The sequence below is a fragment of the Phocoena phocoena genome, chromosome 1 (assembly GCF_963924675.1).
Source record: "Phocoena phocoena chromosome 1, mPhoPho1.1, whole genome shotgun sequence".
In the NCBI taxonomy this organism is placed as follows: Eukaryota; Metazoa; Chordata; class Mammalia; order Artiodactyla; family Phocoenidae; genus Phocoena; species Phocoena phocoena.
In genome coordinates this window covers 167,250,767-167,322,855 of record NC_089219.1, presented here as the reverse complement: position 1 = coordinate 167,322,855, position 72,089 = coordinate 167,250,767, and the positions used below count along the sequence as shown (strand labels likewise).

Here is a 72,089-nt window from a genome sequence, read left to right as displayed (position 1 = left end):
TAGAGAATGCTATAATTTCATTCTTTTACATGTAGCTGTCCAGTTTTCCCAGCATGACTTATTGAAGACACTCTCTTTTCTCCATTGTATATTCTTGCCTCTTTTGTCATAGATTAATTGACCATACGTGTATGGGTTTATTTCTGGGCTCTCTATTCTGTTCCATTAATCTATGTGTCTGTTTTTGTGCCAGTACCGTACTATTTTGAGTACTGTAATTTTGTAGTATAGTCTAAAGTCAGGGAGCCTGATTCCTCCTGCTCTGCTCTTCTCTCTCAAGATTGTTTTGGCTATTTGGGGTATTTTGTGTTTCCATACAAATTTTTAAATTATTTGTTTTAGTTCTTTGAAAACTGCCATTGGTATTTTGATAAAGATTGTATTGAATCTGTAGATTGCCTTGGGTAGTGTGGTAATTATAACAATATTAAATCTTCCAATGCAAGAACATGGTATATTTTTCCATCTACTTGGGTCATCTTCAATTTCTTTCATCAATGTCTTATAGTTTTCTGAGTATGGGTCTTTTACCTCCTTAGGTAGGCTTGTTCTTTGGTATCTGATTATTTTTGATGTGATCGCAATGGGATTGTTTCCTTAATTTCTCTTTTTGATAGTTTGTTGTTAGTGTATAAAAATGCAATAGATTTCTGAATATTGATTTTGTATCCTGAAACTTTACCAAATTCATTAATGAGCTCTAGTAGCTTTCTGGTGGTGTCTTTAGAATCTCCTATGTATAGTATCATGTTATCTGCAAACAGTGACAGTTTCACTTCTTTCTTTCCAATTTGGATTCCTTTCATTTCTTTTTCTTGTCTCATTGCTGTGCCTAGTACCTTCAATACTATGTTGAATAAAAATGACAAGAGTGGGCATCCTTGTCTCATTCTTAATATAAGAGGGAAAATTTTCAGCTTTTCACCATTGAGTGAAATGTTAGCTGTGGGTTAGTTATATATGGCTTTTATTATGTTGAGGTATGTTCCCTCTATTCCCACTTTCTGGAGAGTTTTTTTTTTTTATTATAAATGGATGTTGAATTTGTCAAAATATTTTTCTGCATCTATTGAGAAGATCATATGATTTTTATTTGTTAATGTGGTGTGTCACACTGATAGATTTGTGGACATTGAACCATCATCCTTGTATCCCTCAGAGAAATCTCACTTGATCATGGTGTATGATACTTGCAATGTATTGTTGGATTTGGTTGGCTAATATTTTGTTGAGGATTTTTGTATCTATGTTCGTCAATGATATTGGCCTGTAATTTTCTTTATTTGTGATATCTTTGTTTGCTTTGATATCAGGGTGATGCTGGCCTCATAGAATGAGTTCAGGAGTGTCCTTCATCTGCAAGTTTTTGGAATAGTTTGAGAAGGATAAGTGTTAACTCTTCTCTAAATGTTTGATAGAATCTACCTGTGAAGCCATCTGATCCTGGACTTTTGTTTTGCTAAGAGCTTTTTTTTGTTTTTGCGGTATGGGGGCCTCTCACTGCTGTGGCATCTCCTATTGCGGAGCACAGGCTCTGGACACACAGGCTCAGTGGCCATGGCTTATGGGCCCAGCTGCTCCACGGCATGTGGGATCTTCCCGGATTGGGGCACGAACCCGTGTCCCATGCATCGGCGGGTGGACTCTCAACCACTGCGCCAACAAGGAAGCCCCTTGCTAAGAGTTTTTAAATAACTGATTAAATTTAATTACTGGGAATTGGTCTGTTCATATTTTCTGTTTCTTCCTGGTTCAGTCTTGGGAGATTGTACATTTCTAAGAATTTTTCCATTTCTTCTAAGTCATCCATTTTATTGGCATATAGCTTTTCATAGTAATCTCTTATGATTTTTTGTATTTCTGTGGTATCAATTGTAACTTCTCCTTTCTTATTTCTGATTTTATTGATTTGGGCCCTCTCTCTTTTTTTTCTTGATGAGTATATCTAAGTGTTTATCAATTTCGTTTATCTTTTGTTTTCTTTTTTTTTTTTTTGCGGTGCGCAGGTCTCTCACTGTCGCAGCCTCTCCTGTCGTGGAGCACAGGCTCCAGACATGCAGGCTCAGGAGCCATGGTTTACGGGCCCAGCCGCTCCATGGCATGTGGGATCTTCCCAGACTGGGGCATGAACCTGTGTCCCCTTCATTGGCAGGTGGACACTCAACCACTGCGCCACCAGGGAAGCCCTATCTTTTGTTTTCTTTTTGGTCGTGTGGCTTGTGGGATTTTAGTTCCCTGACCAGGGATCAAACCCCAGCCCTCAACAGTGAGAGCACAGAGTCCTAACCACTGGACCATCAGAGAATTGCCTTGTTTATCTTTTCAAAGAATTAGCTTTTAGTTTCATTGATATTTTCTATTGCTTTTTTTTAGTCTTTATTTTATTTATGTCGGTTCAGATCTTTACCATTTCTTTCCTTTTACTAACTTACTGTTTTGTTTGTTCTTCTTTCTCTAGTTCCTTTAGATGTAAGGTTAGGTTGTTTATTTGATATTTTTCTTGTTTCCTGAGGTATGTTTGTATCACTATAAACGTCCCTCTTAGAACTGATTTTGCTGTGTCCCATAGGTTTTGGATCATCATCCTCTTTGATTTCTTCAGTGATCCACTGGTTTTTTATTAGCATATTATTTAGCCTCCACTTGTTTGGGTTTTTTTTTTTTTTTTTTTTTTTTTTGAGCTGATTTCTAGTCTCATGGCATTGTGGTCTGAAAATATGCTTGATATGATTTCACTTTTCTCAAATTTACTAATGCTTATTTTGTGACCTAGCATGTGATCTACTCTGGAGAATAGTCCATGTGCTCTTGAAAAGAGTGTGTATTCTGCTGCTTTCGGATGGAATGCTCTCTCTATATATCAGTTAGGTTTGTCTGGTCTAATGTGTTATTTAAGGCCATTCTCTTATTTATTTTCTGTCTGGTTGATCTGCCCATTGATGTAAGTGTGTTGTTTCAATACCCTACTATTAATGTGTTACTGTTGATTTCTACCTTTATGTCCATGAATATTTGCTTTATGTATTTAGGTGCTCCTATGTTGGGTGCATATATATTTAAAATTGTTATATCTTCTACTTGGATTGATCCCTTGATCCTTATGTAGTGTCCTCTTTGTCTCTTGCAATTGTCTTTATTTTAAAGTCTATTTTGTCTTATATAAGTATTGCTACCTCAGCTTTCCTTTGATTTCCATTTGCATGGAATAAATTTTTCCATCCCCTCACTTTAGATCTAAAGTGAGTCTCTTGTAGGTAGCATATATGCAGGTCTTATTTTTGTACATTAAGCCAATCTATGGCTTTTGATTGGAGAATTTAGTCTATTTACATTTAAGGTGATTATTCATATGTATGGTCTTATTGCCAGTTTGTTAATTGTTTTAGGGTTGCTTTTGTACGTTTTTCTTTTTCCTTTCTTCTTCTTTTGTTCTCTTCTCCTGTGATTTGATGACTGTCTTTAGTGCTATGTTTGGATTCCTTTTGCTTTTTTTGTTTGTATATTTATTATAGATTTTGCATTTATGGTTACCATGAGGTTTGTATATAGTAATATATATATATATATATATATATATATATATATATATATATATATATATGATTGTTTTAAGTTGCTGGTCTCTTAATTTCAAGTGCATCTTAACAACCCTCCATTTATACTCTCCTCCCCTCAAGATTACTGGTTTTGACAACATATTTTACATCTAATTGTTTTGTGTATCCCTTAACTGCTTATTGTGAATACAGACTACTTTTATTTTTAACCTTTCTATCTTTGTGTGTGGATGATTTCCTACGTTTACTGTATGTTTGCCTTTACTGGTGAGCTTTTTCATTTTGTAATTTTCATTGTTTTACTTGTGGCCTTTCTTTTTCACTTAGAGAAGTCCCTTTAACATTTCTTGTAAAGCTGGTTTGGTGGTGCTGAACTCTTGTAGCTTTTGTTTGTCTGCAAAGCTTTTGATCTCTCCATCAAATCTGGATGAGAGCCTCACTGGGTAGAGTATTCTTGGTTGTAAGTTTTTCCCTTTCTTTACTTCAAATATATCATGCCACTACCTTCTGGTCTGCAGCTGAAAAATCAGCTGATAGTCATATGGGAGTTCTCTTGTGTTTTATTTGTTGCTTTTCCCTTGTTGCTAATATTCTTTACCTTTAATTTTTATCATTTTAATTTCAATGTGTCTTGGTGTGTTCCTTTTTGGGTTAATTCTGTATGGGACTCTCTGTACATTCTGGACTTGGATGTCTGTTTCTTTTACCAGGTTAGGGAAGTTTTCAGCTATTATGCCTTCAAATATGTTCTCTATCCCTTTCTCTCTCTCTTCTCCTTCTGGGAACCCTATAGTGTGAATGTTAGTGTGCTTGATGTTGTCCCAAAGGTCTCTTAAACTGTCCTCATTTCTTTTCATTTTTGTATTTTCTGTTCAGTGTCACTGATTCCCAGTACTCTTTCTTCTAGCTTGCTGATCCATTCCTCTATATTATTTAGTCTACTGTTGATTCCTTCTAGTACATTTTTATTTCAGTTATTGTATTCTTCATCTCTGTTTGGTTGTTCTTTCTATTTTCTAATTCTCTGTTAAAAACGTCTAACTTCTTGCTCTGCGCATGCATTCTTCTCCTGAGATCTTTGATCATCTTTATAGTCACTACCCTGAACTCCTTTCTCATATAGATTGCCGGTCTCCACTTCACTTAATCCTTCTCCTGGAGTTTTATTTTGCTCCTTTGTCTAGAACATGTTCCTCCTGGAGCTGGTGCCTGCCCACTGGTGGGTGGAGCTGGGTTCTGGGCCCTTTGGTAGGCAAGGCCATTAGACCTAAGTATTTTTTTTTTTACTATACAAGAGGAATCCTTAAGAATAGAACGTAGTGGGACTTCCCTGGTGATCCAGTGGTAAAGAATCCTCCTTCCAATGCAGGGAACGTGGGTTTGATCCCTGATCAGGGAACTAAGATCCCACATGCTGCGGGGCAACTAAGCCCACACGCCGCAACTACTAAGCTCACACACTTCAACGAGCAAGCCCACATGCCACAAACTACGGAATCCACATGCCCTGGAGCCCATGCACCACAACTAGAGTGAGAAAAAAACCTACAAGCCACAACTAGATAGAAGTCTGCTAGAGAGAAGCCCACGCATCACAACTAGAGAGAGAAAACCCACCAGAACTAGAGAAAAGCCTGCACACTGCAATGAAGAGCCTGTGCACAACAACTAAGACGTGACGCAGCCAGAAAAATAAAGAAAAAATTAAAAAAAAAAAAAGAATGGTATGTAGTGTTTGATGTTCTAGGACATTTCAGTTGACATTTGTCCTGAGGAGAAAACATACTTATCCCCTAAGATGAAAAGAGTTGTAACTAAAAACAAAAAGTTGACTTAAGTGCTTACTTCCTCCTTTGAACTCCAGGTTTATTCACTCAAGAAATGATTCAGAAGGACATAATTATAATTTAAACATGCCATAAAAGTATTATATAATCAAATATGTTTGTAGAAGGCTCAATAGCCTCATGATAAAGACTTCAACTTTATCCTGGCACCAAAGACAATTGGCTTTTAGGGAATTCTCTTCAAGGTAAAGGATAAATTGTTATTCTGACCCTTCCTACTACTGAGAAAGAGGCACAATGTCTAACAGGCCTTATTGGATTTTGGAGAAAATATATACCTCATTGGGCATATTAATCCAGTCTATTTACCAAGTAACATGAAAGGTTATTAATTTAAGTAGGGTCCTATTATATTGTGATTTACAATAAGAAATATATATTTGATCTTTGTTTCCACTTCTGACAGAGAGCTCCTAAAACCCTTGGAATTTCCCATGGATGAGAGTGATAAAGGTGTATTTTGTTACGTTACTGAAATAACTTTTGGAAAGCACCTAAGTATGGTGGCTAGGGGCCATGGAAACCAACCATGTAACTAAATGGTTGGAACTTTCAGCCCCACCCAGGACCTCTGGGGAGGGGAAAGAGGCTGGACATTGAGTTCAATCACCAATGGCTGATGATTTAATCAATCATGCCTACATAATGAAACCTCTATAAAAATCCAACAGGACAGGATTTGGAGAGCTTCTGGGTTGGTGAACACATGGAGATTTGGGGAGTGTGGTGTTCTCTGAGAAGACGTTGAAGCTCTGTGCCTTTTCCCCATATCTTGCTCTATGAATTTCTTCCATCTGGCTATTCCTAATAAGCTTTTATAATAAACTGTTAAACTTGTAAGTAAAATGTTTCTCAGAGTCCTGTTAGCCACTCTATCAAATTAATCAAATCCAAGGAGGAGTTGTTATTGGAACCCACAATCTATAGCTGGTCAGTCAGAAACACTGGTAATAACATGGACTTTGATTGGTGTCTGGAGTGGAGGAGGTGGGTGGTTAGTCTTGTAGGATTAAGCCCTTAACCTGTGGGATCTGGTGCTATCTCCAGGTAGAGAGTGTCAGAATTGAGTTGAATTGTAGGACACCCATCTGGTGTCCAATAAAAGCTTAGTATGGTGGGGAAAAAAAAAAACCCCACACATTGGAATTGGGTGCAGAAACTTAGCTCCAGAACAAGAGAAGTCTCTACAATATTTCAAGGCTATCATGCAAGCTGCTCTTGCATCTAACTCCAGTACATCCCATGGTACTAGAAGGGTCTGTATTAGGTAGGGATCCTGTATGAGCCCATTCACCTGATAGGTGAATCATGGAGCAGACATTTAGGATTTTGGAACAAAATTATGACAGCTTCTTTAGAAGAGAAGAAGAAGAGCTCTTTTTCTGAGTAACAGTTTGAAACTGGAAGTTTATTCATAGACCATCTTGTTATAATGCAACATGAATTGTTCATGAAGAATTAAGAGTTATTGACCCAATAAGCCTCTAAGTTAGGCATGAATAATATTATTCCATTATCAAGTGGAATTGGCATATGTGAAATCAGATACAAGTAAGTTGAGTAAACAAGTGACCCAAATATCCATGGTCTCTATTCTTGAACTCACACTATGGCTTCATGAGACATTCTCTGTGACCAGTGGACTGAAAGAAAAATATTTGACCTTGATTGCAGAGTTTTGTGTGATATCTCAGTATCACCCTAAAATGAATGGCTACATCACTACAGCCCCACTTTGGGGTGGCCAAGGATGATAGTGGTGAAGGAGAAATTGCCCTGTGGGCAGAATTTGCAGCGGTGTACATGGTTGTTCATTTTGTCTGAGAGATAGTCAGAGATATAGATCTACATTGCTTCATGGGCAGTAGCTAATGGTTTACATGGATAATCAGGGACTTAGAAAAAACATGATTGGAAAATTGGTGACAGAAAAGTCTGGGAAAGAAGTCAATGGATAGAACTCCCTGAACGGGCACAGAATGTGCCATGTTAATGTTCAAAAGAGCTCAACCTCAGCATAGAAGGATCTTAATAATGGTCAAGATGACACATTCTGTGAACTTCTTTCAAGTCCCTTTCTCTAGTCACACCTATCATTGACAATGGGCTCATGAACAAAATAGCCATGATGGCAGAGATGGAGTTTATGCTTGAGCTCAGCAACATGAATTTCCACTCACCATGGCTACCCTGGCTACAGAAACTGCTGAGGATCCAAATTCAACCCACCCAAAGCAGAGACTAATACCAAGCCTCTGAAATAGAACCATTCCTAGAGTAATCAGCCAGCTATCTGATAGCAGGTTAATTATATTGGACCTCTTCTATTGCGGAAGGGACAGTGTTCTGTTCTCACTCCACAGAAACCTACCCTTCATATGAATTTGCCTTCTCTGCTTGCAATACTTTTGCCAAAATTAGTGTCTGTGGGCTTATAGAATTCTAATGTCTAATTCACTATGATGGTATTCCACAATGCTTTGCTTCTGACCAAGGAACTTATTTTGCAGCACATGAAGTGTGGCAACAGGATCACACTCATGGAATTTACTAGTTTTACTATGTTGTCCATCACTCTGATGCAGTAAAATAGTTCTTTTAACAATTCAGTTACTGAGCTAGATGAATGGAAAAATTTTCAGGGCTAGGGTAATGTCCTGCAAGATTCGGTAAATTCTCTAACTTGTCAACCAATATATGTTGTTGTTTCTCCCCTATCCAAAATTCACAGGTCCAGAAAGAGCTGTAAATTAAAAAACACCTCTTGCTGTTACTCCAGGTGATCTACTTGCAAAATTTGTTTGACCTACTCTGCAACTTTTGGCTCTACTGGTCTAGAAGTCTTAGTTCCCAAGGGATAGATGCTTCTGCTAGAAGATGCAGCAATGGCTCCATTAAACTGGAAGTCTGGCTACTTTGATCCCCTCCTGCTAAAGAAACAACAGGCAAAGAAAGAGGTTACTGTATTGCTGGGATGACTTGCGACTACCAAGGGGAAATTGGATTACTACAGGACTATGGGAGTAGGAAGAACTACGTCTAGACTAAGGGCACCTCCTACACTCTCATGTCCTGTAACAAAAGGATCCAGTGCAGACAGGACTGCCAAAGGCTCAGATCCTTAGAAAATGAAGATTTAGGTTACCATAGCAGGCAAGGAACCATGACCAGGTGAGAGGCTTGCTGAGGACAAAGGGTAAATGGAATGGGTAGTAAAAGAAGGAAGTTATAAACATCAGCTGTGACTACATGAGCATTCGTAGAAATTAGGACAGTAAGAGTTATAAACATTCCTTACTTTGATATAAATATATTTGTTTATATATTAACCAATTCTTTCTTTCTCCTCTATCTACCAGCTAATAGTAAATGTGGTAAATGTAGTTATCCGTTGTATTAGTCTCCTTGGGCTGTCATAACAGAGTCCTAAAAACTGGGTGACTTAAAACAATAGAAATTTATTCCCCTACAATCTGGAGGCTAGGAGTCCAAAATCAAGGTGTCGTCAGAGTTAGTTCTTTTGGAGGCTCTGAGAATCTGTCTCATGTCTCTCTCCTACTTTCTGGTGATATCCAGCAATCTTTGGTGTTCCTTGCCACTTAGATGAATCACTCCAATTTCCACCTCCCTATCTATATGCCATTGGTTCCTTTGTGTGTGTCCAAATTTCCCTCTTTATAAGAGGGATTGGTCCAATTACACCAGCAATTGTATTAGCTCCCATCTTAATCCAATATGACCTTTTTAAAATTTGATTACATCTGCAACTATGCTATTTCCAAATAAGATCACATTTACAAGGTCTGGGATTCAAACTTCAAAAACATCTTTTTGGCAAACACAATTCAATCTGTAATATCCTTATATCTCAGTATTTAAATTTCAGAATTTCAAAGGGAGAGTGGATCTCAAGTATAAGAAGAATGAATATCACCCCCAAAATGGATAAAGTAACACATGAGACTATGCACTTTCATTTCAAGAGAGGATTGGTATCTTTTCAACTGTGGAAGAGATAGTTGCATCTTCTTAGGTAGAAACATCATTTTCTAATGTCTTTGTTTGGAAGTTCTATGTATGGTTAAAAGAAGTGTAAATGGATGGCAAGTTGGCAAGGGATAGACTGGGGTGGCTTTGTACAATTTCAACTTAGCTGAATCAGAAACTGCATTTCCCAGAATTCCTTTTCCTATTTAATGCTAGGTTAAGGTTTGCCTTAAAAGAACTCTGCATGAGACTTGGAAGGCAGAAGTGAAGCAGTGGCCATTATATTATGAAGAGGGCAACAGGCACTATTGCCAGCAGTGCACATTTTCACCAACCTGGAATCTCACCTTGACTTAGGGACACAGCTGTGATCGCAGCTCCTGAAGCTCTCTCCAGATCTCCTCCTTTGCTTCACAAGTCCTGCACCAGGTACATGGTCAGCAACATGGGAAAGGGCACTGGATCCTTCTCCAAAGTCACCTACATCATGGAAGTTGGTAAAAGGCAAATGTGCGTTCTAGGTTTTCCTCCTAATTCCAGTTCTTCCTTGTTCTCCTTTACTTCATCTTACCTTTTCTCGCTGGTAGCTCTGCTGACGCACAGAGACTTCAGCCCATCATCGGACACGGAGGCAACAGACTCCCACTGACTTCTTCACTAGATCCCACGGTTGTCTAACCCCATGTATCTTCCACCAAACACTGGCAAAAGTTGTTACACAGGAGGAAATCAGGAATGATGGAAAGAACTGGCAGTCATAGTCTACCACCTTCATAAAGTCAGAAAATCTTCTACAGATAGGTTTAATTTTGGACAATTATTTCTAACTACCTTCTTGTTGCCCATCCTTCTGGAGGCCAGAACTTGCTAGTCATTTTTGACCTCTCTTCCACCCACATCCATATATTATGGTTCTCTCCAATTAGAGCATAAAACCAAACATCAACCCATATTTCCTGGGACTGGATGTTACAGGCTTGGGGAATAAAACATAAATATGTGTTGTGGCTTATTTACAAGATCTTACTCACAAACAAGGTGACAACCCCATCATCTCTATTCAGTTTGGCTTGCCAGACTTCTTATCTTCCAGAAGAACTGGTTGGAGCAATTTATTAGCATTCTATCTTAATCAACTTCTGAAGTGTAATTCAGTTTTCTTAGTTCTATACTCTGATATAGTTTTTGTTTGTTTGTTTTACTATAAACTCCCATTTTCTCCTGTTCCTCATATTTTATCACCCTTTTGGAACGTCGTCTTTCCTCATTTACAATCAACAGGTGATTTTGGGGTTATGTACACTTCTTCTTTCATATCTCCCCTTGTACATGTCCTCCATTTGTTAGCTTCCCTGCCTCACATCCTGCCTTACTTGTCCTTTTCCAAAAGTTGAAGACACAAGCTCTTCCATGAAATGTGGACTCTACACCTTGGTTAATATCCATTGATTGGAAATGTATTGTGTGGAAAAAAATGTTTATAGAGGAGCTGAAGCTGCTATTCTGTTTAATGTAAAGTAACAGTGCCTGTTGTATCTGTTTCTTTTTTTTTTCATTAGATATGTTACAGATTCATTCTATTAAATTGTTAAGTTCATCCAGTATGCAACAACACTTGTTGGACTCTGAGAATGATATGTGCATCTGTCAGTCAGAGACTGCTTCTCAAGAAGATAACAATGAAGTTCCCAGCTCAGCTCCAAAGCTCCCAGGTACCAAGTGAGGCCCAGATGCTGTAATGAAACAGGAGCAGGACCCTGGGCAGACCACTCCCTCATATCCTCAGCTCTAGCCCTTCTTTGAAGTACCTAGATAATAGTATCTAAAGCACATTTCCTGAGTTGTTTTACAGATGCTAAAACCCCCAGGGCTTCCTTGGTGGCGCCGTGGTCGAGAATCCGCCTGCCAACGCAGGGGACACGGGTTAGAGTCCTGGTCCGGGAAGATCCCACATGCCGCAGAGCAACTAAGCCTGTGCACCACAACTACTGAGCCGACACTCTAGAGCCCGCGAGCCACAACTACTGAGCCCGTGTGCCACAACTACTGAAGCCCTCGCCCCTAGAGCCTGTGCTCCGCAGCAAGAGAAGCCACCGCAATGAGAAGCCCACGTACTATGACAAAGTGTAGCCCCCACTCTCCACAACTAGAGAAAGCCTGCGCACAGCAATGAAGACCCAACACAGCCAAAAATAAATAAATAGATTTATAAAAAAAATAAATAAATAAAATAAAATAAAACCCCCATCAAGTGAAAGAAATTAACTACTTGATGACCATGAGCACATAGCCCCCAGACCTACTGGCACCTAAGCACTGATAATGTTAAGCCCTGTGACACTGCCCTGTTACCTCACCATCAACCAATCAGAGAATCGTGCCCAAGCTCATCACGTACCCTGGGACAAACCTCCCTCACCTTACCTTTAAAAATGCTTTGCTGAAACCCATCAGGGAGTTGGGGTGTTTTGAGCAACAGCTGCCCTGGACTCCTTGCTTGGTGCCCTGCAACAAACGCTGCACTTTCTTTCACCGCAACCCGGTGTCAACAGATTGACTTTACTGCTTGAGGGTGAGCAGATGCAAGTTTGGTTCAGTAACAAAACCTGGGGAGTCTGGTTTCTAGAGCAATGGCTTGGTTAATCCATGTAGTTTTCATGAAATGATTAACATTCCTCATGAAGAAAGAGAGGCTAAATGACTCAAAACAGATTAGCAAAAAAGACCTGAGTCTCTCTCAGAATTCTTGGTATGCTGGTTGGCAGGATTTCTATCTGCCCCAGGACAGTCTTGTTCTCAAAATCATAAAGTTCAAAACACATAAATTATTTCCACGTAGCTAAAGGAGGGAAACTATATTCACTGTTCATCTTGTTTGTTAAAAAAAAAAAATGAAAAAAAAAGAAAGAAAAGAAAGGGAATAAAACTTACACTATTAGAACTTTAACATTTGGATTTAGAATAAAGAATAAGAAATATGTAGTAAACCATTATGTATTTTAAATCACTAATTATATATCAACCCCTCTCCTTAAATACGTTCTAGCACCAAGAAAATTGTTAGTTTGCAGAGTAGAAAGCACCATAAGAGAAATTTACTTTTCATCCTAACACTTTGGAGTAAACCAAAATCATTCAAGACAACTCTCAGTTAATTCCTATTAACGTCAGTCTCTACTTTTCTAATAAAAGAAAAAGTTAAATCACTTCTAATAGAAAAGCTATTTTTAAAATGTCAAAAATATTTCATTATAACACTTATCAGCAAATATTCACAAGAATAGTATGTCCAAATGTAGTCACGTAGAATTGAAAATGCCAGAATTCTACTTTCTCACCTCAGGCAAATCTTAACTTGCTGTGAATCTTCCCTATGGCCAAATCCCTGGAGGCATCTATTTTAATAAAACATAGAAAACGTTTGAATCATGTTCTTCCCCTACCCCACTCTTACTCTGCTGTGGACTGGAAGCCCATGGAACACTAGCTGTGTATTAGCCAAGCGTGATGGGGAAGCTGAACTTAGGAATCTGAGCTCAGTCTGCTAGCAAAAAAGTAGGAAGTAGCAACGTGTTGCAGTGTACACTATGTGGTTAATGTTACCAAAGATGTTGAGTGAGCAAATGACAGTGGGGGAGGGAGGTGTCAATACCCCTAGCTGTCAGATTGTCATAAATACTTATCAAAGAGCCACTGGGGAGATCACAGAATTCTAACCAATCTATCTGGCAGTGACCTAATCACCAAGGCTCAAAGGCTGATATAGAACCTTCTCACGCCTTTAAGGAGGTTACCTGAAGCTTCCGCTTTGTAAGAGGAATTACTTTGGCAGAAGTGGATGGTAGGGCTGTGGCAATAGAGGAGATCATGACTAGGCAGACTGGAGCTTTTTTTACTCCCTTGCTAATTCTCTCTGCTTCGCACTAAGGCCAGAGACTATTGTCTCTCCCTCATCTCTCTTTCCCTTTATAAAAATGTGTGTTTATTTCCAATTACGTTACACGTACAAGTTACTGGAGCTATGAGATGCTTGAACCTGAACTGAGAAAAAGAGGAGGAAAAAAGACACATCTCCAAATGAGTTTCATTTATATAATGAAAATAAATTTTTACACAATCAACAGAAACACACCAAGTTTTTTTTGAGAAAAATATTTTTAAATAAAGTTTTGTCTTTTTTTTTTTTTACATTCTGATATACATATGTAACAAGGTTTATGGCACTGTAACCAGAATCAAATCAAAAAAAAAAGTTAAACAAAGGAAAAAGGTGGGAAAGAAAGTAATTGGTTTTGTTTAATTCCTTTCCAGCTCCAAGCTGGCAACTTTGCACTATTTGTCTATCATTCAGCTGCCAGCTCTAACTCACTTGCACACTCAAAACACCATATTATTGCACAAGAAGCCAGTGAAGGCATATGGTATAATGGTCAGTTCCTTGCTATTTCAAAAAATCTCTTAAACCCAGAGAGGGGGAAAAAGTAATCCAGAGTATGAAACACACAAAATCAACAGTATCCTTTGTCTCTTTAAAGAATGTGAAGGGTTCTTAGACCACTTAAGCTGCCCTGATCATCTCTTTGCACCAGTGAGCACAGCAGGGCTTGGTTTGGTTGGGTTTTTTGTTTTCGTAAGGACAGCCCAGGCAGATCCTAGGTCTTCATGATTCAACGTCTTTTCTACGTACTTTGGGTTCTTTTTAATTGGTTTAAAGTGTAGTATCTTCGGTCTATGAACCTGCACAGACTAGTTAATCGTAAACTCTACAAATAGCTTAAAAGGAAAAGGGGAAGAAACAAAATTTTGTTATATTTTTATTGTTGACTTAAAAAAATTACGTCTTTAGCCTCCCTGCTTTGTCAGTTGGCGGGAAGTAAATCTCAACGGCATCAAAAGTTAACTTCTTCTCACACTTGTTAAAAATAAAAAGTTTTAAACAAGTTTGTTTCCATTCACAAACTTTACCCCATCTATAAAAAAAAAAAAAAAGACAGAAAAAAAGAAAAGAAAGAATCCATCCTCCTTCCTCTTCGTCTCCTAATGGAGAACAGTCATCCTTTCCAGCCAGACTATTGTCACACAACCGTCTCCACACCCATCAGCTTTGGTGTAAGGATTCGTGGTGTCACACCGTTGTTTAGGTCTTCCTCAAACTCCAGCAACTGCCCCATGAAGTTAAGGTTTGGGGAAATAATTGGTCGTTTGCCTTTGACAAATTTATAAGCATCAGTCATGGTCATCCGCGTATGCTTCATCAAGTAAGCGATGACAATGGTGGCAGAGCGGGACACCCCAGCCTGGCAGTGGATGAGCAGCCCCTTCCCACACTGGTGAGCTTCCTCTGGAACAAGGGAGAAAGGCAAGAGGTGCAGGGAAGGAGAAAGAGAGATGGAGGGAGAGAGGTTAACGTTTATCTAGACTTGACAATGCCATATTCTGTAGAGAGAGAAGACATCAAAATGGCTTTGAAACTAAGTATAGTTTACTAGTTAATCGTGTATGTTTATGTCACAACCTCCAGAACTGGCTAAAAGTAATATTAGTATGAATAAGAAGCTACATTTCTACGTTTAAAGAGAAGGCTAGGTAAAGGAGTCATTCACAATAATAGCTGACTTCACAGGTGACGGTGGCCAACTGAGGATGGAGCCACAACACAATTAGCCTAAATGTCAAACAAGCTACTGGTTAAGTAGACCTCTCTGATTCAGGATGTTAATTTCTATCGCCATGTTGTGTCACTTGTCAAAACTAGTGTTATTAACAATGTCTCTCCTACCTGTGATAGAGAAAAAGCATTTCTTGTTTTATACTATAGAAATGCTCTGTGCAGAAACTGGTACTAAATGGATAAGAGTTTCAGTCTTAGGAAACTCTGAAGAGGGTTAAAGGAACAAAACTCAACTAGAAAGTTACTACGTTCAGCTTCTCACTAGCAAACCCTATTGTTGCAAAGTTAAAGACTTGCAGTTCTCAGGCATAGGGTGTCACCTACATCTGAACTGTCCAACCCCCTCTGCATCTACACATGCCTTTCCAACATGGCAATGATGCAGAAGATGAAGGAATTAACAGCAATGGCTCAGAATCCAGAGCAATTGAAAAAGGCAATACTTTAAAGGCTTTCAGGTATATTAAAAGCCCAGGAGAATAGCTCTTGGGCACTGCCTGAATGGATTCTTAATGACACCTCTAAACTAAAAGGCATCCCAAAGAAAGCATCCCTGGAAAATATACCAATTAGATGAAGAGTAGGAAAGGAGATGGTAAGGAGAGTCCCGTTCTAACAAAAACTACTTCTACTGGCTACCCACTAGTAGATTAAGAAAAGAAACATTGTGCAAATTTTCATCTTAAAACCCCAGCAATTTAGCTTGCTTCCTATAGATAACCGTATTTTAGGAAAGTATCTCCTGTTTTCAATTTCTTCTCTTCAGCACACACTATTTAAGGACCTCCACCTCAAGATGGGGAAGCATGGAGGTAAGAAGATGAGCCACAAAGGGCTAGGTTTGACCATGATTCCACCTTGTGGTGGACCTTGTGTGAATCACATAACTCCCCAGAGCCTCAATCCTCCTATCTGAATAATGGGAATAATTGTAACTAACCAGGCTCAGGAGATATAGGAATAATATCACCTGACTCAGGAATAACTAAACTGGCATAGTTAAACCCTAAACCTAGACTCTGCTTAGCTTATATTAGACTCTCTGTGAATGCTATTATGTTTCTAAAACCAGCTGTGTTTTCCTTAAAGCAAGACTATCAGATTTCAGTTTATCCAATGATATATAACAATGAGAATAAAATATTGTGCCTGTGCAGGGTGTGATGTGGAACTGTTTTCGAGGTTAAATGCTATTTATTACTTGTTTTGTTTTCTTTCTAAAACACCAGGTGAGCCTGAATAATCTATAAGGAATGTGGGTGCTTTGATTAAAATCCTCTTAGAACCTAAGCATATCTTATGCTACCCATTAAAAGAAAAACAATTTCTTTTTTTTTTTTTTTGCGGTACGCAGGCCTCTCATTGTTGTGGCCTCTCCCGTTGCGGAGCACAGGCTCCGGAAGCGCAGGCTCAGTGGCCATGGCTCACGGGCCCAGCCGCTCCGCGGCATGTGGGATCTTCCCAAACCGGGGCGCAAATCCGTGTCCCCTGCATCGGCAGGCGGACTCTCAACCACTGCGCCACCAGGGAAGCCCGAAAAACAATTTTTTAACTTCCCCCAACTGGAATTAACTCAGATAAAATTGCACTCATAACATCATATATCAACCAGGAAGTTCCTCATCTACTTGGTGACAAACTTTTCTTCCTTGGGACTCAAGGTTTGATTCACATATCACTAATAAAAAATCTAAGGTATCTTTGCATCCACAGTCATTGCCCATTGAGAACCAATAGAGCCTTGTAAACACTGTGTTCCCAAAAGGCTCCTGGCCTCACAGTCAAGAGCATTAGGCTCTGGTCCCTTTAGTGACCACTCAGAATTTCCTTCCAGATTGAACATTCTATGGTCCTGCAATAAATAAAGGCACAATTAGCAAGGAAATGACTGGGTTAAGTGACCAGGGCTGCCAATTCTACAGCAAATCCACCCACCCTAATGGTTGTTAAATCCAAGGGGGGTTTCTTGTTGTTTTTTGCTTTTCTTTTTTTTCTGACAAAGGAGCACTGAACATGAGTGCATTCTTCTTGGGACAGAGGCCAGTAACAATCTGCTACAATATTTAGGAAAAGTACTGGGTCACCCTTTTGTGGCAAGAAAGTTTGGAATCACTTGGAAAAAAAAAAAAGAAGTTGTTGAGTACCTGCTGGGTGTCAGGTACTCCCCAAGTGACAATTTGAGCCTTGCAACAGTTTGAGGCTTAGAAGCAGCGAAAGTTAAAGTTTAAGATTAGGGTTAGGCTGGCCGTTGCTTCCTTCTAGAGATTAAAGCCTGCTGTTGCTAGAATTTTCTCTCCTTGGGCTATACAATTCAATCTTTCCTACTTCAATGAGTCTGGGGTAAACTAAGGGAATCTAGTACCATCTCATGAGCACTCAAATTCAAGCCTTTTTGCTACCCATTGTTTAAAAACTGAGGCAAAGCAAACAGAAGGGAAAAACTACTCCCCCCCACCCCCTCACCCCTCCACTCCCGTTCTTTCTCTCCTCTGTGCTGAGTAATGCGTAAAGATGTTCACTACAGCATTATGTTTCTGAAAAAGATCCTTCAGAAACAATCCTTCAGCAAACACTACCTTTGCCTCAAGCAGTGGCAAAGAAATTTAACTCAAAGTAAGGGAGATGTCATATTCACAATACAGCTGGCCCCGGGTACCCGCGGGGGATTAGTTCCTGGATAAAATTCACAGATGTTCGAGTCCCTTATATAAAATGGCATAGGAAAGTCAGCCCTCTGTATCCGCGAGTTCGATCCGTGGTTGGTTGAATCCGCAGATGTGGAACCCGCGAATACAGAGGGCCGGCTGTATTTTACTCCCTGCAAAGTGCCTAGGGACGCCAGTAGACTACATACCCACGGTGCCTGCTCTGGCCGCCAATGTCTTACTTTCTGCCAGTTCTGTTGAGATGGTGTTATAGAACATCTCAGTGCTAACCCCTGCCACTTTTTCATTGAGAACTTGAGGGATGTGGAGGTCTAGTTGAACGGATCCCAACCCAGTTGAATTATTGTTCTTTTATAACCATGGTTCCAATACACTTGATGGGTTACGACTTAGGAGAATACTTTGGCTGCACCAGGTGGCAGAGCCCAAAAACACCTCGATGGAGCTTTTTTTGCAACACAGGCATAAATCTTGGACTTGATATCAAAGCCCAAGCCAGAGAGGAAAGGAAGGCGGAAGATGAGACTTCCCCGTAGGAGATAGTTACCAATGAACTCAAAAGCCTCTTCAAAGTACTGCCTCAGGTTCTGCTTGTTGCTGTCGGTCGCCGGCAGCCGCTTGTAGTTGAACAGGCCTTTCTCGTAGTGGTACAGGGGTAGGTGAGTGGTGACGTTGATGACGTAGCCAATGTTCAGCCGCTGCATCACATCCAGGTCCTGGGCATCCTGTTCGTTGCCGAGGAACAGGAAGGGCAAGATGGGCGTCAGCTCTGCATTCTCGATGTCGGGGGTGCTGGGGATGGACTGAGGTAGCATGCTCGAGGCCGCGGACGCGCCGCTCCCCACTTCCCGGCACTCTTGGAGCTGGAGGGAGTTGTCACAGAGGTTTTCATGGTTCTGCTTAAAACTGCTAAGTCCACCTGGAACAAAAACACAGAAAGTGAGAATGACTACCCCTAGAACTTCAGAGCTGGCAGGAGATATCACTTTCCCCTTAGGAATGAGTGTGTTTAGTTGCTTATTACATTTTTTAAAATAAAATCAAAATACAAATGAAAGTCCATTTGGAGACGGAGGACAAACTTTGGAGGATATCACTGCATGCAGTACTTTGGAAATGTGCTTTTTATACAAACTGGGGCATGTTCCCCTGGAAAGAGTTCCACGAAGCATCAGGCAATTTCATTAGCAGCAAATTTGTTCTGCCCCAAAGAGCCATATGCTCAGTGGCCTATATAGAACCTTGCACTTTGGGAGCCTAGGAAGGCACAGATGACTTCCTTGGGTGTAGAATTTCTGCCTGTACCTGGGCAGTGTAGGTGTGTGTGCCTTGCACTCTTTGTAAGCTCACCTTACCCAGAAGACCAAGTTTGCTCCCAATACAGCAGCGTGGTTACAAGCAGGGACACTGGAAGAACCAGGTTATCTTGGCTATAATCCCAGTTCCACCTGGATAAATTAATTTCTCTCTCTGGGCCTCAATTTCCCCGTCTGTAAAATGAGGGTAATGGCATATACCTCTTGGTGTGATTGGGAGTCTGGAATGAATGGAAACATACATAAAGTATGCAAACCTCCCCCTCATCAAATGCAGTATCACTTATGAGAATGTATCTTAAGGAAATCATCAGACCAAAGATAGCCAGCTAGATGCATAAAGATGTTCGCTACAGCAGTTTTCTAGAAAGGTCAGAAACATTTTTTTAAAAGGGAAAAGTTGACATGTGCACCCAATGGAATATTATGTAGCCATTAAAAGTTGTGAAAGGAATATGAAAACAGTGTTTCTGTTTAAAATTAAATGAAAAAAGCCAGTTTAAAAACATTCACCTTACATGTGATCAAAAGTTGAAAAAACATGCAAAAAAGAACACTGAAGTCAGGAAATTTATAGATCATAGTTTATTGTTTAAACTTTTCCTTTAATATTTGTCAGATACGTTTGTGGATAAGCCCAAAGGATTATTACAGAGGTCAAATTATACAATATACATGTAAGGGCTATGAAATCAGAGTTGACATTATTAACTACCAAATGAGCTCTAATTCTTACCAACTAGATACACTCTGGCCTTCCCTTTGAACAGAGGGGGAAGTTGGAGATCTCCTAGAAGCTGAAAGCCACCAGAACCCAACATTGACCCACCTCACCCTCCCCCAGATAGATGCCTTGCTTCTGTCTTGATAGTTTCAAGAGATAAAGGAGGAAACATAATGGGTGAACAGGATATGGTTGTGTTGAAATAAATACAGGAAGTCTATCTGTCTACCAGTTTCTGAACCTATGTCCTTCTCCGTTTCAAGTTTCATCTTTGGCACCCACAGCAGGAAGCTCCAGGCTGTAACCCAGACCAAGCCTCAGGGCTGTTCACAGCCAATGCACACTAGTCGTATAAACTTGGGAAGTCATATTTTCACTAAGATCCGTCATGACTCAAAGATCATTCAAAGGGGGTAATATTATGACCACCTGTGAGTATCAAAACCTGTCTTCGCTTTTGGAAAAGAAAAACAACAGCTATAAATTCATTTTAATTGATTTGTAGAATTAACTTCTGCCCTTACATCTTATTATTCTGCTATGAAACATCGATTAAAATAAAAAGTTTGTCTGGACCCAAAGAGATCATTTTTCAAGTAGATAGAAGAAATGGAAACCACCAGAAAAACTTCATTAGTGAATACCTAAACAAAAATTTGAAATTGCCCGCTGTCACCATCACAAGCTCCACGAAAGAGACTAAAGAGTTATTTTAAAATCTGCTCAGCTTTGGCTCCATAAAATCCAAGTAAACAGTTCCACAGTGGTTCTGTAATGGGAACCTAATTCACTTTTTGTTTTTTTAATAAAAAGACAGTTGTTACACTTTTCTGTATAAGATGAGAGGACAGAACAACAAAACAGATTCAAAAGAAGTCTTTAACGTGGTGGATTGGAGGGGGGGAAATTCTCTCTTCTTATTTAGTGTACTCAAGCTGTAATTTGTCTTAAAAGCAGCTAGTTTTTTAAAAATGCATGCCAGAAAACCACACACACAGAAAAAAGCAGCATACAGCTTTTTAAAATTCTGTCTCTACACCTCCTTTCCCAATGACATCAGCTGGAGGCTCCCCACCTGCCCAGTTGCCATAGCAGTTACACAAAGACATACAATGACATCAGTTGGCATGATATCAGCTCTTTGAGTGCAAACAATACAAGAAGAACTACTTTGTTTAAGGCCTTTGGTGCAACTGTGTTCTGGGGAGCCAATGATGTAATGCTAACAGGTGGCATGGGCCTTCCATTTGCCTAATGGGGGGAAAAAACCCATGGGGGAGGGGAGGGGAGGGGAAGGAATTGGAGACAGACAGACACAAAATACTCCGAATCCCAGGGGGTGCCCACGTGCAAAATTATGTGTATATTGTATGTTTAAGCCACGTGGGAACTCTGTTCATCGAGTCTTTGGAGGCAGAGTGGATAGAAAAGGAAATATTCTAATTCACACATATTAACTAGACGAGGAAACCCTCATTGAGGGATATGAACAAACAGTCTGTTCAGTTGCCAGTCTGCTGACCAGTGTCGGCATCAGTTCTCATTAAGGGTTGTGCACAGCTAGATACTGCAGTTAAAGAACTCTCTCTGGGGATGGCGCTTACAGCAAAATGAACCAGTAGAATCTCACAGTGGTGGTTTTGAGAGAGATGTCTGTAGGGAGGATTGTTTTCTTCCCTTAGAGGTTTGGAATTGGAAGCCAGGGAGGGTTGAAGGGCAGATGATGGCTAATATGGTTCTCCCTTCCAACTACTTTCCCTCCACCCTACCCCATCACGTATCATAGAAGCCGAACGGACTGATCACTTAATGAGGAGTTTTGATTATTTCATATTTGTTATTACTACGTAGGAACATTACAAGATGATAACTAACAATTGAAGTGGAAGCAGCGTAGCATGGTGGTTAAGAGAGGGGTTAGAGACAGACAGACCCGGGTTGCAACTGTGATTCTGTCTCGTGAGAGTTTGTAAGACCTGGTATAAATCCCTTTTCCTCATTAAGCCTCAGTTTACTGATCTGTGAAGTGGACTTAATATCACCTACCCATAGAATTGTGGTACAGGAAGCCTATGTAAACATATAATCAGGCATTTGATAAATAACATCTTATTAACCCAATGTCATCACTGTTATTGTCCTCACCTCCAGCTGATCCGCTGACTCTGAAGTTCGTGAGAACCCTAAATGCAGTGCAAGTGATTCTGAGGCCAGGATGCTCAGGCCTGAATCCCAACACTGTCAAATACTGGCTCTGAGACCCTGCACAAGGTCCTTACCTCCTGGCTTCTCCGTTTCCCCACATATAAAACAGGAACACCTACCTCACACTACAGTCTTGAGGGTTAAACTGATTCATAAAAATAAAGTACTTTGAAATGATATCTAGCACATATGAAGCACTTTTTTCAGTACTGTGGAAAACTGCCATTTTAAAGACCTAAAAAGAATTCTAAGGCAAATACCATATGATATCACCTATATGTGGAATCTAAAATATGACACAAATGAACCTATCTATGAAACAGAAACGGACATAGAGAACAGACTTGTGGCTGCCAAGGGGGAGGGGGTTGAGGGAGGGATGGAGTGGGAGGTTGGGATTAGCAGATGTAAGCAATTATATACAGAACGGATAAACAACAAGGTCTACTGTATCACACTGGGAACTATATTCAGTATCCTGTGATAAACCATAATGGAAAAGAATATAAAAAAGAATGTATGTATATATATGTATAACTGAATCACTTTGCTGTACATCAGTAATTAACACAACATATCTCAAAAATAAAAATTCAAGAGAAGGCAGAAAAGGAGGGAAAAATAAGGTACAAATTGAATGAATAAAAGAGCTTCGAGATATGAGGTTATCATCCAGAAAAAATAAATTCTGCTTAATATAAAGACTCTCAATGATAATAGACTAATGTTTCCAGAGTTTTTATTTGTAAAAGCTTATTGAAAAAGAACTAGGTACCAAGGTATCTGAGCAGTTTTAAAGTTTAAATAATATACTTTTATCGTAAAGAAAGCAACAGCTCCCTATCCTTCTTAAACAAACCCATCTGATTTCATTTTTTCTTTGTCCTAGCTTTCCCAAGAAAGCCTATACGTCTTTGGATTCCTGGGTTTGCCAGAGGAGAATTGAGTGTTTTCAATAAAATCACTCTTCTCTCCTCCCTCCCCTCCTCTCCCCTGTGTCCCCAAATCCCCACCAGGCTGAGTGATCTCTGTAGACACACAACTACTCCCAGATATCAGTGCAAATATTTCCCAGGCATGAGCAACAGTGCTGGGGGCAAACATTTCAGACCTTATCTCAAAACCAGGTTCTCTGCCAAAATAAGTATGATCAGCATGTGGATTCTGAATGGCAACAACAAAGAATACCCAGCACCCCTGCAAAATACATAGAAATGCAACCGGTGAGTTTCCTCCAACGGGAGGTCAGCGAGGTGACAGTCCCACTGAAGCAACGGATTCTAATTGTAGTGGGAAACCTCTCTTTGTAGATGTATTTCACCTCCTGTAGCTGTGTTGGCTATTGCAGCCCTAGAAACACAAGAGCCCTCTGTAATGTGATTCAGAAGCAGTGCTCTGGATGGCAAATTAAAGGAACGACATCCAAATGCAGAATCTATAAGCAAGAGATTTCCATCGTCCAAAGATGGCCAGCACTTTGGCACACCAGCTTTTTGGCTTCACGCTAAGTTGAAAAGTGAGCATTTTTCAGAAATCTAAGGAAAACTCTCACTGAAGGTCAGCAAATGACATTAACACCCAAAGAAAAGTGGAAGGGAACTCAAGTTGAACTTTTCTACAAGCTTGCTGCGAGCATATTCATTGCCCCTTTTTGTTGTTTAGAGTTTCTTATTGGGTGATTAGCTTTTTAAAGTAAAACGGTACTTGATGATAGTGGTTAAGAATGTAGACTCTGGAGCCAGACTGCTTGAGTTGAGAATCTTGGCTTCCGTCACTAACTAGCTGTGTTACCTTGGTAAGTTAGTTAACATCTCTGCACCTCAAATCTCCACACCTATAACGTGGAGTTAACAGTAGTATTTATCTCACAGGGCCCTTAATATGGATAAAATGCTGCATGAGTTAGATATTATCACTATAAATGGGAAAGATATTGGTATAAAAGGGGTCCTGATGGATACTATTCCGTGGGCCCTCCACGGAAACTAGAGTCCATCTAAGCAGACTCCCAAGATTCTATTCTCACAAGGATCCTTGTGGAAGAAACAAAGCCTGAGTAAACTGGAGCTGACATCAGGCTTCCAGAGTCAAAACTCCCAAAGATGGGGGCGATCAGAGTTGTTTCATACTTTTCAGGGAAGAAAATCATCCACCTTAACAGGAGAAATATTAGAGATACAAACTAGAACCACGAAGATTACTTCTAACTCTTGTTTTCTATGAAATTGTCTTCATAGGTCACTGACACGACTAGGGATTTTATAGTAGGAATGATTTCAAGTTTAATACCAGACGGTATCACCTAAACTGTCCTATGATCGTGTCCCCAGGGAACATGTATTCTTTCCTAAGGGGAATGAAGGGAGGCTGTACCAAAGAGGGAGAATGAGTCAAAAGTGCTGTGTCACCAGGTGTAAGGTAAGAAAAAAAGGGATAAAGAAACAACGTTGTTACCGGGGAAGAGAGAGACTTAGGAGGCTGAGTCCAACAGTGTTGCTGGTGGGGACCATGAATCAGAGAGGAGTACCCCTGTGATGCCTAAAATCACATCATTCCATTGCTTACATGTGAAAAGTCCAATGTGTGAAAAAACATAGACAAGTTACCATAGAGCTTAAAAGTCTTTAAAAATAAATTAGGATATTGAATTCAATTGAGCACATTTTGATTATCTCCGCAAATATTAAGTGTTCCAGGAGGATATATCTGCTCATATGTTAGTCCCTTCCTTCATGGATTTTTTTTTTTTTTTTACTGTCTGTTCTCTCTTAGGAGATACAAATTCTCTACAGATATACTTTAAAAGCCAACTACAGAAGGCAGTTTATTATATAGAAGGCAGCAGAGAAAGAGTGCAGGAATAACCTTATTTAAATCCCTTTGTACACAGGACTTCGCTATATGTCACAGGAAGATAGGTGATTTGTTGATATGTTTGATACCAATAGCTGTAGGGAAGATATCGATCACTTGGTCATGGATGGGTGATCAATCTACTTTTGGAAATAATTTATAAAAATTAAAAGATAAGTTAAAGGACCTCTCTGGTATCTGTTTGGCCTAGTGACAAACCACAGGTAGAAATTACTTCAAGAATGCCCCTCCCAAAACTGTCCTTCCAAAATAGATTAAAGATTACTCCTGTCCTTATACTTAATAGTAATATAACAAAGTTGTCTTTAGTGATGTTTTGAGAGAGGAAAAAAAGAAAATTCCTCAAAAGTTTATACAAGAATATTCTCAAATTTTGAGTTAATAATACAGCCCTTTCACTGGATTTTCGGCTGGACAAAAATCATAATTTAGACTATTGATGCTTACCTGAAATAGACATCGTTTGTATCATCATTGTAACTCAGGTATCTTATTTTTGTTTCCCTCAGATTACGTGCCATCCCTTCCACCCCAATAGTTCGGTAGACTGTAAACTCTGCCATTCTGGAAATAAGCTAATACTTGACTATCATATGTACCAAGAATTAAAAACAATAATTTTTGCTCCTCCCTAATCTTTGTATAATTTACAATATGCTTTCAGCTAAATTTTTGGTTCTGCATACTTCTACAACCATTTTCAATTATTAACTTGTTTGGGGGCTCTGATTTCTTCTGTCTTAAAATATATTGCTTCCTTCTTTGACTGTTAGAATCTTTGTAATACCCTCAGTGGAAACAATTTTTTTTTTTTAACTCCTGCCTAAATATTCACCTCAAGAAAGCAAACCGAATCAGAAAGATCCAATGACAGGAAGTGTGATTTACAAAAATTGAAAATGAAGCTTTAATTGTATGCCTTCCAGAAACGCTGACCCTGGCACGTTTTTGTCAAAGTTTAAAAGATTCTGCTTGTGTCCCTGCCACCCCACCCTCTGCTCAGAAGTTGCCTCTGCTCCCTCCACTTGGGCAACTCCCACCTTGTTCTCTGTATCTAATGAGTCTGTTTCAGTTTTGTTTTGTTTGTTCATTTGTTCTGTTGGGGGACAGGCAAAAGAGGTGAAGGGGATGAAGAGGTACAAACTTCCAACTCTTAAATATATAAGTCATGGGGATGAAATGCACAGCATAGGGAATATAGTCAATATTGAAATGACTCTGTATGATGATAGATGGTAACTAGACTTAGCACAGTGATCATTTTGTAGTGTACAAAAATATTGAATCACTATGTTGTACACCTGAAACTAATGTAATATTGTATGTCAATTATAATTCAATAAAACATAAAATGAGCTAATTTTATGGTATGTAAATGATAGCTCAATAAAGCTACTTTAAAAGCAAAACAAAAGCAAAGAAACAAACAAACAGAAAAAGAAGTTGAGGAAGGAATGAATTGGGAGTTTGGGATTAGCTTATGCAAACTATTAAACAAAGAATAAATAAACAACAAGGTCCTACTGCATAGCACAGGGAACTAAATTCAATATCCTGTGATAAACTATAATGGAAAAGAATATGAAAAAGAATGTATATATATGTATAACTGAATCACTTTGCTGTACAGCAGAAATTAACAAAACATTGTAAATCAAGTACACGTCAATAAAATCAATTTAAGAAAACAAAGTTGCCTGCAGTACACTAAGTCCCCTCACTACCGAATTGGTGGAGAAAAGGTCTGGGGATTAAATTTCAGCCTGCTGAAGTAGCTCTCAGTTGCACACAAAAAAGGCAAATTCTTGTTACTACCCTTGAAGGGGGGTGCACTTGTGTTGCCGCCTTCTTACCATTCCTACTTTAAGGCTTTAAAGGGTTACCAGTGTTTAGGATACCACCAGTTTAATTTGTGTGTATTTGAATAACACAGGCAGATTGTTTGAGAGGATACTTCGCAAGTATGTAAATACAGCCTGTTTCTTTAAATCTGTTACCTCATTTATTTACATTAGAACAGAAAGCACTGCCAGAAGCAACAGCTGATGACAGTCATGTAATTTTCCACAAAGACAACAATTAAATAGCTTTGTGTTCTTTTAATGAGCAGATGACTTCTCTGAGAGCAGGCTTCAAACTTAAGATGGCAGAGTTCCCACGGCCAGGAAGGAACCCCTCAGGTTCTGCAGAAGTCACTGTGACTTCAAGGAAAAGCACCCTCTGGGCCCCTGTCCTCTACAGCCAACCGGCCTGTGTTAGCTCCTCTTCCGCCCTCCCTCCCGGCCTCCCCCTCCCTCTCTCAAAAACACTTGGGGAGGGCTTCCCTGGTAGCACAGTCGTTGAGAATCCGGTGCAGGGGACGCGGGTTCGTGCCCCGGTCCGGGAAGATCCCACATGCTGCGGAGCGGCTGGGCCCGTGAGCCATGGCTGCTGAGCCCGCGCGTCCAGAGCCTGTGCCCCACAACGGGAGAGGCCATAACAGTGAGATGCCCGCGTACCGAAAAAAAAAAAAAAAAAAAAAAAAAAACACTTGGGTAAGAAAACAAGAGGGAGATTCTACCTGGAATATATTTGATTTGATGCTTAAATGTCCAATGAATCCACAGAATATTTTTAAACCCATTTTTAAAGAGCTGATGGTGTGGGTGGGAAAAGGGGTCAAGTCTCCCCCCTGCCCTCCCACACACACTGTGAGCCCCCCTTGGTGCAGAAAACCCCATCTTCACACCCACCCTCCCCATTCTGTCTCTAAAAGGTTTCAGGAGGCACCACCTGGAAAGCAGCGGGTGGGCATAAATGACTTCTCCAAGTCACTCCCTCAGCCTGAGGGGCTGAAGAAGCCTTCCACACTCCCTTAGGCTGAGCCTGGACTGGTCAGCGTGGACATTGTTGGGGGTCCAGCTGCCCCCTTCATCCTCCCAGTCCGCCTTGTGGAGCCTCATATTCACTGGGACTTCATCGGCCCTGAGACTGAGCTTCACTTCCACTCACAAAACTACCACTTAAAGAGAGCAAATTTATGGCTTTCCACTAAGAAGTGTGCCTATCAAATCACCGGCAATATGATATGATATATATGGAGGGAAAAGAGGGGCTGATAGAAAGACAGCCAAGTTCGAGCCTCAGGTTCCTGAAAATCTGCAGGTTCAGATTTCCTTCTGGTCGCTCCATGTCTAAACTTTACCTATGTCAGCCCACGCCAACAAGCTCCCAGGGAGAAAGGCACATCCTAAACACGTAGCTCAGGTCTCTGGGTTTTCTTAACAGACACACCAGTTATAGGAACACAAGCTTCACTTTTAAAATCTCTTTTATCAGACAGCAAGCCCTCCCAGACATTTTGAGACTCGAGTGACAGGCTGAAGATGTCCCTTCCCTCTCCCCTGTCCCTCTCTCCCCACTGGTCAGGGTCCAATGGGAGGAGATGGATGATCAACATATAAACACACAAATAAAAAGGTAATGATTAAGGATGACAAGGGCCATGAGGTGCCCTCCAGTTCCTGGGTGCTGTGAGAGGGAGTGATTAGATCAGGGTTTAGGGCTGGCCTCTCTGGGGATAAGAAGGAATTGACTAGTTTGGAAAAGGGGTGGAGGGGAGGGGGTCCAGGAGAACAGTGGAAGCAGAGAGAATCACACTAGGGGCAAAGGCAGGACACTCGTGCGGCCTGTGATGACTCAAAGGGACAGAATGTGGTGAAGCAGAATGAGGGGGAGGGAGTGACCAGAGGAGGGCAAAAGAGTCTGCAGAGGGCCTCTTAGGGCCATTAAGCAGTTGGGATTTTATTCTAAGTTCAGTGGGAAGCTCCTGAATGTTCAGAAGTCCATAATACATGATCAATATGAGTTTGAAAGGAAAAGAGAAAGTGAGAGCCAGAAAAACGTTAATCTAGCAGATGGTGCAATTTACCTATAGTCCAAAAGCTGGGCAAAATCCATACCCTTTCTTTCTCAGAATACATGTTTTGTACCTGCTATGGATTGAATTGTGTCTCCCCCACCCAAATTCACATGCTGAAGCCCTAACCCCTAACGTGATGGCATTTGGAGATGGGGCCTTTGAGAGATAATTAGGTTTCAATGAGGTCATGAGGGTGGGGTCCTCTTAATAGGGGTTAGTGCCCTTATAAGAAGAGACACCAGAGAGCTTGCTCTCTCTCTCTCTCTCTCTGTCTCGTGTCTGTCTGCCTGTCTCTCTCTTTCTCTCCCATTGAGGACACAGCAAGAAGGTACCCATCTGCAAGCCAGGAAGACCTCACCAGAACCTGACCATCCTAGCATCCTGATCTTGGACTTCCAGCCTCCAGAACTGTGAGAAAATAAATGTCTGTTGTTGAAGCTACCCAGTCTATGGCATTTGGTCATGGCAGCCCAAGCAGACTAACACAGTACTACTTTTAACTCCCAGTATAGCTCACTTTTTAAAAAGATAAATTATAATTCTTACTTTTGAAGAACCACACCCAAAGCTGTGGACTGCCTGAGAACCTGGCCCCTGGGAGCCAACCCAAATGGGTACCATATCTCAAAGTCAAGCCAGAAGTCGTCCAAGGTCAAGATGGGGATGCTGCCTAAGGGACAGAATGCTCATAAGAAGCAAGCCCCTGGAATCTTCCAGAACCTTCATTCCACAAGCCAGCTGCAAGGAGAGGGGCCCACTTCTTCCTCCCAAAGACACATGCCTCCTCATTACTTATACTCTCCTTATGGATCAGCATTGACCTATGCCCTTCCTACAGCATCTCTCTGGGTTGAAAAACAGTTTAGCTGGAGACCTTCTGTGTATTTGGGAGGCCACTCAATACCATGTTAGGGCTTCACCTCCTCTGTTCACTAAATAGCTCAATACTGGTTAATCCATCAAGACGGATTAAGGGAAGGGAAAAAAATCCATGAGATCATACTGGAAGGTTAGAGAGGGAAGAATGTTAACAGGAGGAGAGAGCTATAAAACACAAAGCCATATTTTCCCCAAGAGCTCAAGCAGATAGTCCCCATTATTGTTTAATTCTCTGAAGAGAGGGAAAATATTCTTTGCTTTGCAGTGCAGGAGTTTAAGTAATGAAGCATTGCTAAACAAACAAACAGAAGAAAGCCCATTAAAGCTATTCATTAAACAAGCCCACTGTACAAAAGGAAAACTGTCGCTTAACAATCCACCTCCCCTGAGGACCAACATTTATCTTAGACCCCAAATTAAACACATTACAACTTCACAGCAAAAGTATGTTTCCCAATGGGATTTAAGTAGAGTCCAATTAAATAAATCTCTAGAAATATCAAGAACAAGCCTCAAGAGAGAGCATATTTCTACTGTGAAACATTCCCATTGGAAGTTACATTCGTAAAAGGTCATCTACAAATGTCTATGACAAGAGGAGGGGAAGCAAGGCAGGAAGCAAGGCAAGGTCACACAAGTGAAGTCCGGGTGGGTTCCATCCCTATGGCGTATGGAAGTGCCTAGCCAAAAATGGTGTGTGCATCTCCACTCGCTGTGAATGAAACCCCCATGTCCAAACAAACAACTTTTACGACCATGTGTTTTCATATGATCTGGAGGTCAAAGGGCTGTGGCGTAGGGAATTCAGGAAGTGGTAGGGGAAAGGATCAAGTGTCAACATCAAACTGTGAGTTGTTTTCCTGAACCAGTGTTTTCAGTTCACAAAAGGCATAGCAACAACTTCCTCAAGTCACTGAGCTGAATTCTATATTTGGCAAGAATACTAAGCAAGTCTGAGCATTAAGGATAAACTGCCAGAAAGAGCAGGCGTGAGCTCTCCCAGCTCAGGGGTTCACCCAGACATTCATGCCCAATGGTCCAACCCCTGCATGAGGGCTGAGCTGGGAACGGTCAGCCTGAAGCCAGGTTAGGCCTCTGTGTGCTGAGAGATACACCAGTTTGCATCAGGTCAAAAGCTAGTGTGTCCCCATGTAGTGGACCACCTTCTGGGATGAAGGAGAAGATAAAACAACCAGGAGGCCAGTACATCGCTGAGAAGGTGACCTGGGATTATATACTGTCAAAATAGAATAGAATATATACTGTCAAAAATATAGAATGCCTGAAATGATGTCAACGTAGACTTAAAGCTAAGTGGAAGGCCAGCCAAGTAATGGTCGGTTCAACCTGGGACATGTGAAACAGAGTGGTGACCTGGTATGCACCCCACATCTGGCACGGTCAGACTTCCCAGCCACATCCCATTGAAGCCATGACTAATACTGCTCAGGCGGACAGAAGTCCTGACAGTAAGGACTTGGAACACAGCCCTTCTTTCCACGCTGAAGTTATACTGGGTGCTAGCGACCCCTCTTGCCACTTCTAGAAAATCAGAGGTTTGGTTCCTCTAAGTTTCTCCCAATTCCAGCATTCTATAACTTCAGCACAGTGTGGATAAACTGGACATTGATGAACAATGGCAAGAATGAGAGCAGCCATCGTAGGATATGTGAGGCCGGGCGGGCCTGCCTCCCACCTCAGGGCCTTTGCACGTGCTGTTCCCTCTTCCTGGAACTCCCTTCCCCTAGGTCCTCAAGTAGGTGATTCAGACCTCAGATCAAACGGGATCGCCTTATAAAGGTCTTCCCTTTATCTACCCTCCCATAGATCTCTATCATTATACCATGAAGTTTTAAAGTTTTGTGGTCTTCACTGATCACTTATCTGAAATCACTTGTTAATTTCTTCGCTTGTTTATTGCTATTATTAAAAGGTGGATCCCAAGAAAGCGGAGCTGTTGTCTGTCTTGGACGAAATACAGCACCACTGCCCTCCACACTTTTCCAGCGGCCTCCACACTTTCCCAGCAGTATAATCTCGGCCTCCACACTTTTCCAGCAGTATAATCTCGGCAAAGTTCCTTGCCTTCTTGCACCCAAGGTTCCTCATTTGCAAAGTATGGCTAATAATAGTACCAACAGGCAATAATAAGAGTCACTGCAAGGATTTAATGAGCTAATACTGGTAGCTATTAATAGAAATTGTAAGGATTCACTACTGTTTAGACCTACAGCTGTACCTGATTTGTATAGTAGGCCTCATTAAATGTTCCTAGATTAAATGAGCTTTGGAATGAGAAGAGAAAGGGCCGGTTCCCTGTAAAGCACGTATTATGTGTTGCTCAGCACAACGCCAGGAATTTGGAAGATTAAAGTTTTTTTAAATAATATATAGTTTCTGAAGATAAATCCAATGGGAGAAAGAAGGAGAGATGAAGCAACAACAGAGGAAAGTTAGCAAAAGGCCTGGCAGAAGACACATTTTAGGAATCCCTGAATATCCTGTGATAAACCATAATGGAAAAGAATATGAAAAGAAGGAATGTATGTATATGTATAACGGAATCATTTTCCTGTACGGCAGAAATTAACACATTGTGAATAAACTATACTTGAATAAAATAAATTAAAAAAAAATAGAATACCTGAAATGATGCCATCCCACTGTGACTTGTGTAGGACAGGTGCAGGGCCAGCCAGGTGAGTTTAGCGTGAGGACACAGAAATCCTGTCACTCCCAAGGCTGGGGAGGAGGGCCGGAAAGGCTCATGGAGAAGAGGCAGCCTGCAGGACTGACAAATAGCCGTGCCCGAGGATGGTTGGGGTCTAAGACAATTCATACCTGGTGGGCTTTTTTTTTTTTTTTTCCTGGTGGGCTTTTAACCTTTTCTCCCCTCTCCATGCCTCCTCCTTGGACATTCTATATAAGCGATGAATGGATGGAAAGAGCCATGAACAAGAAAAGGGGGCTTAGTAGGGAGAAATCAGTCTGCGAGATGTCAGGGAACAGTGGGAGGGACCCCCAGTCCATTTCCACACAGATTTATTAAGCATTAAATGTGGGCTGGGGTGACAGTACTGAGAGTACAAAATGCAAGATCTGGTTGGGCCCCCTCCCAGCTAGCTGGCCGGCCCACTGAGACAAGGTGAGCGGTAACAGATAGATGATTCACACAGTGTGAATTCACCACTCCCAGGTCCATTTCTTCTGCCTCCTGTTAAAGGGACACAAGGCTGGTTCTAAAATCAAGAATTCTGGGGTCCTCCTATCCCTCCCTCTAACCCTGCACCTTCGGGCAAGTTACTTAACTCAGAGTCCATTTTAAAACACAATTGTATCTTAAGAACTTTTTCTTCAGACACAGGAGTTTCCCTCTTCTCTAAAAAAGATGATCACAGCCCTTGCTCTCCCACAGGGGTAACATTATGGGTGTTCTTGAAAGACAGACAAGGGGCATCAGAGCCTCTGGTCCTCCGGAAGGTGAGATGCTCAGAGACAGCGTCAGAAGAGAATGCCCAGTTTTCTGTCCCTCTTTGGTTGGTTCTGATAAACCCATTCTATCCTTCTTAGAAACTGGAACTTACCTCCCACAGTTACTGAGAGTGGCAGTTACCTAAGAGGTAACTGTCCCCAACCTTAAAGCCAAACAGTTCTGGAGAGTGAGAAATGGAATATTGCCTGCCATGTCAGTAAACAAAGGATGTCACAGTCATCAGTGATTGCAGCCCTCCAACATGAGCCGGTGAGCCCTGAGGGAACTCAGGATGTGAAAACACAGGATCCTGGCCCCAGAGAGCTGAGGTGCATATGAAAGGAATGATGTCAGTGAGCCCAGACTCTTGCACCTTCCCATACATAGAAAGGCACAAAATTCCTTAACTTGGGATAGCTGGTTTTCCTTAACTAACAATAATCTTTTGACGTTTGGACTACCGGCCCTTTGTTGCAAAACTTCTACATAACCTGGCTCCCCGCCCCCACAACATTGCCCACACACACTTCCTAGGAGCAGTTCTCTCAGGGTTACTTGAGATGCTGCCTCCCGGGCTCCAAGTCCTAAAAGTTCCCACCGAATAAAACATAACTCTCAACTTTTAGGTTGTGAATAATTTTTTAGTGGACAAGAGCAAGCCTGGCACAATGGCAGTATGCAAAGTGCCCAGAGCTGTGGCCCAAGTAGGTAGAAATCAAGTCATCCTGGGCATTTCAAAAGACCTCTTTTCCAACTCTAGAACCCTTTTTGTTTCATTCCTGGTTTTCATCGGTAAAGGAATCTCCCTTTGCCATAACTACACCGCTTAAGTTTGTCTCTTCTTAGAAATGTGCCTTCCTGGGCAGCCCCAGCATGCCCTCGTAGGAGTCCACTTTCTAGGAGCTGGTGACCTAACAGGGCCTGGCAGGAAAAGAGCCAGGCCGGAGCAGGAACAGAAGAGTAATGGCTACTGGACCACAGGGAAGACAGAGTGTCTATTTTAAGTGGGAAGGAGAAAACAAACCAAAAAAGAAAAACACATGGGGTGATGGTTTAAAAATCCAAACAAAAGCCCCCGAAGAAAAACAACAGTTGATCTGAACACAGTGTTTAGCAGATGTAATAGGACACGTACGACAAAAGTGCGATTCTAGACATTGCAAACTACTTAAAAAAACAACCACTCCTGGGGCTTCCCTGGTGGCACAGTGGTTGAGAGTCCACCTGCCGATGCAGGGGACACGGGTTTGTGCCCTGGTCCGGGAGGACCCCACATGCCGTGGAGCAGCTGGGCCCGTGAGCCATGGCCGCTGAGCCTGCGCGTCCGGAGCCTGTGCTCCACAACGGGAGAGGCCACAACAGTGAGAGGCCCGCGTACCACAAGGACAAAAACAAAAAACAAAAAAACCACAACCACTCCTTACCCATCTTATCACCCTACAACAGTTTCCTCTAAGGAACTTAATCCCAACACCAATATTTAAGAATCTCTGGTACCAAAGTGGTATGTAACATATGTATGTCACCACCTCTCATGTGGTGTCGTCTGGGAGATGAAGAAGCAGAGAGGACCCCAAGAGTTGCAGGCTGGAAGGTTCTGGGCGTGATGGTGTCAGAGGCTACCCTGTCTCCGGGCTAAGCCTAGTGGGCAAAAGCAGTTGCTGGAAGACTGAGTCACTTTACAAGTCTAGAGCATAACTGGCCATTGTCACCCAGGATGTGGGGGTAGAGAAACAAGCAAGTTAAGCTACATACAGTACTTTGCTTTCCCAAACACCGTGCCCCTAAAACAAACACCTCGATGGAAGGCAGTCTATTCTTGCAAAACTGCAGTGCAACTCTGACCATAACAACACAGAGTCAGCACAGACCTCACAAGTTAAGGGCATGGTCCCCAGCAAGACTGTCCTCACTTCTGACGCCAGCCACAAGTCCAGGGGTTCCCAGGCGACCCACACTTCTGACCAATTGGCTGAAAATTCTGGGATTTCCACACCCCCCTCAGGTTGGCTAGTTCACTAGAATGACTTGCAGAGCTCTCCTTGCTATTACGGTTTTATTATAAAGGACACAAATCGGGACCAGACAAATGAAGAGACACACAGAGCAAGATCTGGGAGGGTCCTGAACCAGGAGCTTCTGTGTCCTACGGACTCATCATCACCCTTTCAGCTCACGGTTGTGTTCATTAATCAAAAAGCTAAACCCAGCCCTGGTGTTAAGTTTTTTGTTTGTTTGTTTGTTTTTAATTTATTTATTTATTTATTTATTTTTGGCTGCGTTGGGTCTGTTGCTAAGCGTGGGCTTTCTCTAGTTGTGGCGAGTGCGGGCTACTCTTCATTGCGGTGCACAGGCTTCTCATTGCGGTGGCTTCTCTTGTTGCGGAGCACGGGCTCTAGGTGCATGGGCTTCAGTAGTTGCAGCACGTGGACTTCACTAGTTGTGGCTCGTGGCCCAGGATCAGTACTTGTGGTGCATGGGCTTAGTTGGTCCGCGGCATGTGGGATCTTCCTGGACCAGGGCTCGAACCTGTGTCCCCTGCATTGGCAGGCAGATTCTTAACCACTGCGCCACTAAAGAAGTCCCGGTGTTGAGTTTTTATTGCAGCTTCATTACGTAGATATGATTGATTGAGGCACTGGTCACGTGAATGAACTCAATCTCCAGCCCCCCTTTCTTCCCAGGAGGAGCTCAGCCTAATACAAAGCCCCCTCCCTCTAATCACATTGTCGGTCTTTCTGATGACCTACCCCTGTTCTAAATCATCTCACAGTAGCATAAGCTCAGGTGTAACTAGAGGTTACCTCCCAGGAACCACCAAGGGCAAAAGCCAAACAAATTCTGCATCACACAACAGTTCTGTCCTGGGGGAGAACATCGGCTCTTCAGTGAGACTGGTCTGAGTTTGACTTTCTGCTGTGTGACTTTGGGAATTTACTTAACCTCTCTGAGCCTCACTCAGTTTCCTCATCTAAAAAGTAGAGATAATAATACTGTTATTAGTATACAGAGATCAGCACCGTTCAAGAGAAGTATGATGCCAGTTACGACGAAACAAATCTTTTTCTCATAGCTGCACTTTCAAAAGGAAAAAGAAACTGGTAGAATTAACATTACTTTTATATTTTACTTAGCTCAACCTGTCTAAAATAGCATCATTCCAATATGTAATCAATAGTAAAACAATTATCAATGCAATATCTTGCATTCTTCTTTGTACAAAGTCTTTGAAATCCAGTATGTATCTTACACATATAGCACACCTCAGTTTGGGCTCATCTCATTTCAAGCCCCATGTTGACTCATGGCTACTATATTGGGTAGCGGCTGCAGATAGAGGTGACTACTGTTATCTTCGTTAAATGAGTTAATGCTCAGTGCCCATTTTACAAATGTTCCCTAAAATGTGTGTGCGTGCACATGCGCACACACGTGTAGAGGCCGTGACCAAGGCCTAAACGCTAAGGTGCTCTAAGCTGTGTGTCAGGCAGCTCCCACAGAACAGCAAATAGCCATTCTCTTCTCTGGAAAAGAAACACTTCAACTTGGAGGAGAGAGGCTCTTGGATGAATTATCCACAGTGTGCTCTTTCATTCCCAAATTCCATCTCCCCAACGCACATTTTGATACTGGCAAAATCAAGTAACCATGGACAATAGCTTTCAATGGGAAAAGAAGTCCTGAAAGCAGCCAGATGGGGAGTCTCAAGGAACTCTGAATGGCTGGGGAGTGGGGAGGAAGAACTGTAGGGAGGAGCTTTGACTCATGAAGTCACTGAGTAGCCCCTCTGCTCCCCCTCAGGCCACCTCCCAGCATCACTGCCCAGACACCAGCAAGTGTACCTGCCAATCACCCGACTCTTCACTTCCTGGAAAATGCTCCACGTTGTAAATCCAGAAGAATGTCATGAGCAGGAGATTGATTTCAAGGTAATTATTTAGGTAGCTTTGTAGCATCTGATTCTCAGGACCCAAAACATAATCAAAGTGTCTTTTCTTTTTTAAAGGTGCAGATATTCATAGGCAAGCTCTGTCTCTTCGAATACTGGTGCCCCACCTTCAGCTTCTCCCAACCTTTATAACCAAGAGCTGCCCATCACCCTGCCATTCATCTAATTCAGTCAATTCTCAATGGAGCGAGGGTGAAGGTTCCAAGCCACCCTTAAGGTAGGAATGAAGAGATTCATCTAATAAGGCCAGACAAATGCATTTTTACATAATATGCAAGATTAATTATAATAAACTCAACCCAATTCACATATTTCATCAAGAAAGACAAGCTAATTATCTGTCAGAGAATTAGCTCCTATTTAAAGGGCATTTTACCTTAATTTGGCCAGAAGAACTAATGGGAATAGTCTCTCCATCCTGATGTATTCTTTTGACTGCTTAAGCACTCAGAAGACTTCAGCACTGCACTAAAACCCCAGGGTTTAAAAAAGAGGGGGAAAGGGGTAGGGGCACAAACACCTATTAACACCTCACAAAATCTAACTCTCTGTTGTTATTCACAAGGATGTCCCTTTCAAAGCATCTTATCAACAGCATGAAACTGGGAGTGACTCAGATTTATGAAACAAGGTGGCATTGGCCCTGCCAGATCGTTCACTTCCACTATAGCTTCTGGTTTTTAATAGTGCTGAACGGGGCCTCCACACTTCCTCACTCTGCCCACCAATGCAGAAGCAGGAGATTTACAGCACACACCTTAGGGCATATGTGTTGCACACACAATCAGAATTTGTGCAAAGATCTGTGATGAAAGATAAAGACTTTCGTACAAACCAATAACTTTAGTAGGGAGTTGGAGCTTGTTTTCTGAAGAGAAAAGCAGGAATGAAAACATGAAGGGAGATTAGGGGGGGAAAATAAACCCAAGGTGGCTGGCCCTAAGCTTCCATTCCTCAGTGGAAAAGTAGAAAAGCTCCCAAACAAGGGAGTCCCTCCAGAGGTTTCTCTTAACAATGTCAAAAGCTTGGAAACAATCTTAACTTCATGAATAGGCAAATGTTTTAAGTAAAATGTGATACATCCCATAAAATAAGACACGTTATAACATTCAGAGCGAACCTATGATGACTATACAGGAAGCAAAAGTACTTGCAATATAAAGTGAAAATGAATTTCAGTTTCTGTATGAAAAACTCTGCAAAATATGCACAAATATGGGTAAAGAATGCAGAGGATATGTAAAAGTGAAACTAAGCCAGTCAGGGAGATTAGTGTGTCATGTAATTTTTCTTTCTAAAATTTTCTTAATAGTCCAACAGTGGGTATATAATTGAGTCTTTGCTAACACTTAATTCTATAAGATTTCCTTACATAGAAATAGTATTATTTTCCAGTATGGTGCTGATTCAGAAAAAAGTCCTTATGCAGTTAGCTATCCACCCCACTAGAAACACTGGGTTTTTCCAAACCTTTAAACAAAACATAATCTACCAAGCATCAAAGAGTTGTTTCTACTTAACATTGCACCAGTGGTGATGTCAATTCATGTGACTGTATCTATTACTCATTTATTCCTTGGAGATAAATATATGGTGATGAATTTTTATTGCAGATATATGATATAATTATGGTACATTTGTAATATATGTTAGCTATTATGTGCCTGGCATTGTATACGAATTATCTAATTTAATCCTCAATCCCATGAGAAAATTGTCATTACCCTCCCTATTTTATGCACAGGAAAACTGAGGCGCACCAAACTTATTTCGCTCAACTTCATGCTGTTAGGAAGTGATGAAGTTAGGATTCAAACTCAGCAGTCTGGTTCTAGAATCTGTGCTGTTAATTTACTATATTCCCTCTGCTAGAAAAGATACAAATTTCTAATAGGAAAGCTGAATACAAATGCAAATCAGCAGACCGATTCATTGAGAAGTCACTTAATCACCTCGTTACAAAGGGGAAGGGAAAGAAAACATGAAGCAACCTGGCCAAACACTTGGACCCACAAGATTTGCTTATTTAATAACAACTCAAATTCAAACCAAAGGATTATACTCCCACTGGGATTTAAAGGATAATTACTGTACAGAGAGTTAGGAAACATGGATTCTATGCCAGTTCTGCTACCAGCTACTTATGTGCTCTTGGGTAAGTAAGCAGTTTCTATATCTGTAAAATGGGACAGTTGAAACAAATACTCAATAATCTGTCTGAATGAATACTACTTCAAGCACAGAGTTCCCAGGGGTCCATCCTGCTATCCTTCAAGGGTGTTAATCATGCTTTCTCTACGGTCTGTCCCTGCCACACTCCCAGATTACCTGAGCTATATTTGGAGGCTTAGATTATAGAGAGGAAAAAGAAAGATAAGGAGAGGAAAGCAGAAGACGAAAGCAACAGTTAGTAAATAGTCTAATAACATTCTTTTTCACTTATCCCAGAGAATTCACTTTCCCAAAGGTAATGATAACCAAGTAGAAATTCTTTCTTCACACACTTGAGGGGGAAAAGAAACCCCATGGCTAATATATTATCCACACTAATAGAACGGATAATGATTATAAAACATAAGCAATCAAATACCATCGGATCTTAGAGTCTTGGGATGTAGTCATACATACCCATCAAACATTCCTTCTTATTCACTAAATATAATTTCATACCTGTCTTCCTTCTCACTTAGCTACTTCCCACTCTAGAAAGGAAGTGCATTAATATGGACAAAAGAAGAAAGCATCATTCTCATATCCACAGGCTACTAGGAGAAAGCATTCTAATGTTCTCCACATTGAAAATACATGGAGCAGAAGCCTCAGAGCACTATGCCCAGTGGCTACCAGGTACCAGCTGAGTGACCTTGACAAGTGCCTGGACCTCTCTGAGTCTCAGTCACTCATATGTAGACTGGAATGTTATCATGAGACATAATGCTCTGAGCACAGAGTCCGCTAAGACAGCAAACATTTCACAAATGCTAGAAATAATCGTTGCGGGTTTCAAACATTTGTTTCATTGATTGGTTGCTCTAGTTAAAAGTCTCTGCCATGACCAAAATTTGAAGTTTCCAAAAGCTGCGATATAATTCAGGGTGAGGTCATTGGAAAGCCAGATCTTCGTTGAGGACACAGTCAGCCACTCTTAGCACTGGAGTTTTCAGTTGAGGAGATACAAGAAAATGGGCAGTGGGGGAAGTATCGTAACCACGGACACTTCATAGATAAAGCACAAAGTGACCCTAAGGAATGAGATATACAGTGCACTTGTAAATAAACACGTGGCCAGCCTGGAAAGAACTTGGCCTTTGAGATCCTTAGAACTGGGTTTTAATACTTGTCCTGCAACTCACTGGTTAATAATCTGGGGGGAGAAGTATTGAATCTCCTCCTCTGATTCCTCTTCTGTAAAACTGGGAATCTAAAACCTCTCTCAACAAGTTGTGCTGAGAGCTAAGTAAGACATATATGTGACAGCCCAATGCCCAGCACATAGAAAGCCGTCAATCGCTTTTATATTTTTTCCCCAAACTATCTGGAAAATAATTTTCTAATTTTGAGGATGATAGGTTGGTCAGACCCAGAGTAGTTATATGTGATTAAATGGTGTTCCACGGTCAGAGTAAAATTTCATTTCATGAGAACCATCAGAGCGTTCTTATAAATCTTATCATAAAAATATGCTATTTAGTAAGACTAGAAATACAAGACCCAAGAAAATGTTCTCTATCCCTTCAAGGAAGCTCCCCTTAGAAGGCTGTCTCATCTTATTATTTTAAGAGGGACGCAGACATGCTGTAATAACTAATGACAGTGATTCACAGTCTTGAAAACTGGAACCTGGGACCTCAGTCCAAGAGCAGGAAGGTGCTGTCTCTGACTCTGAGAGGACCCTCTGCCCTCACACCGCTCTGCTCCCTCTATACCCCTGTTCCTACTTCCTCTCCCCCCAATCTGTTTTTCCTTCCCACTTGCCAGCAGCAACAGCTGGTGATATTTAGCCCAGTAGTAGTGGAACCCGGGGCCACGATGCAAAGAATGTGGGATTATTTCTCCCATAGAATAAGCATCAAGTAGTAAAGCACTGGACAGTAATGTTCTGCCACAGAGTGGTGACAGCCTCCTTACCCAGGGACACAAAATGAAATCACTTGAGCTCACATCATAACGGGAGAAGCTTACGCACCTCGAGGGGAGGACAGCCTGACGCTGCCCCCTGGATCAGGCAGCTTCGTCTATTTACCTGATTGAGAATTGGGCAACAGATGCCTGACGGGGGTCCACCGGGTGGGAAGACAGAGAAAACCAAACCCTCTGTCGAAGCTCTCGGGAAGAGTTTGGCTTTGTTCTGCTTTCCGTGAAATTCCAGTCTTAGGGGGGCAAAACACACGATGAGTTGACCCTCACCACAAATGAAACATTAAGGCGAGACGGATAATGTGATGAATCTGCAAACCTTTTCTTCCCGATAGTGATTTTGCCCTTTGCCAGAGGCAGAGCATGGGGTAATAACCTTTATCTTATATGAAAATACCAAGCTGCACAGCTCATTTCTTTATCCAAAAGCATAGGCTCAAGTTTCCTTTTCCTTTAAGTTCCATAAAATATGGGTCTTGCTGGGGGGGGGGTGGGGAGTGGTATATATATATATATATATATATATATATATATATATATATATATATATATATATTCCCCCCCAACTTTTAAGTAATAATAGATGATACAGACAATAGGCTGAGAAAAAAAGGATGCTAAGACCTTCCTCTTAGCTTATGGATGAAAACATCTAGAGTCAGAGACTTCATAACTAGAAAGGACACTACATCAACATGAATGTAAAATGGATATTTTGAAATGTTCTACAATAAAATTCAGGCTGTGGTTCATCCTTATTCTTTTCTCTTCCCTCCCATTTTTCTGAATCAGTAAAGTTATATGATATTAATATAGAGTATATAGTACATGGATACACAGCCACAGAAAATTTGCCCAAGAGGAGCCCACATGGTTTAGGGGAAATAGCACAGGCTTCGAAATGACAGACACTTGTGTGTCATTCCAGCCCTGTCCCTTAGAGTGGTTTTTAACTGTAATCGCAAACTCTTTTTTTTTCCTAAGCAAGCCAAAACCTTGTCTTTGAAATACCATTTACAGTGTTTGTTTGCTTAGCATGTCCTCTTTTCATAGAGAGCATGCAGGAAAAAGTAAACACAGGTCTTGTCCCTATCAGCAACATGTCCCAAATTAGTGAGGTTCAGATTACAAAGTTCCACTCCAATGCACAGAGGAGGCCTGTCCGCCCTGAGCTTCTTGAGGCAGAGAGAGAATGTATGCTTCCTTTTCCATTAAAAAATAAAGAAAAAAATTCTGTTCGGATCAAGACTTCGGAAAGAAAATCTGTTGGCCCACAACGATGTGCTTAGAAAAGGCCAGACTCTATCTTGAAAGGGAAAAAGAAAGGAGAAAAAAGCCAAAGGCCACACCAGCATGTACTTCCCAGTAGAACAGTATTTCCTAAAGATAAACTGCTCCCTAAACAAGATTGTGTAGCAGTAGAGGATGAAGAATCCGAACAGGTACATGATCTTCAAGGTGGAAAGAGTTCGGAATACTAGCCCGGTCCATATATATGCTCTCATCCTAACATTTAGAGTATCAGAGTTATGATGGCAGATGCCTCAGCCTGAAGACCAGTGCCTAGCACATAGAAGGCATTCAGTAATATTTGTTGAAAAAAATGAGTCAATCTCCTGTACCCACAAGGCTGTACATCCGTGGAACCCAACAGACCCAAAAGTCCCTAGAAACCTGAAACACTTGGGTACAGGGGCGCATTTTGATAAATGTTTTCCAGCTCTTCCTGAAACCATTAAATTCCCTAGAAGATGGGATTGACATCATTAACATTTGTCTCATACGTCTATGATCCAGGTAAATATCAGGACCATGTCTGCTGGTTTCAAAAGACTTAGGTCCTTATACTTCTGGACTGAAATCTCAAAATTCAAGAAAAAAGGTAGCGATACTCAAAATGATTGATTAAATGTATTATCTTACTTTATATTTGTATGCTATACAATAGATACTGTTATCATTAGATAATAATACACACACATAATCAACATATCAACCTGGCAAGACCTATTTTTTTGCACTAAGGCTCTGAAATTGATCATGCATGTGACCCTGGATGAGCAATAAGCCTCTCTAGGCCCCAATTCTGTACCTGCATAATGAGAAGACCGGACGAGATGGATGGTTCCCAAAGTTTGCTGCACGTTAGAACCACCCGGGAGCTTTTAAAAGTCTTGATGTTCCAGCTGGACCCCAGACCAGTTTAATGAGAATCTCTGGAAGTGGGAACTGAGCATCCCAGGTTTTAAATTGCCCCAGGTGATTCCAAGGAACAGCCTTCAGTGAAGACTCTTGGACTAGGTGACCTCTAAGGCCCCTTCCTATTCTAAAACCTGAGGAACTTGAGTGCAGAAGAGGTGACATGACCTCTCCTGGGATTAGAATTTCTGCCCCTTGTGTGTCGTGTACCTTTTTTTTTTTTTTTTTTTTTTTTTTTGCGGTACGCGGGCCTCTCACTGTTGTGGCCTCTCCCGTTGCGGGGCACAGGCTCCAGACACGCAGGCTCAGCGGCCATGGCTCACGGACCCAGCCGCTCTGCAACATGTGGGATCTTCCCGGACCGGGGCACGAACCCGTGTCACCTGCATCAGCAGGCGGATTCTCAACCACTGCGCCACCAGGGAAGCCCTCGTGTACCTTTATCTACCTACTAGAATTAAATTGCCTAGGGACGGGACTTCCCTAGTGGTCCAGTGGTTAAGACTTCACCTCCGATGCAGGGGGTGCAGGTTCAATCCCTGGTTGGGGAGCTAGGGTCTCGCATGCCTTGTGGCCAAAAAACCAAAACATAAAACAGAAGCAACACTGTGACAAATTCAATAAAGACTTTAAAAGTGATCCACATCAAAAAAAAAATCTTTAAAAAAATCTGTTAAAAAACAGTTGCCTAGGAACTACAAAGCAACACATTTCTATGCCCTCCCCAGCAATGCTGAGCGAGGGAGAGTCTGGCTGCCGCTAACACTGGAATGAAGGAAGCAGGGGCAGCTCCTGGTCAGAGGCGCACGCCAGCTCCTGAGAGCACAGGCACCACAAGGCTGCGTGGTAGAGAGAGTTTCTCCTCCTGTGATTTTGCCAAATCTCCCTTCCTCTACCCTGCTTTTTCTCATCTAAAAGCATTATCTACCACTGCTAGGAGGAGTTTCTTGAACTTGTCCTTGAGAAGCCAGATGGTTAACTTAACTGATCTGAATGGTTGAGGACAAGTGGTTCCTACTTAACATGCGCCCTAATGCTGTGCTCAGAACAAGGGCCCATTCCCCTCCCGCCCCCCCAGTCTTATGGAAGAGGTTCTGAAAGGCCATGGGGGGGTAGGGGAGCAGAGCCCAGGGACCTGATTTACTGAGAGCGATCTACGTTCCAGACACTCTATTTACATTGTCTGAGTTCATCCTTAATGTTGGAATTATCCCTGTTGTACAATGAAGAGAAATGGGCTCAGAGGGGTAACCTGAGTTGCCTAAGGACGCCTCTAGCTGGTCAGCAGAAAAGCCTCGATTGGAGCTCAGGCGTAAGTGAGCTAAACGCCACTCTACTGAACACACAGTGACCAGGGAACAGCTTTTCACTTTCAATTAGGAAGCAGAACAGTACATCCAAAAGCTTAGAGAGGGTGTAGGCAAATAAGAACCAATTCAGGGGAGGGTTCAAGACTCGCTTAAAGACATGCGAGGGTCTTTCAATGAATTTCCTCCTTTTCCCTCCACCTTCCATCTCATCACAACTCAAAGCTTCCAGAACTTTTCAAGATGAAGCACACTGCCCCTCCTTCCACCTCCCCTTTTATAGTCAGACTACAATCCTTATTCCAAAAATAAATCAGCCTGATGAGAGGCCAGAAAAAGCAAAGCTTAATTGTTTTATACTTTCATTATTTAGTTATGGGACATTCGTTGGACAGATTTATCATCACGTTTTTACAAACTCCCCTACAAATAAATAATTCTAGGATATGCCCAAATTACTCTGGCCTCCTGACCCAACACGTCTTTGTAATTACTTGGCACTCCAACTGTATGCTACTTAAATTAGGTAACAGCCACCAAGTTATTTTTAAGCCCTAGCAACACACACACACACACACACACACACACACACACACACTCACTGCTATACCTAGCTTGTTATCTGCACTCCTTTGGAAGAGGAGCTAAAATTGCACTTTTACTGATACCATCATTTCTGTTCGACCAACAGTTATAATATTAAGCTACATGTACTGAGTGTTCACCCTGTATGAGGAACTGTTCTAGACACTTTGTACCCATTAATTCATTTAATATCTAAACTACCACCATGAGACAGCTACTGTTATACCCTTTTTGGTACATGAGGAAAGCAAGGAAGTAAGCGAAGTAGCCATCAGTAAAGGGCACAGAGCTAGTAAGGGGAGAGCCAAGACTAGAGCCCAGACAGGCTGGATCCCCAGTCCTGCCTGGATCTCTCCACTATTTGCTATAAGGCTAATATTCAGCATGTTTGGATATTCAACAGAAGCTCAGAATAACACATTTGTGGGTATATATTATGCCCTTATTTCACCTGTTTAAAAAAAAGAAAAAATCCTCCTAACATCCCTGACAGGCAAGAGGAAGACTTTTGTTCCCCTCACAAAACAAAGCAGGAAAGAGAAAGAGTATTTCCCCAGGGTCTCTGATTTCTGCACATAGACCTTCACTTTGTCATCAGACTCAGCACTGCCTACAAGTGTTTACTTAGAGCCCTTTTTGACTATGGGAAAATGCGCCACCTACGTCGCTCATCTCAGGAGTTGCGAAGGAGTTTTCTAGCGTAAGAAGCTAATTCTCTCTGTCATGGAATCTTCCCTACGCATCAGCCTCCTGAATTGATGCTCAGTCTTCCCCCTCCCTCCCCCCAATAAATGTCTCTGATACAGAGGCAGGCCTGTTGGAGGATGAAGCAATCAGTCACTCTTTGTTTTGTGACAGCACAGAGCAAGTACAGGCAAGGGCCCTGACAGACCCTCGTGTTAGGGGAGCACTATAGACCCCCAATGAGGTGCCTGGAAACCTCCCACTCTGAGGCGGGGGGGGGATGCTTCTCCATAGACCTGATAGCCAGTTAGTCAGAGTGGAATTTCAAGCTCGAAAATCTCTCAACAATGGGCACATGACCCCAGTGTTTAGGAGTGAAAACGTTGTCCATACTATACTATACAATATTCCCAGCCTTCTTAATTTGAAAATATTAAGTTTAAACATGAAACATATTGAAATACATTCAAATATTGTCTATACTCTCAAATCTTTCAACAACCAAGAAAAGAAGAGATAGCAAATAGGGAAAGTGTTAATAATTGTTTAATCTGGGTACTAGGTAGATGGGTGCCCATGATACTCTTTTCTATGTTTCTCTATATTTGAAATATTTCATAATAAAAATGTTAAAGGCATAGACTGTCTTTAAAGAGGAGGTGATAGTAGACTAACCTTTCCTACATAGGTAAGTGACAAATTATTTCCCTGAACACAGACTTGCTAAAAAGAAAGGGAGCCTTATAAACATCAAGGCAAAGATGGTAGCTCTCATTCTGAAAAACCCAGAACTGTCTAGTCTCCTTATTGAGTTGGGTGAGAAATCACATTAAACCTCAACTTTGTGTAAAACAACTTGTCATTCTTTCAAAGACTTTGCAGGTCTCTAAACATTTATTCATTTTGATCATTTTTTTGCCAGGTTGAATAGAAGCACAGGTCTGATGCCATTTATTCTTCGGAAGATGAGAATAAAACACAGATTCAGACATAGGTCACAACAGGGACGGGACTGTAAATTAGAAGAGTAACTTAATCCCAGGGGCTTCTGCGCCTCTGATCAGTTTCTTCCCAACCTGACACAGCATTACTAAAATGGTATCTGAGCAGCCGCTCTACTTGACAGGCAGCACCAAAAATGGAGAACATGGCATTGAAAGAGGGGGACATAAAACTTGGACAGGGAGGGTAGCAACCGGTGTTTACAAACATAAACCAGAGAATCAGATGGGTCAGCCATAAATTACCCGAGATTATGCTGAAATCTCTGAAAATAAGCTAATGAAGCCTTAGAAGTTTCGACCTTAGATTCTAACTACGCCCACCCCATATCTACCCTACAAAAGTCACTCACTCCAAAATGGTACCACCACCACTCGCGCTAAAATAAAATCTTACATCACTAATGGAGGGGGTTACTAAAATAAACCTCAGCAGGGAAGCCAGACCAGAATGGTCTGCCTGACCCACTCAAGAACCTAGGAGAAGTTGCTGGCTATGCCTTCTGAGAGACGCCCACCCCACTTTTCACCTCAGTGGTGCTATGGTATTAACCTTTGGTTTACCCAGATGAAAGGGTAGCTAGGGGCATTCGAATACCAATCTCTTTCCCTTCCTTCCCATCGTGGTCCCAATTTTAGGCCATTCCCCCAAAAGAGACCAAAGTGATAATGACAAAAATAATAAAGTAGATTACTGACCCTTTTGCTCCTGAACTACATATATTCAACCAAATTCCCAGATATTTGAAGAAAGAGCCCCCCAAACTACAAATAATCCAACCTCTACCACCAGTGCGTCTTCCAGGTCAACCACCGCTGTGTCTCCAACCCGAAAATGATGAGCCCTCACAGCGGCCTCCCAGGCACCCAGTGGTGAGGTCAGCAGCATGTCCGGCCCCGCCCCATTGAGGCAATCTTCCTCACTGACACTGAGGAACAAGCACAGGCTGCCCAGGCTCTCAGCTGCATCCACCGGAAAGGGGGAAAGGAGCCCCACTTTGGTCAGTAACACCTAGGAGATTCATTGCCCAGCGATTGACAAGCCACACTCATACACAACAATGCCCACTGCAAAGTAGAGGGTAGAATCTCCACCTCTTCCTAATCACCCTATGTTCATGTCCAGGGTCATCTTCATGTGGATTATTTGATGCCTGTCCTCAGATCATACAGACACAAAAGGTTTGCTTTCCCTCAATGACATCTACTCTACATGAGCAACAGACCACCCTCAAGATCATTGCATTGGTTCTCCCCTTCTTGGCTCCCCAAGACAAACTATTACAAATGGGAAGTTTGTAGACTGTATTTTCTCATCCAAAAAAGATGAGAGAAGCCAAGATCATGGGGACAGAACGCTAGCTGGGTAAACCTACTGGGAATCACTCAAAGTCAGCCAAACCAGAATACAAAACAATAAAATACAGGGGTACACAGAGGAAATCTGAGCATATCTGTAACCCCAAGAAAACACATCAGCAACAAAAAAAATACCTGGGAGCTGCTGGGAACTCTCTGGATGCAACTTCCATGATGTTCTCCTTCTCCTGAGGGCCCACCAGTCCAAGGAAAGCCATACTTTTGTGCTAGTTGAGCCCAACAAGAGCAGGTTTGAGGGCAGTAAGGGTGGGCAGAGGGGATGATGTCAAAGACATTCAGAACTGTATTTCTAAGAACACTGCTTAACAAAAGGCAGAATGCACCATTGGGAAGACAAGAAGAAGAATGGCAGAGCTGGCCCACAAAGGCAAAACTCCTAACTTGCTCAGCCCAATGGTCTGTTGCAATTTAACTATGCAAGGTGTTCAAAGGAACCCAGCAACGTCTTTGGTCTACACACCACACGAGACTGGCTGGTGATGTGGCCCAGACTGTATGCCTTGACTCCACACACTTGGGAAGAGAAGAAATAAGATGCCTGTCTCTCACTACCCCCTGACAGAAGACACCAAAGATGAAGCGTGGTGTGCAGTGCCCCAAAGAATGGCATTCGAGGGCAAAGAGGCACACCTGGGTTGGATACGAGATGCGGGCTCCACTACTAGGTTAGGCAATGCTGTGTGGAAGGAGCCCAGAGAGGGAGCAACTAATTCCTGCTGCCAGGGCTCAGTGACACTGACCTGCCAGTTATTCTGTGCTCAGTGGGGCAAGTGACACACCACCCCATCTTAGGAAGAGCCATGATGCCAACGGTTGTCAGGTGATGCCAGAAGGAACTGGGGGGGGGGCTGGGGAGTATTTCATAAAAATGACTCTGTCCCTTGAAGCTTTGGCCGAGGAATGGATGTTTGGGGTGAACTTATACTTTGTGAGGGACCTTAGAATACAGCTCTCTGCCCTTCCTGAAGGTCACTTTCAGAGAGGTGAGAAAGAGGAAGAATTTCCCACCAAAAACTGGTACCTGGAGGTTTACTTGTAGTTCACCCCAGTTGCGGTTTCCTCTGTTCCATCAACTTTGATTAAGTCTGAGAGACAAGAACTTTCCAGCTAGTTTGACTGGACTAGAAGTACCAGACCAGGCATGACTGGAGATGCCATCTGGTGTCATAAAGCCCCTTTATAGAAAGATGAGAAAACGGTCTCCAAGAGGGGAAATGACTTGTACAATGCAAATGAGAAGGTGAATGAAGACTAGAGCCCAAATCTTCTGGCTTTCAGTTCAAGGCTGCTGGTTTCTCTCCCAACCCCAAAATAATTGAGAGGGCACGGAAGGGAAGACAAGAAGAAGAAAGGCAATTCTGTTTTGTTTTTTTTTTTTTGCAGGAGGATGCTGTTACTTCTAAGAGAAAACCCAGAGTGACCCCAGGCTTACCAGGACTGTGCTTGGGGAGGGGGTGGGGGCATTACCTTTCAACACCAGAGGTTCTTTGCCTTCTCTCTTCAGGGACTCGAGAACTACGTGCAGTGGCTGGGAGGGCATCACTCGGCTCGGCTCATTGGTATTCTCATCATAAACTATAATTTCTTTGGAAAAGATCCTCTTGAAAGAGTCTTTGCCTTCCCTACAGGAAATCAAGTCTAAGACAGTGATCTTGCCCTGCTGTAGTCTCCGCCGGCTGATCTTATCGGCACAGTTAATGTGGACAGCTCCTTGGATGTGACTCTTGTTGTACTCCATGAAGGGCCGGCAGTCAATGATGACAGGGCCCTGGCTCGGCAGGTGACTCTTGCTGAATTTGGTCATCTTCTTTGCCAAGTCATTGGGGTAGATTATTTTGATGCTGGCTAGCTGCTTGGGGGTCCCTGACACAGGGATGCCCACCCCACCTGATGGACTTAGAGAGCCTGCGTTCTCACTGTTGTTGACCATCTGGTTGGCCGGGCAGGTGGTAGAGCTTCCAATGGTGGTGGTGGTGGTGCCGGCGGCAACGGCTTGGGTTGGGGCCTGATTGTCCTTGTCGTAGGTTGCCACAGTGCAGCAGCTGGCACTGCTGCATCCACAATTCAGGGAGCGGGCAGAGCCGCTGGATGAGGGCATATACGTCAGATTCGCAGCCTTTAGGGACACAACGGTGGTGGCGATGACAGGAGGGTGGCTGGTACTGCCAGGGGTGGCAGAGCCAAGGTAGCTAGAGTCTAAACAAAGGTTGAGATCCTGAGGTCGTACAGGCCTAGACAGTGCCACCACTACCCTGTCGTCTAAAGGAGACGGAGGCATGAGGAGGCTGAAAACTGGCAATTCAAGAAGAACTCAAGACAGTCTGTAAAGAAGGGGAGGGGGGAAAGAAAGAACAAAGTCATGTGACACAAAAGGCAGTCGAATCCAATCCCTAGGAAGGGGCTTTGCATCCCTCTGAGCAAAGTTGTCCTAAGTGCCCTTTACCCTGTCACTCTCAAAGCCTGAAGCTCATTGCTATGGATTCAAAGAGGATGCAAACCTGAGAACCCCCCAGTTCTTGCTAAGTCTAAGGTTAGATGTAAAGTCTATGCAAATGTTGATGAACAACCTTCCACCAACCCACATCAAAGTTCAGCCTGAGAAAAGGTAAAAGCACAAAGAATTAGAAAAGCTGAAGACAGAAGGGAAGGCTCTTAAGAGGCATCTCTTCTGGGCCTCATCTCCTGGGCAGGAGTATAATGCAACCGTCTGAGAAAGACCCATGCGTCCACCCGTGCATACTTTCCATGTAATTCCTTCACCCACTGCAAAGGTAAAGGAATGATCAAGAGTGCTGGCATGGCTCACGGGAATATATGGCAGCTAAATATACATCAGGGGCGGATGTCAACTTTCTGCACATCAAAATGAAAGCATCCCCTAAGTGAATCTCTTTAACTGCCAGCTATTCTTACTTTCCATTCTACTGAGTCCTTTGAAAAGCACAACAAAGTCATATTAAAACCTCCCATGTTTCCAATTAGCCTCTTATAAATTAATCTGCATTTCCTCTTTCATTACAAACTAGTCTCCTAGAATGAAGCCTCAAGCCAAGGAGCCAGGTCTGGAAACCCCAACTCTGGCAGATCCATCCCTTGGATTGCTCCCTTGCTGCCTTTAAGGAAAGGACCACTTCAACTCTCCTCCCTCCTTCTTTCCCCACAGGCACATCCTAGAGATCTTCTCAATGGGAGGCAGCCGCTATGCATAATCTTTCAATCCCACACAGATATCCCCCCTCTTCAAGAGGATGGATTCATTAAGAAGACTTCCCAATGAGCCCGTCCTTGTGGGAAGTAAAGAGTTGCTCAGGGGTCTACCTCCTGTCTCATGAGAGGGCGCGTGCAAAGGGACAGTTCCTTCCTCCCTGTAGGCACAGGGGCACTCCACACCCGGGCCCTGATGGCTCCTCTCCTATTAGACATACACACAGAAAAGAACCCAAACCCCATGCAAGAGTAGCTCATCTAAACGAACTTTAAGAGATGTCTGGAAAAATGTCATCGAACATCTCTCTACACAGGACTGTCACCACTCTCTGACACAGAGCCAAAATGTCACAGGCAGAATCCACACATTCACACACACAGGGGCACGCACGTATCACATCCACAGATCGCCACCGACTCAGCTTTCTCTCACCACCTTTGGATGGGCAAGAAGGACCCAACCCCTTTTCTCCCCCCCCCCCCCCCCCCCCGCTTCCTCTTTTCCTCCCTCCCTTCTTTCCTCCCTTGCCCTGCCTCCCTCCCTCCCTCCCTTGCGTAGTATTTTTTGAAGAGCAAGTACTATTCCAGAAGCTATAACTGTTTCCCAGCTGGACCAAGCAGTGAAAGTCTTTGCTATTGTGTTACCTGGTAGGGTACCTCCCAGGATCAACAGTCCACTTCCCTTGAAAGGGATGCATGAGTGTGTTCACGGAGACACAAGCTGGGACCCCCACCTCCACACGGAGTGCGCGGCGCACACACACTCTCTCTCACACACACGCGCGGAGTGTATAAAGAGATCTGCACCCCTGCAGCAGAGGGTCGGGCGTAAATATATATTGCCCGTGAAACCATCCAGACTAGCCTAGGAAACCTCCCAGAGAAATACTGAGCTATCCCCTCTCCCTCGCTAGTCGTCCTTCCACCTCTAGTCAGAGGCTGGAAAGAAAATGAAGTGGTCAGAGAATGCTCCTTCCCCACTCCTGGGGCACTTAACATCCCCCTTCGCAACACAGCGCACTAACAAGTCCCTGGCATTTAAAACTGCCGCAAAGCGTCCCAACAAACCTCATTTTTTCCTCGCCCCCAATCCAAGTAGACTGCAGAGAGAGTAAACGCACAGGGCAGCGTGAGGCAACAGCCGGAACCCTTTAACCTCACCTGCTGTGGCTCTTCCGTGACCATCGCAACACACACACACACACACACACACACACACACACACACACGCACACACACGCACATACTCACACTCACACCGCCTTACACTCCCGGGCTCTCGGGAGTAGCCACGGTGACTTCCACTTACTTCATAAATAAGTGTAACCCTCCACTATCTGGCGCTCCGCTTCGGCTGTGGATTCGCACATTCAGCCCTCATTCACTTGGCTTCATTGATCTCCAGCAGCAACATAGTTACTTTCTCTTTTGCTACACTGTAAATGTAAGGTTCTGAGGGGGCGGGTCGGCTGCCGACCGACGGCGCGTTGGACCAATAGAAATCCAGAGAAAGCTAACCGCTACTTCGCAGCAGCCCGCGGCCAATGGGTGGCTGGAGAGGGCGGAGCCAGGGCGTGGCCTTGCCTTCTTAAGGAGGGTTTATCCGACGCCGCTTTGGGTCCACAGTGTTATAACACGGGCGGTGATGTCATTGGCAACCAATCAAAAACTTAAAAGGGCCAACTGGGGCCCGCGCGGAGCAGCTGCTCTCTATTTACATGTAAACCGAACCGGCAGGATGCAGTTAACCCTTTCCGGAGCTGGATTGTCAATGGGCTGGACTCGCCGCTCCAGCTAAAACTGGCTCTGCCCACTTGGCGGGATCCTCCTAAGTCCCCTCACCCCCGGACAGACCACGCTATTTCTTTTCCCTTCTTACTCTGGACGGATGATCAAACGTGTTGGAGTAACTTTCTACAGGCAAGTGGCAACGAGAATGATCACTCTCCCCAGCGGGAAAAACAGGTTCTCCGAGTCGCCCGACGTGACTTGATAAACCCAAGATTCACAGACGTCGCCGAGCCACCCGCGCGGGGGGATGCATGTGAGCACGCCGCCAGGGGCGTCGCTTCTTCTCCAGTCCGCGGCTTGGGGCCACGCGCTGGGGACCTGGGCTCTGGGGCGTCTGGTGAGCCGGCCGTCTGCCCATGGGCAGTGAGGCCCTCCAGCCTCGCCGCGGCCCGAGTCCTCCGGGCCACACCCTCGGCTCCGCGCCGCCAGGAAGCGTCGGCTGCCCGCCCGCAGATGTCGCTGCCCCTCCGGCTGCCCTACTGCTACCCAGCGCGGAGGTGGCGCGGCGCCCTCTGGCTCTCCTGTATCTGCGCCCCTGTCACGCCCCCGCTTTCCCCGCCTGCCTACCGGGGCTCTACCCGTAGCACGAAGGCAGCGCTGCGGAGGGCTGCTTGGAGGCGGCGGCCTGGACCCGGGCCAGAAGCTACAGGGGGCGCGCCCCGAGGGGCGGCACAGGCGCCACCCCCTAGGCCGGGCGTCCCGGGGCCTGGAGTGCGTCTGCCTCGCCACCCAGGCCTGGCCCTCTGCCCGCCCGCGCCCCCTCTCCCACCCCGCCCGCAGGGTCCTCGCGCCCCGCTCCTCAGAGCCGCGCGCGACCGACCCGCAGCCCGACTTCCCCGCGCGCCTCGGCAGTTACCGGCCACCGCGTAGGGCCCCAGCGAGCCGAGGACCGCCTGCCCGGAGCTTCTGGAACAGCAGCGGCTGGCGGAAAGGAGCCGGAGCTGAGTAAATAACCGACTGAGTGTGGCCGGCGGAGCGTCGTGAAGGCGGCGCTCCCCTCTTGGTTCTCGCGACTTTCGCCGGAGTGGTCGCCGGCTGAGGCGCGCGGCAGAAGAGGGGATTGGATTGGGGGGAGAGGGGGTGGGAGGATGGCGAGCCTGCCTATGCATCATCAGGAAAATATCAGGGAAACTGCGGGAAAGTCTTGAGGTACGAAAAGAAGTGGAGATGAGGAGATGAACTGCAGAGAGTTTGCATCAAGGAACCCTAAAGAAATAGAGCTTTTTTCCTTTTCCCCCCTCTCCTGTCTCAGAGAGCGCTAGAGAATATTTGACTATGATTTCTTACCAGATTGAAGGTGTTTGGAGGCATACTTCAGGATCCAAGCCTAATAAGCAAGCTAAGTGGCAGCGACATATTCATGTCATTGGCTTTAAGTGCAGATCTGAAATCTGACGATGCCAAACCTTGGCCGGCTGACCAGCTATGCTCAATGAGCTTAGAGATCCCTTTGGGTACCTCTGGGGAAATATATATTCTCATATTCCCATATATGCATAGACACACAGTCCGGGTTTCACGACAGTGTTTCAGACTGAAGTAAATGCATGCAGTCATCTTAAACAAGAAAGCATTTTTGTTGCCCCATGCCCCACAACTCACACACCAACACACATAGACAGTACCTCTTAATGATAACTAATGAGTGGTTAGGGTACACCATTTGATCCTTACACCTTTGGGGATCAGCAGGTCCTGGCCAAGAAAGGTGGGTTCTGGATAATTTCCACAGAAATCAGAAAAGAACTTCCCAGAGGCTCTAACCCTGGATCTATTTGGAACTTTAATAGCTTGCCTTTCCCTATCCATAGATAAGTATTGAAAAAAATATTCACTAACTCAAGGTTGGAGAGTTCTGGTTATAAGTCCTGATTCTGACTCACTTCTCTTGTATCTGTTCATCCAGAGTCACTGTATTTATTTACCTGTAAAATAGCAAGACCCCAGCTTAGAAGAAAAAGGAAACAGTTCTGGTGCAAGCACTCAGGGGGGAAAAAAAGGATTGTCTGCAGGTAAAGGACATTCAGTAAAAAAAAAAAGAAAAAAACATTGTGTTTGCTTTAGCAAATAGGGTCCCTCTATTTAAAAGTACTTGTGATCTGTAAGTTATGAATTCAATGCTAATATCTCAGTATCTATCAGTATCTAAGTCCAAACAAAGTAGGAATTTATACAATTGCAGAATAGTTCTTAAAAGTCTTTCTACAAGGCCCAGAAGGGGAAAGTAACTTTAAAAAGAAATGTAATTCATTGAATGAGATGATTATTTTATTAGAGTTTCAAACTGGTGGATTATCGTAATTTAGTTGGCTAAGAATCTAAGCCATCCAGGACGAAAAATTGGAAAAGATGGCAAAATTCCTCATCATTTATCAAGCCTGAAACATGAAATAAACATATACAAAGATGTAATTATTTTTTAAGTTAAGCATCTCTAAGTGTATAGTTCATACTCAAATTGCAGTGGTAGGAAAAAAAACAGATTACAGATGGATTTTTTTTAGTCACTACTCTTCTAAGTTTCTTTTCTACAAAAAGAGGTGATTTTGTTCCATGTTTTGAGTCATAAATGTGGAAATAGTATCTGAAGTACTACCCTTAGATTTAAATTTGTAATACCAACCAGCCAATGTCTATGAACCTGATCTGTGTACAAATAACTGGCAAAGCCTTAGTGTTCAGTTTTAGTCCCAAAGAAACAGTGAAGCATCTTCTCTGCATTTGAGTGTTCTAACATGATTGTACTGAGCCATTTCTTTGTTGCTACAAACAAACATCATGAGAAAAATATTTATTGTTATTTTCAGGGCAAAACACCATGTGTTAAAGCAAAAAGATGAAGCTAACTTAAGCCAGCATATAAGACATAATATGGATAATGTCAAACAAATGTATTAATTAAATGACTGCCTTTATGTTCACACAAATGGTTAAGTATGTGGGAAATAATGGCAGCAGGTCGGGACTGGGTGAGAGCCAAGTTTTCAAAATAATACTCAAGGTCAAAGTGGATTCCTGGAGGTACTAGAATTAAGGCAGAGAAAGGCTTAGAGAAAATTTAGCAAGAAGAAATCACAGGATAAAGGTGATATTAAATCAGCAAGAAGTGGGGAATGAGCTGAGGGATAGAAAAGTGAGGGGGCGAGCAGTTCAGGTCACTGAGACCAGCCTGTTGAAATATCCTATGACATTTCTAGGCCTAGAGGAAGGTTGAGGAGAAGGATCCCCTGCAAGAGGAGACCACTGTAGTACCTGTGGGTGAAGGAAACAGAAGTGGACCCATCTGGCTGTCTCACTGTCCATGAGTTTGAACACAGAAGGCCTATACAGATCTTTCCCTTTACATTCATGGGTAAAGTGCACTTGGTACTCAGGAAAAGGCTCTGAGGCATTTAAGGTTCTTTATCTTTGTGTTTGGTGAGGTAGCCACTTGCCACATGTGGCTGTTTAATGCTTGAAATGTGATACGTCTGATTTGAGATGTGCTGTAAGTTTAAAATGCACACCGGATTTTGAAAACGTCATATAAAAAATGTAAAAGATCTCCATTACTTTTAAATTCATTACATATTAAATTGTTTATAGTTTGGATACTTTGGGTTAAATAAAATATGTTAATAAAATGAATTTTACCTATTTCTTTTTTACTTCTTAGACTATGACTATTAGAAAATTTCTACTGACTTATGCAGTTTACATATTTCTGTTGGCCAGTGCTGTTCTAGAACCGTAATTGCTCCTTCGATTTGAGGTCACTTTGGTGCCGAAGGCACCAGAACCACAGAATGCTAGACCTGGAGGGGACTTGAGAGCTTATCTAGGCCAGTGGCTTTCAAACTGTGTTAGGATGAGCCAGAGGGAGAAGGGATGCAATGCAAGTGGGGATGAGTGAATCCATGCAGCAGTGAGCTGGTGGGGCTCTGAGGCCACGTCCCACCCCGCCACTTCTCCACACTTGAGATGTATATGAATATATTATTCCTGAAACTCCAAAGTAAGATTTCATTTGAAGGAAAGATTCTGGTACTTTTATGTGTTCTATTTTTTTTTTTTTTTTAATCCTGGTCCACTGTTTTACCATGAAGCCGATCTGAGACCCAGAGAATGGAGAGGGCATGGCCCAACACCATGCTTGACCTCAGGACTTTGACCTCAGCCCTCATTTCAAAGTCCAGCCTGACAGTAGAGTTGGTGACTGACCAGTTGGCTTGGGGGAGTTAAGAAGCTCTCTGTCTCAACTGCATTGAGAAATCCCCTTTCCAGGCAGTTAGTTTTTCCTCCCCTTCCACTCACCCACCATTTGTGACCTCACAAATGCCTACTGTTCTTTGTCAAGAGAATTCTGGATAAACCCAAGTGTGTGGATCATTGACACCAACTTATTTCCTTGGGAGAAAAACTAACTTACTGGCCCTTGGTTTCCAGCAATGCATTGCTCTACAATGGATGACCTATTATTATTACATGTTGCTACATCAAAGACTTAACATTTTCCCCTTTGCCAAGCTGAGCAATCATTTTCTCACTAGGAAATGCCATCAGATCCAGAGTCTCCCAGCCTCAGGAGGCTGTGTCAGATTGTGTTGTGTGTTGTGGGATGCAAAGATAGAAGATAAACACGCATCCTTAGCATTCCTAAACCCCGTTAGGACTTGTTGCAGGTCTAACATGAAGGAATTAATCTAACCTTCTCAGCATCTCTTAGCAAGTTAAGATGGTACCGCTTCCGGATATTAGAAGTTCCCTTTTGATTACTGAGTGTGTCATAATGAGCCTCATTTCCTTTACAATTAAACATTGACTGAACTGATTCTAAAGATTTGGCATTTGGAAAAAAAAAAAAAAAAAAACAGGTAACATTTCTTAGTGTTTTGCTTTGTGCCAAGCACAGTTGAAAGAGATCCACAGGCATTAACTCATTTCAATCTTCACATCTACATGGATGCTGTAAGTAGGTACTTTTATTAGCCTTAATTTAAAGATGAGGAAACAGAAGTACAGATGGATTAAGTAATCTGCCCCAAGTCACACAGCTGGAAAGCAGCAGAGGTAACATTTGAACCCTGACAATCTGGCACAAGAACATCTGCTTTTAACCATTCTGTGTTATTTAATTCATGGTCTCTGTGATTGTATAAACTTTTATCATATCCCCTTCAGCCTCCAGACTGCCAGGATATTTTTAATTGCCTCCTTGTAAGAATTTGCTGTTTTCTCTCTACTTTCTCCCGAACTTCTGAGTCCATTATGTCTTCGTGTGGTCTCTCTCACTACTGCATCCTCCATGTTTGGGACCGCATCAATCTTCACTTGGTTTCCAGAATTCTCCCAAATAGTGCTCTAAACTTTGTCAATGTTTTGATTTTACTGCAGGCTCAACTGACAGATTCAATGAAGGACCTATGACATCTCTTTTGCCAACCACGCCTTGTTGTGTTGCTGTCCCCTTCCTAACAGGGGCTAGCACACAGTGTGAGCTCAGTAGGTTCTGTTGAATGAATGAATGAGTCAGTGAATGAATGAATGAATGAATAACATTTTTCTTATAGGTGCCCTTGAATTGTTGGATTTCTTTAGATGCATACCCTGGTTCATCTGATGCTTTTCTAGCTACTGATTTGGTCTCCTCTGAAGTCCCTAAATTCAATTATCTTCTGAATCGTTTATGCAGATGTTAAGTGTCTGTCTCTGGGGACTCCCACTGTTTACACATCACTTGTTTGTTAGCATACTTAGAGTTTAACTCCAATTTAGAGTTGGAGTCCCCCCACTTTCCCCTTTGGTAACCATAAGTTTGTTTTCTATGTCTGTGAGTCTATTTCTGTTTTGTAAATAAGTTCATTTGTATCATTTTTTGAGATTCCACATATAAGTAATACCATATGATTGCCTTTCTCTGTTTGACTTACTTCACTAAGTATGATAATCTCTAGGCCCATCATTGTTGCTGCAACTGGCATTATTTCATTCTTTTTTATGGCTGAGTAGTAATCCATTGCATTACATTGCATCCAATCCATTCTTTATCCAATCATCTGTCAATAGACTTTTAGGTTGCTTCCATGTCTTGGCTATTGTAAATTATGCTGCAATGAACATTGGGGTACATGTAGATTCTTTTCAAATTAGCATTTTCTCTGGATATATCCCAGGAGTAATTTCATTTTGTTCATAAATTATTTCCTTGAAGTTTTGATTACAGGGCTGGGAAAGGTATGCTTAGGCAGAGAGTGGGCAAGGACTGGTCAAGCAGAGGAAATGTTGCCAATTCCAGACATTTTGTTTTCATGAGCTAAAGAGACTAGAACAGAATCTGGCCACAGAAAGGAGTTGTTGAAATCTTTGCAGTCAAAAAATGAGGTAGTACTGAGGCTCAGTATGGCTGTCCCCAGCAGATGCTGGACCTGCACTCCTGGGATGGGAGGGAAGCAGTCAGGCTGCTCATCTTGGTGCATCTCTGTGAGGGGCAGCTCTGACCCAGACACCATCTGACTGTTTTTATGCCAGGCCAGGGGGCTTTAAGTATGAAAAAAGCTAGTACCAGCCCTTGGGGAAGCTAAGTGAGTTCAAATGCATGCCCAGAGACACTCTGTTCAAGCCTAGAACCCCAAAGACAAGTTTCTCTGATCCCATAGTATGAGGAATAGATTGTGCCTCGTTCTCTCGTGAGGATGCAGAGCTCTCCCCCTGTGTTTTTAAGCTGCTGTGATCTTCATCTGTGATGGGTAATTTCATGTGTCAACTTGGCTGGGCCACGGTGCCCAGAGAGTTGATCAAACATGATTCTGGATGTTTCTGTGAGGGTGAAACCGATGTTTAAATCAGTGGACTTTGCGTAAAGCAGATTGTCCTCCATAATCTGCTTGGATGTCCTCATCCAACCATTGAAGGCCTCGGTAGAACAAAGACTAATCTCCCCCAAACAAGAAAGAATTCTACCAGCAGATGGCCTTTGAACTTCAACTGCAACATTAGCTCTTCTTAGGTCTCCAGCCTGCCATCCCATCCTACAGATTTTGGACTTGCCAGCCTCTATAATCCCATGAACAATTTTCTTTAAAAAACCTCTCTCTCTCTCTCTCACTCTCTTTCCTAGTATATGTATACATCCTATTGGTTCTTTTTCTCTGGAGAACGCTGACTAATACACTAGTACATCCTTCTTCCCCTCTGTGGACAGAGCAAAGCAAAGCCTGGGAGATGTGCATTGTATCAAGTGTCAACACAGCTCCATTTCTGTCCTGCATTAACTAAAGACATGCTGAATTGACTGCATCTTCATCTTTGAGTGCCTTCATTTCCAAGAGTTTAAAACCACTCTGAAAGGGTGATGACTACACATTTAATAAATCTAGGATAGAAAAAACTTAATTAAAAAATACAAGCAATTATTATTGATAAAGAAGGAAAACAAAGTCCCCCTCCCTACCCCCACTATAATTTATTAGGAGAAAGTAGAAAAATGCAGTGAGGCTTCCGGCTTTAGAATTCTAAAGCAATCTAGAGATTGGAAAGATAAAATTAACCTAAGTTTCTGAGCCTCTCATTTGTGTCCACCTAGCCTGAAGGAAGAAAGACGAATATTATTGTTTTTTCCCCAAATGCATATTTAATATTTATCTAAACATCTTGAATTTTGAGCCCATCAGGAGCTTCCACAGTTGGTACAGATTGCTTTCCCAGTTTTCTATCATGTATTAAGAAAGCAATTTTAAATCCCAGAATTAAGGTTGTCATCTTGTTGCAGTTATTTATTCCTTGTTTTGCTTTCCCAAGTTAATTGACCTACAGTTGAATTATTATAAGATCTCAACATAAGGGCCTAAGGAGTGGATTTGGCAAAATGAAGAGGTCACAGTTCACAAAACCACATTGGACACAAAAATGTACTGTATTTTTGCAGCTGCCTAATGTTTTCGGTTTCCCTGGCTCTTTATCAGGAATGTGTGAAGAGCTCGACCATGAATATACAACTGCCTGCTTCATCCTCCCTGGTTTCTAGCAGACTGGAAGTTCCCTGCCCCTTCTCTAAACCAGAGCTTCTCTAGTTCCAAGTATACACAAACCCCCAGGGTATATTGTTAAAATGTTGATTCTGATTCATTAGGTCAGGGGTGGGACTGGAGACTCTTCATTGCCTAACATGCTTTCTGGAGACAGTTGCAGCTGGTCCAGAAACCACACTTTGCCTATCTAGTCCCACACCGTCTAATACGGCAGCCGCTAGCCACACATGGCTATCTGAGCACTTGAATTATGGCTAGTCTGAATAAACCTCTACTGTAAGTATAAAACTCATGTCAGATTTAGAAGATTCAATAGAAAAAAAGACAAAACATCTCATTAATAATTTCACATAGATTACATGTTGGAATAGCATTTTAGAAATATGTGATTAAATAAAACATATTACAAAGTCTTCCACGTGTTTGTTACATTTTTATATGGAGTTACTAGAAAATTTAAAATTACATTTATTGTTTGCATGTGTGACTTGCTTATATTTCTATTGGATAATGCTGTTCCAGATCAACAGAGCTGGCCCTAGAGGCATTTGCAGGAGAGAGTGAATTTCCTGTTCCTTTAACCACTTCTCGCCAGGCACCGAATCCATCTCCTTGGCTCCTTAGAACTTTTTCTCACCCCCTGCCCACCCATTCTAAAGTCACCCCCAGCACTGCTTGGCCATCTTGGATCCTGTCTGTCAGAGTGTATACTCTCTAGCAAGCCCTAGCCAAAAATGACATGGAAACCCTCCAAAAATTCATTAATGGGGCTCTCTTTTGTGTTCCCAAAAAAGTTTGTGACACTTACGTAACATTCATAAAGGACCAAGTCTCTTAGCAAAAAGGGCATGGGTTTTAGAATCAAGAGACCCTGGAGTTTAATTTGATCAGTTTATTAGTTAATCCAAGAGCCTACTCTGTGCCTCTCTTTTAGATGTTAGGGATTCAGGGGTGAACAAAATTAACATATTCTCTGCCCTAAAGAACTTACAATTTAGAAGAGAAAATAGACATTAAACCAGAAACGGCACGAAGAAACAGATTACAAAATACCATCCCAACTTCTCTTTTCCTACTTCTGCGAATATTCCTTTCCCTTTCTGAGCCTCAGTTTAATTTTTGGAATGGGAGTAATAACACTGCTTCCAAGGCTTTGTGAGGGTTAGAAATAGTGATTGCATTTATATAGCTAGCATAATGTCTGGCACAGAGTAGGTGCTCAATGAACAGTTGCTGGCTGGCTAAATAAAAGTGAGCTGATCATATTTATTTGTTTGCTTATTTCTATGCTGCCTGTTTCTGTGTTAAGGAAACAGCTGGTAAAGCATTATTTCTGGGTGAGGTCTATGAGGGTGTTTCTGGTGAGATTAGCATCTGAATCATCACAGTGAGGAAGACAACCTCACAAATGTGCGTGGGCGTGACCATGACCCAATCCCTTGAAGGCCCAAAAGAACAAAAAGGTGAAAGCAGGGAAAATTCTCTTTCTCTTCTCCTGCCCTTTGGACATAGAAGTTCCTAGTTCTCTGGGCTTCAGACTCTGGGACTTATGCCTTAGAACTTTGGCCTTGAACCAGGAGTTACAACATCGGCTCCTCTGGTTCCCAAGCCTTTGGACTCAGACTGAATTACTGGCTCTCCTGGTTCTCTAGTTTGCAGTCTGTAGAGCTTTGGGGCCTCCATAACTGCATGAGCCAATTCAAATAACAGATCTCCTCTTATATATATATATATATATATATATATATATATATATATATATATATACACATCCTGTTGGTTCTGTTTTTCTGGAGAACCCTGACTAACCCTGCCTCATTCCACAAACTGTTTGCAGTAGCTGGTTAGGCCATTGTCACACTGCAGATTGTAAGCGAACTTTGACTCCTGATGTCACTCAAACTTCCTGAGTACATTTCCCAAATCGATTCTTTGCACACAAGAAGTATTCAATAAATGTTTCTTGAATCAAACTATACCTGCAATGGACATTGCAAATGTCCTGGTACAACGCTCCTCATTTGTAGAAAAAAGTAGTAGCCAGCATGGAAGTGACTTAGCCAGGAATACACTTTCAATAATAGTTCCAGAAAAGAAAATACTGGTCCTATCTGCTAGGCATTTGTGGAAGGAAAAGAATTTGTGAAAAAGCAGTCAGAGAAATGAGGGAAGACCAGGAGACAGAGGAGCTTAGAAAGGAATTTCAAGAAAAGAGGATTTCAAAGTGTCTGATGTTGTAGGGAATTTTAATAGGTTGAGGTCAGAGAAGACACTTGGGCATGACAATTGGCACCAGGCTGCAAAGAGGCAGGGAGGTGGGAGCCAGGTGACAGTGGAGGTGACAGTGTCAAGGACACCCTTTCAGGAAGTGCTGTGATTAAGGAAGGGTAGGAGTTCAAAAGCTGGATGGAGGAAGGGGAAGCCCCAGGGGACGTTGTTTCAGAAAGGAGGATCTGGGTGCTTGCAGGCTGAGTTGAGTTGCTGGTTGACATGAGAGGCAGAAGGTCCAACAGAGGAAGAGGGCAGGTGTCAGCAAGAAGCCCCGGAGGAGGGAGGATAGATGAATGGGTCAGCAGGACAGAGACAGTTGTTAGCCAGGGGGAAACTTCCCTTTGGATATGAAAAGGAAATGTGAGTAAACATTCAGTTAAGCATTGAGGGGAGAGCAGGACAGTTTAAGAAGTGAACAAAGAGGCAGGACAACCTAGGGAGTGAGGAGGGCATCACATGCTGACGTTCTACCTGTGCGTCCAGCCCAGACCCTCCCGACGCAGCCTTCTCAGTGTGGTCCGTGGACCAGTGCAGGACCACGTGCTGCTTGTTGCTGGTTTAAATTCAGAGAAGCAGCTTGTGTCAGAAAGCACAGAAAAATTACTAAGCACGCTGTTCAATGCAGCTGAATTTTTTCCCCCTCTTTGAAAGTAGCAGAGTATTCATTAACCTTCTGGCCGGGCTTCCTTTCTCATCACGGCTTACAGAGCAGGTACTTTTGAGTAACACTGATACGTACCATCTCCTACTGACAGTTCTGCCTCAATCACCCCATAACTTCTCTCACCAAACTGAACTCATCACCTCACCTCCTAAACCAAGTCCTGCTCTGTATTGTCTTCCTCAGGGAGTTGCTTCCTCTACCCACCAGGTCTCCAAGCCAGAAACATGGGGAAGGGCAGTTTATCCTACACCTCTTGCATCTTCCTTGATCAATCATTTGAAGTCAAGACCGAAAGGGATAACTTAGTTGACCTCATACTGAGCAGAAGTGATGAAAGTGGGGGTCACGAAATGCTGCCTGTCTATGGCTAAGGTGTTCTCGGAGAACGGACTGCACAGAACTCTAGCCACAGAGGTGGAAGGCTCCAGAGGCTAGAAGTCAGGTGGGCCACTGCTGACATGTTTCCACTGGCTGTGGCTTCTCTCTCTGCATCTGGTACATTGGCAACAGCTCTCCTGGATCACATCAAAAGCAGCCGTGGCTGAGATCACCTTTCAAAATGAGAGTTCTACCACTTGTGCACTTTGTCAGGTACTCTTCATGTCTAGACAGCCCTGGTTTGTCTCTCTTTCAACTGAATATTATTATTCTCCCAACAATCCCCCTGCCAGCACCACTACTGTTTTGACTTCTGCCCTCGACTTAGACCTTACTACATACCATCTCATTTTTGCCTTCACATTCCTTTAAGATATGACTTGCAGAGTCTGGCCCCAGACTCCAACATAGCAATAGATGGTAAGACAGACCCAATTCTGACATTCTACCCTGGTCTTTAGGAGTCCATTTGCTACGTTGTCTCTTTATGCCAAAGAATGACAGGTAGGACAGAGAAGGAAGTTTGGGGGTGGGCTGGGGGTAGAGGAAAACTAGCACAACCCTTTTGGAACCAAATAATAGATTATGGCTGGAAACTCCCGCCTTGGTTTGGCTCAAGGGCCACAGTTATATTTGGCTGGCCCCTGATTGACATAATTATTATTGCCAGAAAGTAATTTTAGAAAGAACTTAAAAGGAGGACATGGGTGATTAAAGTTCTAATAATAACATTTCTAAAAAGTCTGGGTTAATGACTCCATAACTCAGGTAAAAGAAAAGAGGCTTGAGGTGTTCAGGGATTAGTACCTAGAACTGAACTTGGAAAAAGATATTCTGTGGGGAAGTCAAGTAGGGCAGGGATAGATCACATGCCCCTAAGACATCTTGGGGAAGTAAAAAGAGAGAGATGGAGTTCATTTATTTACACTGAAAGTTCCTCTAAAAATTTTGTGAGTAAGGTTTTACAAAGCAGATAATGTTTTCCATGCATTTGCTGAGCATCTCTTGTGTGCAAGGCACTATACTAGTTCCTTTGGGAGATTCCCATGAGTGTCAGCAGGGCTGACCTGAGAGCTGGCTTAAGCATTCTGGCTGTTTATAGGCAGCATCTGCTTTGATTAGGCCAGTGTCCAACCTGATTGGCTGATGCCCTGCCAGTTGTTAAATATTTTGAATGTCACCCTTGGATAAAAGGCAAACGTTCTGTCCTAAAATAGCTTACAGTTTAGAGGATAAGATAGGCCCACAAATAACTACAGTGCAATGCTGTGTCCAAATAATGGTTACCACTGTATTCCACGTTGTCCTTTACAACACGCTGTCCTTTTCATACACTTTATCACATTTGAACTTCACAAGAGCTCTGTGGCGCGTGTTGTGCCTATTCTCATTTTTGCAAATAAGAGCATGAAGTTCAGCAGGAAGTGGTCTTTCACATTTCATAGAGCAAAACCCTGTCCTGACTGAACAGCATCTGATTTTTCCACAATGCCCATACCCTCCCTATTTAAAACAGGAGATTAATGAAAGCAAATAATTGTTTATTTCATGAATTAATCCTTGATTTCTAAAGACAGGTTTTCATACCCAGGTAACTAATGAAGATCAGACTTGTAGCTCTGTCATCCCGATAGAAAGTTACAAAAGCCTTATTCTGAGAAAGGAGATGTCAGGAACCTCAGGCAAGATACACAGAGGAATCATCCCGTCCCTCTCAGGCCCTCTGCTAGGCAGTTGTGTGTGAAACAAACAACTGCAAATCAAAACAAAAAAAGCTAGGGCAATGAGAGTGTGGATTGCAGAAGCAAGAACAGAAACAAACAAAGAGCGAGGAAGCAAACAAACAAAACCTTTAAAGATAAAGAGTAGCTGCATCCTATCACCATAGCACAGAACAATAGTGGGTGTTCCTCACACCAGCCCCCGAGATAAGTAGGTTAGACCTAGTGAAAGAAGGGTTGATGCCGCAGAAATAAGCTCGGGGTTTTTTGGGAATTCACTCATACAGAGCATCTCATCCTCCAAGGAGCCACCTACAAATGCTGCTACTCTTAAAGCACCTCAAGTCTTTATAAACATAGTCACAACAACACGTCTTTAAGCCACAGGGAGGGAAATAAAATACCTCCCAAGTGAGCGATGCCTACAGTCTGTATCATCATTTGTCCAGTGCTCCTGATATAAGAGGATGCCTAGATCCAGGCTCTCAGAGCTGGGACTCTCTGGCTGATTTGATGTCTTCTCTTCTGCATCTGGCATGCATCTTAGACATGTTCCATTCATACTAATCCCCTGGAAAGATTACCTTCACGAAACCTTGCAGAAATACGATGTCAGAATAGGAAGGGAACTTAGGAATGGTTTAAGGCACTCTCTCTTTTTCCAGGAAAAGAGCATGAAATTTACAAAAGTGAAATGACTTGTTCAAGGTCACAAGAGAGGTTAGTTACACAATTAATATTAGAGACTCTAATTTTTCGGTTGTTGCTACTAAGCATTTGTTCATTTCAGTGTTTGGAACAGCTTTACTATCACACGACTTGTGGAACTAAGTAACTCCACCTGGTATTGTAGTATCAGACACAGAAATTAGGCCACCTTATTAGTAACTGCTCGCTAGGACATCCTGTTCTCTATCTGAGGTGAATTTCTGAACAGTTGGGCGTAAATACACTTTTGATTATTCAGATTCTATTTTGTACATATTCAGGGATCTCTCTCTGGCGTATACTTGAAAGGGCGCCAGAGTAAACTTTTTCTGTGAAGCAAAGAAGCTTGTGACAGTAAATATTTGCTGCCTGATTAATTCTTTTTTGTTTTCAATAAAAAGTTAAAAATCCACTGGAGCTCCTGGCCTTTAATTCCCCTGGGCAAGAACTGCAGCCCTCTCTCCAGCCCTCAACTCCAAGACTTCTGAGGCAGAGTCCCTGGCCCTTTGGCCAGGCTACCCCACTAGCTTGGAGGCCCAGGTCATTGACCTTGACCTGGGGCACAGCCCCAGATATTCATAAGCTGAAGAGGCTGCACCATCCCTGTCAAAGCTTGTCCTGAGCCCAGCTCAATAGAAGAAGCTTATTTCCTCAGTCAGCCGCAAATTCTTTGTGGAACTTCTAGGGGTTCCCAGCACCCCCTGTAGCTGCCCAACAGTTGTCCGTGTCCTCACCCACCCTCACCGCACCCCGCATCCTGGGTGACTCATTCTTTTGACAGCTCTGTGTGTATCTTCAGGTCTGGCATGCTCATATCACCATCAGCATCTGGTGCATTTTGGCCACGTTGCTACAAGAGTTGCACAAATTAAACATCCACAGGGCAGAGGTGTTGGTCAATTTTGTTCAGTCCTGAATGCCCAGTCCTGAGACTTGGACCGGGAACACAAGAGGTGCACACCAAGTATTTGATGACTAAATAAATGAATCTATTTTCAAAAACGAAATCCTTGGCTCACCTCTGTCATGATGTCTACTTTCAGATGTCCCTCCTGTCTGAGGCTGTGTTCCTGCCCCCCTGGCACCTAAGACAGCCTGGCTTTGCCACTTCCTTCTCCTGGATGCTGCCACCAGCCCACCAGCCCAGTGGGTCTGATCCCTGCCTTCTATGTTCCATACCAGCTCCTGAGACCATCTTCCAGGTCTCCTTGGAGTGTTTTCTTCTTCCTGCCTGTAAGCCACCCTGCTTAGGCCAGTCCTAATGGATGGGGGAGCTCTCTCTATCCCTCATCTTGGGGAGAACATTTCCATCCAATGCTGAGTCCAAGTGCCACTTCCACAGTGGATGGCAGTTCCGCTGGCCCTGTCCCACCCTCCAGGGAACAGAACTGCCCTCTTTATGCAGAGTAGTAGCTCAGTTTCCTGTGATCCCTGTTACCTTGGACATGCCTCTCTCCTTGTGTGAAGGTCATCCAGAGGTTACAGGGTGTTTCGCTGTCACTTGGTGACAAGATAGCATAATAGTTAAGAGCATGGCCTTGGGAATCAACCGACCCGTGGTCAAGTCTGGCAACTTCTACTTCCTGTGTAACCTTGGGCAAGTTACTTAATTTCCCTACCCTTCCGTTTTCTTGTTTGTAAAATCTGGAAAATACCAGAACCTAGCTCGTAGGGTAGAAGTGAAACTTAAATGTGAAAAGTTGCTCAATGCGTGGTACATATTCTAAATGCTCACTAAATTTTTATGTGTATGAGAGTGGAAAAAAATAGATGATGAGCTATTTTCAGAGGATGGTGATGCAAATTGGAGAAGTCGCGAGAGAGTGAGATATGCCATGGGAGAAGCAAAGAAGCTCTGGGGAAAGATGAAGGAGAGGGTTGGACTAGAGGAGATTAGGCCAAGGGAGGACAGGGAGAGTTGGAGCAGGTTTGGAGGGCGGGACAATGAAGAAGTGAAGAAAGAGGAGGAGATGACGCAAGAGTAAGAGGAGGCATGTTCTAATATTCTAGGCTTCTCAGGAAAGAGAGTTTGGGGGAAGAGTCTGGATGTTTTAAGCAAATTTCCTGACCAGCTATCTTCATCCCCAGACAAAGGTATGGCCCCTAGACTGTGAAAACGTACAGCCTTCCTCTTATTTTGTAATTTTATCATTTTCTACCAATGACAGGAGCAGCTCTGATTGGTGGATCCCCCAGGTCTGGCAGAATCTCCCACCCACCCTTATCCGGGCAGATACCTGCCAGATATAATGCAGCCTGGGGCTCTTCCTACCTTCTCACAAAGCTTGAGGTTCAAATGACTGACTTAAAAATGATTATTGAAGAGGTTCAAGGAGTTAATTCCTTTTCTTGCTACTCTTGCCATGAACACAAGAACAACAAAATGAATGAAAGTTCAATTTATTCTCCTTAACTTCAGTTCAATTCCAGTGGTAGCCTCCTGTTCATTTGTCCACTCAATACTGTCCCTTCCTCGATGACACTAGTCAGGGCCGAGACAGACCCTCACCCGTTCCAGAAATTTCCACCACTCTTCTGCCTCATAGGCGGTCTGTGTCTCAGCAGGGCACTCCATGGGCTGACCAAGGGCAGGCCCAGGGCCCAGCTTCTCTCCCCACCCCCAATTCTTAGCTGAGGCTAAGAGAGCTTACATAACTTACCCAAGGCCACCCAGTCTGGAAAGGGCAAAACCAGCTCTCCACCCAGATAACTGGTCTCCCAGCTGCTTTTATTACATCCCCTCCCAATCTATTCCCCTTACAGAAGAAGTCTTCTTTGAAAGAGGAAAGTCTCCACCAGTCACTCCCTTGTTAAAAAGAGTGCTTTCTCTGCCTTTGGAATAAAACTCCTTCTTTCCTGGGTCTGCGGGGAAGGCCCTGTAGGATCCAGCCTCCACCTCACTGTGCAGCCTCAATCAATCCCTTTTTCCTTCTCTCACCAAACTCCAGCCCATCAGATCCTGGAGGAGGCTGACCTCTTTCCAGCCTGAGCACATGTCAGTGTGCCGTTTCATTCCCAGAAGGCTCTTCCCCAGCTCTTTGTATACCTAACTCCTTTTCTTCCTTCTAGCCTGAGCTTAAATATCAACTCACTTGCGATTTTTTAAAAATCATGTCTTCCTCTTATTCTGTATCAGAGCACCCTGTTTATTTCCTTCAAGGCAAATAAAACTTTGAACTTACTTGTTTACTTGTCAATAATCTGTACTGTTTCTTTCTACTGAAAGGGTTTTTGATGAGGGCATGAGGTCAGGGTCTTTGTCTCATTTTTCATTGAACACACAACCCTTTACGTACTAGGTGTTCAATAAATGTTTGTTGAATGAATGAATGAATGAATGGTCTGACTCAGAGGCAGATTTACCACAAAGCCAACAAATTTAATCCTCATGGGCCCTCATTTTCTAGGGGACGTAGGCTTGTGTCCACATGGTTGTATATTTTTGAAAAATTTGCAAAAATAAGATATTTGATCTGTAGGGGTGTTTAATTCCATGTATAGTTAAGTCAGTATACTTAACTACATTTCCATGTATAGTTAAGTCACTACTGGCTATTCCAAAGCAAGACTGGTTTCCAGGAATACTTCCACCGTCCCCTGGGAGGGCTCACTTGATGTTGCGGCACAAAGGCGCATGGCTATGGCATCAGAAGTATGTGAATGTGGAGGAGAAACAAGGCTTGACCTGCCCAGCATCAGACAGTAGTCTATGGAAAGTTCTTCCAAACCTTACAGCTCGTTCATGAAACCTCAGTAGAGTTTTTCCAACTCTGATAACAATCCTAAAAATGCATTTGACATTGCTAAGAATAAGTAACACATCTGAAAGAAACTTCTCTAAACTATCATTAGGAAAAAGCAAATTTCCTGCGATTATGGATCCCAGACACTAGGCATTTTGCAGCACAAAGAGTGAACTTTATTTAAAAAAATTTTATTGGAGTATAGTTGATTTACAATGTTGTGTTAGTTTCAGGTGTACAGCAAAGTGGATCAGTTATACATATACATATAGACACTCTTCTTTTTTTTTTTTAAGTGTTTTCTCATATAAGCCATTACAGAGTACTGAGTAGAATTCCCTGTGCTATACAGCTGGTCCTTATTAGTTATCTATTTTACATATAGTAGTGTGTATATGCCAGCCCCAATCTCCCAATTTATCCCTCCCCCTCGTTATCCCCTGGTAACCGTAAGTTTGTTACAGGCCTGGCACATAACAAGTGCTATATAAGGGTAGGCAACTGGTAATTCACTGAAGATGTGGAGTATTCATTAAGAATGAACTTTAGAGGCTTCCCTGGTGGCGCAGTGGTTGAGAATCTGCCTGCCAATGCAGGGGACACGGGTTCGAGCCCTGGTCTGGGAGGATTCCACATGTCGCGGAGCAACTAGGCCCGTGAGCCACAACTACTGAGCCTGCGTGTCTGGAACCTGTGCTGTGCAACAAGAGAGGCCGCGATAGTGAGTGGCTCCCGCTTGCCACAACTAGAGAAAGCCCTCGCACAGAAACGAAGACCGAACACGGCAAAAATAAATAAATTAATTAATGTCAGATGAAGGCTTGTGACATCCTCTGTCACATAGGGGAGGACGTAAGTCAGGCACCAGCAGATAAGGAAAGCTCTCACTTAAAAAAAAAAAAAAAGAAGAATGAACTTTAATGTGAACAAATTTTAAAAAATCATTGAAGAGGTCAGGAGATCTTAGGATGGAATGCAGAATATGACAGAATATTCTAACTGTATCACTAATTTGTGAAACACCCTTACTGAAAGGGATGGGGGGGCAGGAGGAGTGCCGACCTAAGTAACTAGAAATGAGTAGAATCTGTAAGACTCAAGGCCAAAGAAACTGTACATAAGTACCGTACTCTAGTTGATAAAGTTGGGTCCCACAGGGAGAAGGGTTAACAATTCTGATATTGCTATACATGGATACTGGAATTGGACAATTAAATAAAAAATGGTAGATGGTAGAAGTAGGTTTCTCACTGTTGAAG

The 72,089-nt window shown here is 42.8% G+C and overlaps 1 protein-coding gene across 1 annotated transcript; it reads right to left on the bottom strand.

Moving 5' to 3' along the window:
• Nucleotides 1–13,463: 13,463 nt before the first annotated feature.
• Nucleotides 13,464–52,944, bottom strand: DUSP10 (dual specificity phosphatase 10). The gene is made up of 4 exons (XM_065890442.1): nucleotides 52,858–52,944; nucleotides 49,809–50,662; nucleotides 18,276–18,647; nucleotides 13,464–14,732 (listed from the first exon to the last, which is right to left on the bottom strand). The coding sequence occupies exons 2-4, from the start codon at nucleotides 50,617–50,619 to the stop codon at nucleotides 14,467–14,469; spliced, it is 1,449 nt and encodes a 482-aa protein (XP_065746514.1). The 5' UTR covers nucleotides 50,620–50,662; nucleotides 52,858–52,944; the 3' UTR covers nucleotides 13,464–14,466.
• Between the last annotated feature and the right edge of the window lie 19,145 nt (nucleotides 52,945–72,089).

Excerpts from the sequence above, each read along its gene's own strand:
- DUSP10 (XM_065890442.1), bottom strand. The coding sequence starts at position 50,619 with ATGCCTCCGTCTCCTTTAGACGACAGGGTAGTGGTGGCACTGTCTAGG. Across the intron at positions 18,648-49,808 it reads AGAACCTCTGGTGTTGAAAG|GTGGACTTAGCAGTTTTAAG; the intron begins GTAATGCCCCCA and ends TTTTTGTTCCAG. Across the intron at positions 14,733-18,275 it reads AGAGGCTTTTGAGTTCATTG|AGGAAGCTCACCAGTGTGGG; the intron begins GTAACTATCTCC and ends CCCTTGTTCCAG.